A 71,391-nucleotide genomic window follows, 5' to 3' on the forward strand; every position below is an offset into this window, starting at 1 on the left:
ACCTCTAAGACAGCAAGAAAGGAAGAGAAGAAGAAAAGCGGTAGGATCCAGTGAGGAGTGACCTGCCAATGACAGTTCAGGGATGCTGAACTGCATCTGGGGGTTTCATATGTCTCTAGAGCTCCTGGGGGGCACCGAGGGCTGAGTGGGGCCCCCGGATCTATTCCAAGTGCCCCTCTTTTGGGCATATGGCACCTGTTTCCCAGTGTTTCCAGGCCTTCTATCATGTCTGAATTGGGAGAATTGGCAGTATTTGCCACCAAGGATTCTCCCCAACCTCTAGAAAGATGTTGAAGGACTTCATCTTGGAATGGGACCTACACCCAGGCTGTGTGGGGTTTCCAGGTTTCAGGTTTCCACCCTTTAGGAGGGACAGGGGTGGGTGTAAAAGCCCAGGGTCTGGAGTCAAGTAGATGAGGTCTGAATCCTGAAAGCACATGTACCAGTTCTGTGACCCTCAGCGAGTGACTTAAAATCCATGGGCCGTATCTTCATGTGCACACCGAGGTTACAAGGATAAATAAATACTTTATGTGATACGTAAAGGTACTAACAGCGTCTAGCGTGCAGGAGTGCTCAATAAGCAGTAAGTACTTTTTAAAGCAGAATTTCTGGGCTGATCTCAGATTGTTTGAAAATCAGACTGCCGTCTTCTGGAGGCCACGAGAACGCCGGCGCCCCCAAGTGGTGAACGCATTAACTGCACGGACAGGCCTTTATGCCAATCTCAGGGCCTCCCTCTGAGGGTTGGGGCCTTCCTCAGCCAGGTGTGGGCCTTGGGCAAGTTCCCTCAACAGTGGTGGGACAGGAGGGTTAGAATCAGGGGATCTCTGAGCCCTCATGATATGTAAATGAGTCAGGCATGGTCTCCTGATCCAGGCATCCTTTTTCCTAGTGGGGTTTAGTTTTCTTTCCCATCCATTCAGCTCTCCAAGGCCTGCTATTGGAAACCTTCAGAACACTAGCTTCCCCAGATCCTCAGCAGCCTGGGTGCTTATACACCTGCAGACTCCAGACCCATATCCTCCTGCAAGGAAGAGGCTACCAGGAATTCCTCAGCTCTGTCCTTGTGCAAACGGCTACATTTTAGACTATAGAATTTCTGGGCACCTAGAGCAGTGCCAGGGCTCTTGACAATTGCCCCAGGACTGTTCAGTTGCTTGACTTAATAGCTAAATAGGAAGGATTACTCTGGGCCCACCTTGAACCAAGGGCCAGGACACCCTAGACAGAGGCTGACCTGTCCAATTTGTTCAACACAGCCTTGCAGCACTGGGCGAACCCAGAGCTGAAAGATGGACTTCTTAACCTGGGGCACGTGGAGAGTGTTCCAGAGGTCATAACACCTCAAAGGGGTGACTTGTATGCAAAATCTCAGACTATGCATCTCTTTCTGGGAAAGTGGACACAGTTTGTGTTACATTTTCAGAAAAGTGTGTGACCCCAGAAGTTAAGAACCCCTGCCCCAAACTGCAAAGCTGCCCTACTTGGAGCATTCTCTTTGCAGGTCCCTGGGGGGAGCCTGCGAGGAGTTCCAGGCCTGTGACCGGCAGTCCCTCTGGACCTCCTCAGGGCAGCTGAGTAGGGAGGGAAGATGCCTATGGTGTTTGATGGGTTGAAGAAAACACACCAGAACAAAAGCAATTAATAGGTTAGCTAGTCCTAAGTAGAAAAGCTTCTTTGATTTTACAGAGAAGAATGGTTATTACAGGTTTTTTTCCCTCATCCGCTCAAAAATGAAGGAGGAACTGTGGAAGGTCAAAGGCTACCAGTTGCCCAACGGGTTTGGATCAGAAGCAGCTCCCACGAACAGCTCTGAACGGGATGGATCTGCCTGCGTCGGTCCCATGCCACAGGCACTGACCGGAGGGAGGCCTTAGAACCATCGTCCCCCACCGCCACCCCCGTTTAGGAAGAAGCAGTTATGCAATTCTGTAGCCTAAGAAGGTGAAGGTGAAGCGGATAGAGGAGTTTCATCTCCCCTCCTCCTGGTTTGGAGCATGACTGGCCCCTCTAGGGGCTCGTTTGGATCAAAAGTTAAAGCAGCGGAAGACGGCAGGCCCAGCTCAGGGCCTTAAGGCGGGTGGGCAGGAGGGTTCAGTGCCGCAGCTCTGCCTCAGGCGCCAGCCCCTGGTGTCCCCAGGCGAGCTCTAAAATAGCCCCCTTCCTTGGTGGCAAGTGTTGGGCCATAGGAGCTGTACTTAATGGCTCTCTTCCAGGAAACCAAGACCTTCAGGTTACCTGTCAAGGTGGCAAACTAGCCAAGCGCAGGGCCAGCGTGAGTGTTCTTTTCACGAGCCCCCGTCACAAGCAGAGAGTCCTGGCCAGCTGCCAAAAATGACGGAGGGGAGCAAGTGATGTTGGATGCAGCCTGTGAGCGGCTGGGTGACGGACGGCAGGCCTCTGGCTCCAACGCCTTGCAGGGTCAGCAGCGAACCTCCCAGGGAAGACCTCCGAGGGAGGAGAAGAAGGGAAAGACTAGTACAGATAAATTTATTAGTTAAATACTGATTTTACAGCCATTTCACCTTAAGACAATGTTAACAGGTTCGTGGTTAGGGAAGGAATATGAGGGTGGCCTTCATGGAAGAAAGCAATATAAATGATTAAAACAGAATCTTGGTTTAGAAACATTCTCTGCTACAGCCAGGATTTTGGGGTGGGCGGCTGGGTGTTTGGGGGGAGGATGTAGTAAGGCCACAGTCAGCGACAGCTCTGTTGATGACGAGGACCAGGAAGAGGAGGTCCTTGTGAGCCCCGGCACCCTGGGCAGAAAGAGCAACACAGCCAGGAGAAGAAGGCCATTTCCAGAAAGGCACAGAGCCGGGCTCCCTTGAGGCCCTCCCTCAGCATCTTCTCTTCTTGGTTGTCGTCTTTCCATGAGTTTTGTTTTGTTGCATTTGTTTGCTTTGAATTTATGTTGCTAAATCCCTAGCTTTTTGCCTTCTGGACAAAAGATTTCTGCTGGGGAGGGGATGTGGGCACAGGCCCTCTGCACCCCTTGGACGGACTTGGCCTGCCGTCTGACCGAGAGGCACATCTCTGTGGAACAACAGCGGCGTCAGGAGATCCGAGCACAGGTGAGCCAGAGTCCATGGGAAGTCCCTGCCCCCAGAGAGTGCTGGCCCCAGCCCCGGGGACGGTGTCCACCAGACATCCCCTCCAGAAGGATCTTTAGTCCTAGATGAGTGTTTGTCCAACATGCTTTAGCAGCAGCAGTAGTTTGTTCTTACTCAGAAGCCCCTGGGTGTGACCGGGTGGAGAAAGGATCTTGGTGGGGGGCTGCTGTTCGGTTCGAACTGCCAGCACTCGTTTTGCTGGGAGGGAGACATGTTCAAGCAGGAGGCAGAGCTGCGTCACTCAGAGCAGTGGGAGGGGTTTTTATTTTTAAGGCCTTGTGTGTAGAGAGGAGCAGAGGGCTGAGGGCGTCAGCTGGGGTTAGGAGCCAGGGGAAGCCAGGGGCCAAGCTGCAGTTCTGCAGAAGCCACACTGGGGCGGGAGGGGCGGCCCCTCCTCCACCCCCAGGAAGCATTCAGCAACATGGGCGCCACACCAGAGGTTCGGGAGTCAAGATCTGGCATAGAGGGATGCGGGGTGTGCGGACCTAGGGCGTGCGTGGCAAGCCCAGGAGTGTCACGGACGCCCTGGTTCAGGCCAGAGCAGGGGCCCCAGGGCCCTGCCTCTCCACCTGCCCTCAGGCCCAGAGATGGGGAAGCCATGGACAAGCCGCCATCTCAGGCCATGGGTGGGAGACGGGGGATCCTCTTTTGTAGGGGCGGGGTGGGTGGGAACTGAGGAGGTATCTAACTCAGCCCGAGGGACTCGGGTGCGCTGCAGGGAAGGGGGGCCCCTCCCAGACCAGAAGCTGGGCTTCGCTGTCCCCAACCTTGACAAGGCATCTGACAAAATTCAACGTTTGCTTCCCCTTAACCAAATCAGCAACTTCAAGTTTCTTCCCAGCTGTTCTTCCGGAGTCATTCCCAGACAGAGCAGGCCGGCGCCCGGGAGCCCGGAGCCTCGCCTCTGCTGCCCTCCAAGTCCCAAGTCCGTGCAGGAATCTGAGGGGGGAAGGAGGTGACATTATGCGGTGATTATGTCCCCATGACTGTCAGCCAAGGCCAGGCTGTTCCAAGGGTCCTGCTTGGAGCTGGCCTGCGGCGACTGGCTCACAGAAGACGCGTAGCCTTGTGGGGAGAGCTTCAGGGCTGAGAGGACCGGGTGGATGGAGGGCCCGTGGCCGGACATCGCACTGACAGAGAACGTCTGAAAGCAGAGAGCGCAAGACGAGGTCAACGGAGTTGCTCCCGAGGGCCCAGGAGGGGAGGTCCGGGCTGGAGAGGGGAGCCCCACTATGCAGATGCCCCCCAGCCGGCTCCTACGTGCAGAAAGGGTGGGCCAGGGACCAAGCTGCACTTCTCTCTGCCTGTCCCGCCCCCCGTGCTGTGGGCCGTAAGGCGTCCGTGTTCACCAGCTGCTGCTGAGCACCGGGACCCAGCAGGTCTATAATATTCTGGTTTCTCTGCAGGCTCTGAGGGCTACATGAGACACTTCCTACGCTCTCATCATCATCAGAATCCCCGCTTTCAGGCAAGCTGTCCTCCCTGCCGGAAGGGGCTTGGGGCTGTCCTGGTTCTGCGGGACCAGCTTTTGTGCCCAAGGGTCAGAAGCTCTCAAGTATGTGCAGAGAGCAAGTCAGAGTTCACGGGAGGTGGTGACCAAGCCCGGAGCATCCTGATCCTGAGCTGGGGACCTACACAGGGGAAGGGTGGACGAGCAGGGTGTCCCTGTACAGGGAGAACGCAATGAGGCCACTGCTGGCCCCGTGTCTGGGCACAGGTATGAAGCTGGACCTGGCACAGCCCTGCATTCAGTGGCACCCCTCCCACACCCTCCTCACTACCCCCAACCAACCCACCCTGCCCTCTAGTTTCCATGCCTTCATCAATGCCAGGAGGGTCCTCCTGCCCCTCCTCCTGTTAAAATCTACCTGTCCTTCAAAACCAAGGTCAAAGCATCCCTCCCTCAGGAGACAGACTTGCCTAGAAAGCCCCTACGCCCCCTCCTGCAGCCCGCCCTGGCAGTGCCCCAGACGCACACAGTGTGACTCGGGTTGTAAGTGTGTGTCATACTGTGTGCCAGCCCCAGGCCCCCTCCTTGTCTACAAAGGTCCCAGTGTGGAGGAGCTGCCAAACATCTGCGTGTTGCAGTGCTGTGTCCAGATCACCACAGCTTCCGCAGATGTGTGGAAATGCATCCTCGTACAGCCAGCGCCCAGCCTCAGGACACCGAGCAGCTCTGGCCGGCCACCTGCCGGGCTCTGGCCGAAGCTCCTGCTCTCCGGGCAGTCCTGTCTCCCCGCCCAGTGGTGTACCTGGGACATGGAGCTGCTGTGCCCGTAGTGGGACGACAGCCCGGGCTCTGTCTTGATGGGGCGCATCTCCTCACTGCTGCTGGTGGCCACACTGCTGGAGTTACTGGAAGCAGTGCTGGCGGGCGGGAGGCTGTCACTGCCCGAGGGACCTGGAACAAGGCAGAGTCAGCACAGGGGCAGGGCCAGGGGCGGGGGCAAGCGGACCGAGGGAGGTCCTTTGGGACAGCCAGGGAGGGCCCGCGCTAATGGCTCCATTTACATTCGCTGGGGGAGAGAAGCAGGGGTCCTGCATCGGTGTAGGGCCATGGTTCCCCAGAGGGGCCAGAGGTATCAGGACTTCTAGGGAAAACAACGGGCTCACCACCCCTTACCCAACCTCTGGAGGCCATGCGCTTCAGCATTCAAAACTTGGGGGATTTTTAGAAAGGGTGAATACTGTATATTACAGAGTATCTCCAGCAAGGTCTGGGACAGCACCTCATCATTAAATACATTAATAATTCTACAGCACACAGCATGAATGTTCACACGGGAGACATAAGACTCTAGGTAGCCTCTGTTCAGATTAGGTTTTGCTGCCGAATCTTGCGCATTTCGAGTAGGGGATTGTGCGCCTGAACCGAATGCTAGCTCTCCTCGTGGCTGCAGCATGTAAGGGGGTAAAGTCACCAAGGGGAATGGCTCTGTGTCGGAAACAGTGCCGGACAAAGGCTGAGGATCCCTGGCATGAGACACTGAGAATTCGGAGTGGGCATGACTGCCAGAGGAAGGGGGGACCACTGCCGAGTGCTCCCCGCAGTGGAAAGGGGAAATTTATCTGACTTTGTCGTGCCGTAGAAGACAGACTTTCCATCAAGTCAGCTGGTTTATTTTCTCTGTGGCTGCAGCATTTCCCGTGAAATCTTTAATTTGGTAGCTAGACTGAGAGGGGAGAGCTCCTCATATGAGACATAAACCATCCTCATTCTTGATCTGCAAACTGAGAAGGCACCGTGAGTCCTGAACAGAGTATAGGACCCCAACGTGTGAAAACGTGGCTTATAATTCCACACCTACCCATTCGCAGCTGTATGCCTCAGATTAGGTCACTACCCTCTCTGAGCCTCGTTTCGCTCATTAGTAAGACAGGGATGATAATCGGGGTCTCGGGACTCTTTAAGGAGCAGGAAGGGTATTTCTGAAGGAGCTCTCTTACATGCAAAGTACTACAGGATGTGCGCTATACACTGGCCAGCAGATCAAATCTGTCGTGAACATGACTAACGGGACCCTCTCCTCCTGGATCCCAGGCAGCCAACAAAAGCGGAAAGGAACAGAGTTCTTGAGTGGCTGCAGCGCAAAAGATGGGGGTACAAATAACGCTCTTTTCTCCTCGGGCCCTCAGCCAGGTCAGCTGGCCCCTGCAGGCTTTGCACGTGGCAGCAGTCAGGCCACAACCTGAGCTGAGCCTGCTTCAGAAGTTCTCAACATGTTCCACAGAGATGTTACTTTTTCACTGGGTTATTTGTTCCATCCTGAGTTGCTGGGACTGGACAGGCCTGCTAGACCCCGGCAGCTGGGGCTGGCCCGCCTGACCAGGAGTAACTCTCACACACTCCAAGGGCTACTGAGTTATTCATATAATCACACACAGGTCTTGTCCTTACCTGCTGGTGTCTTAGATTTATTAAGGTTCTTGGGCTTCCGTTTTCTGGTTTGAATCCCTTCTTTCCGCATTGCAAGGGGCCTGGGGACCTAGAGGGTCACACGTCAATTTGTATGATTTTCCATTTATAAGTGATCTGCGGCAGCATTTAACGTACACACACACCGTTAGAAGGCAATATCTAAGCAATTCCTCTACACACCTCAGGGCTAAGACTATGCGCATCAGCCCCTGGAACAACTCCTGCTGAGAAAGAAATCAATTCTATTTTAAAAACATATGGAGGAGGGGCGGAAGATGGCCGCGTGAGTAGAGCAGCGGAAATCTCCCAAAACCACATATATCTATGAAAATATAACAAAGACAACTCTTCCTAGAATAAAGACCAGAGGACACAGGACAATATCCAGACCACATCCGCACCTGAGAGAACCCAGCGCCTCGCGAAGGGGGTAAGATACAAGCCCCGGCCCAGCGGGAGCCGAGCGCCCCTCCCCCCAACTCCCGGCGGGAGAAGAGCAGGCAGAGCGGGAGGGAGACGGAGCCCAGGGCTGCCGAACACCCAGCCCCAGCCATCCGGGCCAGAGTGCAGGGCCCTCGATACTGGGAAAACAGGGCAGCAAGAACAGTGAGCAGGCACTGGAGGCTGGGCGACAGAGGGCATAAGAAAAGCGCGCGACCATTTTTTTTTTTTTTTTGCTTTTTTGCTGTTTTGTTTTGGCGAGCGCTTTTTGGAAGTCTTAAAGGGATAGGGACCCCAATACTAGGGAAACAGGGCAGCAAGACGGACCGGTGAGCAGAGGCCTGAGGCTGGCACCGGAGAATAAAGAAAAACGAACGACCACCTTTTTTTTTAATTAAAAACTTTTTTTTTTTTTTAATTAAAAAAATTTTTTTTTCTTTTTTTTTTGGTGGGCGTTGTTTTGTTTTGGCGGGTGCTTTTTGGAAGTCTTAAAGGGGCAGGGCGGGTCACTTAATCCAGAGGTAGGGAATCCGGGATCTCTGGGCACCCTAACCCCTGGGCTGCAGGGAGCAGGGAGGCCCCTTACGGAGATAAATAGCCTCCCAGCCGCTCCTGCTCCAACGCGACTCCACCATTTTGGAGCAGCTGCCCGAGCCAGGCCACGCCCACAGCAACAGCGGAGATTAACTCCATAGCAGCCGGGCAGGAAGCAGAAACCCTGTCTGCGCGCAGCTGCGCAGCACAAGCCACTAGAGGCCGCTGTTCTCCCAGGAGAGGAGGGCCACAAACCAACAAGAAAGGAAGTCCTTCCAGCCGTCACTCGTCCCAGTTCTGCAAACTATTCCTATCACCATGAAAAGGCAAAGCTACAGGCAGACAAAGATCACAGAGACAACACCAGAGAAGGAGACAGACCTAACCAGTCTTCCTGAAAAAGAATTCAAAATAAGAATCATAAACATGCTGACAGAGATGCAGAGAAATACGCGAGAGAAATGGGATAAAGTCCGGAGGGAGATCACAGATGCCAGAAAGGAGATCGCAGAAATGAAACAAACTCTGGAAGGGTTTATAAGCAGAATGGATAGAATGCAAGAGGCCATTGATGGAATTGAAATCAGAGAACAGGAACGCATAGAAGCTGACATAGAGAGAGACAAAAGGATCTCCAGGAATGAAACAATATTAAGAGAACTGTGTGACCAATCCAAAAGGAACGATATCTGTATTATAGGGGTCCCAGAAGAAGAAGAGAGAGGAAAAGAGATGGAAAGTATCTTGGAAGAAATAATTGCTGAAAACTTCCCCACACTGGGGGAGGAAGTAATCGAACAGACCACGGAAATACACAGAACTCCCAACAGAAAGGATCCAAGAAGGGCAACACCAAGACACATAATAATTAAAATGGCAAAGATCAAGGACAAGGAAAGAGTGTTAAAGGCAGCTAGAGAGAAAAAGGTCACCTATAAAGGGAAACCCATCAGGCTAACGTCAGATTTCTCAACAGAAACCCTACAGGCCAGAAGAGAATGGCATGATATATTTAATACAATGAAACAGAAGGGCCTTGAACCAAGGATACTGTATCCAGCACGACTATCATTCAAATATGACGGTGGGATTAAACAATTCCCAGACAAACAAAAGCTGAGGGAATTTGCTTTCCACAAACCACCTCTACAGGACATCTTACAGGGACTGCTCTAGATGGGAGCACTCCTAGAAAGAGCACAGCACAAAACACCCAACATATGAAGAATCGAGGAGGAGGAACAAGAAGGGAGAGAAGAAAAGAATCTCCAGATAGTGTATATAAAAGCTCAATAAGCGAGCTAAGTTAGGCAGTAAGATACTAAAGAGGCTAACCTTGAACCTTTGGTAACCACGAATTTAAAGCCTGCAATGGCAATAAGTACATATCTTTCAATAGTCACCCTAAATGTTAATGGGTTGAATGCACCAATCAAAAGACACAGAGTAACAGACTGGATAAAAAAGCAAGACCCATCTATATGCTGCTTACAAGAAACTCACCTCAAACCCAAAGACATGTACAGACTAAAAGTCAAGGGATGGAAAAACATATTTCAAGCAAACAACAGTGAGAAGAAAGCAGGGGTTGCAGTACTAATATCAGACAAAATAGACTTCAAAACAAAGAAAGTAACAAGAGATAAAGAAGGACACTACATAATGATAAAGGGCTCAGTCAAACAAGAGGATATAACCATTCTAAATATATATGCACCCAACACAGGAGCACCAGCATATGTGAAACAAATACTAACAGAACTAAAGGGGGATATAGACTGCAACGCATTCATTCTAGGAGACTTCAACACACCACTCACCCCAAAGGATAGATCCACTGGGCAGAAAATAAGTAAGGACACGGAAGCACTGAACAACACAGTAGAGCAGATGGACCTAATAGACATCTATAGAACTCTACATCCAAAAGCAGCGGGATATACATTCTTCTCAAGTGCACATGGAACATTCTCCAGAATAGACCACATACTAGGCCACAAAAAGAGCCTCAGAAAATTCCAAAAGATTGAAATCCTACCAACCAACTTTTCAGACCACAAAGGCATAAAACTAGAAATAAACTGTACAAAGAAAGCAAAGAGGCTCACGAACACATGGAGGCTTAACAACACGCTCCTAAATAATCAATGGATCAATGACCAAATCAAAATGGAGATCCAGCAATATATGGAAACAAATGACAACAACAACACTAAGCCCCAACTTCTGTGGGACACAGCAAAAGCAGTCTTAAGAGGAAAGTATATAGCAATCCAAGCATATTTAAAAAAGGAAGAGCAATCCCAAATGAATGGTCTAATGTCACAATTATCGAAATTGGAAAAAGAAGAACAGATGAGGCGTAAGGTCAGCAGAAGGAGGGACATAATAAAGATCAGAGAAGAAATAAATAAAATTGAGAAGAATAAAACAATAGCAAAAATCAATGAAACCAAGAGCTGGTTCTTCGAGAAAATAAACAAAATAGATAAGCCTCTAGCCAGACTTATTAAGAAGAAAAGAGAGTCAACACAAATCAACAGTATCAGAAACGAGAAAGGAAAAATCACGACGGACCCCACGGAAATGCAAAGAATTATTGGAGAATACTATGAAAACCTATATGCTAACAAGCTGGGAAACCTAGGAGAAATGGACAACTTCCTAGAAAAATATAACCTTCCAAGATTGACCCAGGAAGAAACAGAAAATCTAAACAGACCAATTACCAGCAACGAAATTGAAGAGGTAATCAAAAAACTACCAAAGAACAAAACCCCCGGGCCAGATGGATTTACCTCGGAATTTTATCAGACATACAGGGAAGACATAATACCCATTCTCCTTAAGGTTTTCCAAAAAATAGAGGAGGAGGGGATACTCCCAAACTCATTCTATGAAGCTAACATCACCCTAATACCAAAACAAGGCAAAGACCCCACCAAAAAAGAAAACTACAGACCAATATCCCTGATGAACGTAGATGCAAAAATACTCAACAAAATATTAGCAAACCGAATTCAAAAATACATCAAAAGGATCATACACCATGACCAAGTGGGATTCATTCCAGGGATGCAAGGATGGTACAACATTCGAAAGTCCATCAACATCATCCACCACATCAACAAAAAGAAAGACAAAAACCACATGATCATCTCCATAGATGCTGAAAAAGCATTTGACAAAGTTCAACATCCATTCATGTTAAAAACTCTCAGCAAAATGGGAATAGAGGGCAAGTACCTCAACATAATAAAGGCCATCTATGATAAACCCACAGCCAACATTATATTGAACAGCGAGAAGCTGAAAGCATTTCCTCTGAGATCGGGAACTAGACAGGGATGCCCACTCTCTCCACTGTTATTTAACATAGTACTGGAGGTCCTAGCCACGGCAATCAGACAAAATAAAGAAATACAAGGAATCCAGATTGGTAAAGAAGAAGTTAAACTGTCACTATTTGCAGATGACATGATACTGTACATAAAAAACCCTAAAGACTCCACCCCAAAACTACTAGAACTGATATCGGAATACAGCAAAGTTGCAGGATACAAAATCAACACACAGAAATCTGTGGCTTTCCTATATACTAACAATGAACCAACAGAGAGAGAAATCAGGAAAACAACTCCATTCACAATTGCATCAAAAAAAATAAAATACCTAGGAATAAACCTAACCAAAGAAGTGAAAGACTTATACTCTGAAAACTACAAGTCACTCTTAAGAGAAATTAAAGGGGACACTAACAGATGGAAACTCATCCCATGCTCGTGGCTAGGAAGAATTAATATCGTTAAAATGGCCATCCTGCCCAAAGCAATATACAGATTTGATGCAATCCCTATGAAACTACCAGCAACATTCTTCAATGAACTGGAACAAATAATTCAAAAATTCATATGGAAACACCAAAGACCCCGAATAGCCAAAGCAATCCTGAGAAAGAAGAATAAAGTAGGGGGGATCTCACTCCCCAACTTCAAGCTCTACTATAAAGCCATAGTAATCAAGACAATTTGGTACTGGCACAAGAGCAGAGCCACAGACCAATGGAACAGACTAGAGAATCCAGACATTAACCCAGACATATATGGTCAATTAATATTTGATAAAGGAGCCATGGACATACAATGGCAAAATGACAGTCTCTTCAACAGATGGTGCTGGCAAAACTGGACAGCTACATGTAGGAGAATGAAACTGGACCATTGTCTAACCCCATATACAAAAGTAAACTCAAAATGGATCAAAGACCTGAATGTAAGCCATGAAACCATTAAACTCCTGGAAGAAAACATAGGCGAAAACCTCTTAGACATAAACATGAGTGACCTCTTCTTGAACATATCTCCCCGGGCAAGGAAAACAACAGCAAAAATGAGTAAGTGGGACTATATTAAGCTGAAAAGCTTCTGTACAGCAAAAGACACCATCAATAGAACAAGAAGGATCCCTACAGTATGGGAGAATATATTTGAAAATGACACATCCGATAAAGGCTTGACGTCCAGAATATATAAGGAGCTCTCACGCCTCAACAAACAAAAAACAAATAACCCAATTAAAAAATGGGCAGAGGAACTGAACAGACAGTTCTCCAAAAAAGAAATACAGATGGCCAACAGACACATGAAAAGATGCTCCACATCGCTAATTATCAGAGAAATGCAAATTAAAACTACAATGAGGTATCACCTCACACCAGTAAGGATGGCTGCCATCCAAAAGACAAACAACAACAAATGTTGGCGAGGCTGTGGAGAAAGGGGAACCCTCCTACACTGCTGGTGGGAATGTAAGTTAGTTCAACCATTGTGGAAAGCAGTATGGAGGTATATCAAAATGCTCAAAACAGACTTACCATTTGACCCAGGAATTCCACTCCTAGGAATTTACCCTAAGAACGCAGCAATCAAGTTTGAGAAAGACAGATGCACCCCTATGTTTATTGCAGCACTATTTACAATAGCCAAGAATTGGAAGCAACCTAAATGTCCATCAATAGATGAATGGATAAAGAAGATGTGGTACATATACACAATGGAATACTACTCAGCCATAAGAAAAGGGCAAATCCAATCATTTGCAGCAACATGGATGGAGCTGGAGGGTATTATGCTCAGTGAAACAAGCCAAGTGGAGAAAGAGAAATACCAAATGATTTCACTTATCTGTGGAATATAAGAACAAAGGAAAAACTGAAGGAACAAAACAGCACCAGAATCACAGAACTCAACAATGGACTAACAGGTACCAAAGGGAAAGGGACTGGGGAGGATGGGTGGGTAGGGAAGGATAAGGGGGGGGAGAAGTAATGGGTTTTAAGATTAGCATGCATGGGGGGGTAGGAGAAAAGGGAGGGCTGTACAACACAGAGAAGGCAAGTAGTGATTCTACAACATTTTGCTATGCTGATGGACAGTGACTGTAAAGGGGTTTATAGGGGAGACCTGGTATAGGGGAGAGCCTAGTAAACATAATATTCGTCATGTAAGTGTAGATTAGTGATACCAAAAAAAAAAAAAAGGGCAGTTCCTGTGTGGTAACCTCCAACGAGTTCTACACAAGGGTATAAAGGGCATATAAAAGTGTAGGCAAAGGGTCTGTTTGTGTTTATACAGAAGATCAAAGCCTAATTGGGCTACCCCGAAAATGAACTAAGATACGATATGAAAAAGAACTTCCAACATCTGCACTCTCTGGAAGACTCATGCCAGAAGATGATCATCAAAAAACCCTAACAAAGATCCACGCACTGCTACAGCTGTAGATGCACTCATCCCACCAGTTCCTGGACCTGCCATGGGAATGAAGAAGGAGATAGCTAAGCTGGCCTGTGCATACAGTAAAACAACAAATTTGACTGGATCTGTACTGTTGGAACTCAACCAAGAATTTGGAGAAGTGCAAATTGTAGCGCTCCAAACTCTTACAACTACAGACTATTTACTGTTAAAAGAACATATGGCATGTGAACAGTCCCCAGGAATGGGTTGTTTTAATTTGTCTGATTTCTCTCAGACTGTTCAAGTTCAGTTGGACAATATCCACCATATCATAGATAAGTTTTCACAAATGCCTAAGGTGCCTAACTGGTTTTCTTGGTTTCACTGGAGATGGCTGGTAATTACAGATATGCTTTGGTTATGTAACTATACTCCTATTATGTTAATGTGTGTGTGCAATTTAAGTAGTAGCTTAAAACCTATATATGCTGAAGTTACTCTACAAGAAGATTTGTCAAAGAAATAATCAATCTTCCCATGTTTTCTTCCGCCTGCTACTTCTATAGCTTTTCTTCTTTCTTCCTAATTACAACCCTTAAATAGAATTCGTGCCTCATATCAAATTTACCGAGTATCATAACTCCTCCAAGTGGTAAAAGATACCTCAAGACAAATGCTGGGCATAGAAGCCACAGGGCATAAATATGCAAAGAAGTAAAAAGCTAACCTTTTCAAACAATAAGGCTTCCCTCTCACTTACCAACTTCACATTTCCCTGTATGGCCCCGGAAGATGACTGGTTAGCCAGAGACGGGTAAGATTCCTCAAGGGAGGAACAACCTAAGACAGGCACAGTCGCAGGGGGGCCATCAGGTGAGAAATTGGGGATCAACAGAGGTGAGGCTTAGAACCTCACCCCCCCTGTTCTGAGAGAAATCTTCTGCATACGTGGATGTTTTATTGCCCTTGTCTAGCTTGGATTAACACATAGTCTACAGGCACACACCTGATCATCTACATTTGCTCTCTTACAACACTAAACTATGTTTTCTACCTTTATCTTGTATCTACCTACCACTTCAGCATTTTATTAAAAATAATAATAATAAAGAGAGAAATGTGGTATCCACATATAAATCAAGTATAAAAACCAAATGAGTATTCATATTTGAACTGTTTAGAGTTCATAATGCATGAGCAAAACCGAAAGTTTCTGTGATGACTGCCCTTGTACTGTTCACTATGTAACTTATTCATTATGTAAGAATTTGTTCTACATGTAAGAACTTGTTTGTTATGCCTCAGAAGATTGGAGACTGACGAAAATTAGGCTTGGGGTGGATTAATGATTGTGCATTGAGCACTGACTCCCCTATACAGAATTTTATTGTCGTTAACAACCATTTGATCAATAAATATGAGAGATGCCCTCACAAAAAAAAAAAGGACAGACTTCCAATGGTAAAATAAATAAGTAACCGGGATGTAATGTATAGCATAAGGAATATAGTCAAGATATTGTAACAGCTTGGTAGGGTGATAGCTGGAACCTAGAATTATGTATATAAATGTTCTACCACTGTGTTGTACACTTGAAACTAATGTAATGTAATACTGTGCGTCAACTACCCTTCAATAAAAAAATAATTATTAAAAAAAAAAAAACATATGGAGCACCTAGATTACATGCTGGGTATCAAACTAGACTGGAGAAACAGGCTCAAAGACACCATTTCTTCCCTCCAGAAGTTTGTAGTTTAGTAAGAAAACAAATAGAAAATAACCAGACTCATAGGTGATGTGGGAGAACAGAGCAGAAAAACTAAATTCTGTCCTGGGTTGAGGAAAAGGGGAAGTGACATAGGAGCCTATCAAGGAAGGCTTCACTGCGGAGGTGATCTCTCAGTAGTGGGAGGTTGCCAAGAAGATGAGGGGCAGGCATTTCAGGCAGCAGGGACAGTATGTGCAGAACCCTTTAATTTTTCAGCCACCCCAGGACAGTGTGACACTGAAACAGGGGTACCATTAATAATTATGCCAAGAAAAATAGGCATAAACTGGGACAGTCCCAGTGAGCTGAGGCATAAACTCATTCTACGTAGAGCAGCTCTGCTCTGCTCTGCACTCATCTGGCTGGAGCAAACGGTGGTGTGTTCCTGGGTGTGGGGAGCAGCAGGTGGCTGTGTTGGGAAGGCAGTGATCTGACGTAAACTGTCCGTGGACAATACTTTTATCACATTTGACTTCTCACAAATATGCAGCGACTCAGGCATCCTGCTCCCGAGCCATTCACAGAAGCCTGAACGAGGGTCCAGCAGCAGGCCTGGTGGGCCGTCTCTGTGGGATGTTTGAATATGGTGCCTTCCCATGGGCTCTTTCTTTAAGGCAGGCCAGCCAAATTTTTCAGCCCCTGGTCTACGCTTGTCTATGATACAGGACCCGTAAAGGCCATACTGCAAATATTGAAAGAAAAGCAACGACCACTTCAGAGTGTGAGCAGGGTGGTTAAGGCAGAAGTGCACCGTCCTATGTGAACTGGGACTTGTCCCCTAGCCCCGCCGGAGGCAGAGGAGAGGCAATCCCACCTTTGGAGGAGAGTGTCCTCCCCTTCCTTAGCCTCTCCCCTCCCTTGGGCCCTCTTAAAGCCCATCCTGACTTCTAAAGAATCTTGACCTCATGTGATCTTCACTTAAAAAAAAATTATGGTAAAATATAACAAGATTTACCATCTTAATTTCTAAGATTCAGCTCAGTGGTGTTAAGGACATTCACACGCTGTGCGACCACCACTACCATCCATCTCTAGCATGCTTCCTTTTGCAAAACTGAACACCATCCCTGCCAACCACTGATTCCCCATTTCCTCTCCCCCTGGTGACCCACATTCTGCTTTCTCGTTTACGAGTGTGACTGCTCTAGGGCCTCATGTAGGTAGAACCACGTAGTGTCTCTCCTTTTGTGTCACTTAGCATAATGTCCTCAAGGGTCACCCATGTTGCCTCATGGGTCAGAATTCCCTTCCTTTTTAAGGCTGAATAATATCCCACTGAATGCGCACGCCACATTTTGCTTATTCATCTCCATCAGGGGATATTTGGGTGGCTTCCCCTTTTTAGCTATTGTGAAGGATGCTGCTATGAACACGGGTGTACAGATATCCAGTTGAGAACCCCCTCCCACCTTACAGTTCTTTTTAGATACATACCCTGAAGTGAGAAGGCTGAATCCTATTGTAATTCTATTTTTAATTTTTGGAGGGCACAATCCTTTTAATACTGTATAATATTCCTTTATCAGTTTCTTCTACTATTTGAAGAACAATACGTTTCTTTAACCATTTTCCTTTGGAAAGCTTTTTTCTCCATTTTCACTATTATAGTGATTCAGCAAAATCCTTGTGTATACTTCTTTGCAGAAAGAAATGTATTTCCTTAAGAATGTTCTTAACTGTATTTTTGGCTGTTTTTCTTTTTTTAGCTCATTATAACAAGAAAACATGAAAAGATTCATGAGATTCAGTTAATACTAACCCCGCACCCACTACATCAATCCTGCCCCCATGAGGCAACTGGAGGAACAGCCTCTTATGTTTTTTATATTTAAAAGTCTTAAACACATGTACACATTCTTGTATACATCCAGCCAGCCATCTAGCTCTGTGTGTGTGTTTAATGCATCCTTACCCCGTGGTGTGGGGTTGTACTATGTGTATGACTTTGCAATGTACCTTTTTGTTCCTCCAAATCAAGATACATGGCTCTAACTTAGAATTTTTAAGTTTCTGCACAGTACTCCACATTATAGTATGTGCTATGATTCATCCAACCATTCCTTTAAGAGGCATTTTCAGTTTTGCTACGATAAACACTGCAGCAGTAAACAGTTCAAACACCATTACTGATTATTTTACTGTCTTATAGGCTGGTTTCCCAGAAGAACTGCTGCGAGATAAAAAAGCATGTGCACTTGTATCCTTAAATAGTACTGCAAGGTTCATTTCCTGAAAGGTTATTTGCAGTAATTTGCATACAAAGCACCAGTATATGAGAGTATCTATTTCCCCAAATCTATACCAGCACTAGGTATTAACACATTTTAATCGTTGCCAAATATATGGGCAGAACAGAAAATCTGAAGGCTGCGTTTACATTCTTCTGGTTTCAGTGAGGCCTGCCATCTCTGCACACGTCCAGTGCCTGTCTGGGCTTCTGCTGTCAGTCAACTGTTCTTATCTTTTGCCCCTTTTAGGGAGGAGGGTAAAGACTGTCCTTTTCTTTTTATGCTATAGGCTCTCTTTGTTTTTGTTTTGCTTGTTTTGTTTTAGTTTTAACTTTTATTTGAACAAGGAAGACTTGCACATAGGACCATTCTAAAAGGTACAAAGAGGACACACAGTACCCTCGTTGGAAGGAAAAACTACCCTTCCCACCATCTTGTCCCTTTCCCTAGAGGCAGCCTGCGCTACTAGTTCCCCAGCCAACTGGTTTTTATTTTTAACCACGATATAGTGGAGATTGTTCCAAATCGGAACATTAAGAGCTTTGTGGAAGCTCTCTGGAGTCTGGAAATACTAACTCTTTTTCTGATATATGTGTATACTGGTTCTTACTTTTCTTAGTTATCTTTTTTCACACACTCATATTAAATGTCATACAACCAAATATTTCTAACTTTTCTTCTATGGCTTAAGAGTTTTGGAAACTTGCCTAAGAAGTTCTCCTCCAATCTCCAAGGTTATACAGATATTCTTCTCCTACATTTTCTTCTAGTGTTCTCATTGTCCCTATTTAAACATGTTTTACACTCCATGTCTTCAATTTACCCAAGTTTATTTGTGCCTTTGGTATGAGGTGGAGGTGAAGCTTGGCTTGTGTTTTCCAGATTGTGTAAATAATTAGGTTTATGCAAGCATCCTTTATCTACTGAATTGTTACCTTTGTTATACATCACACTACTGTACACAGACAATTTCTGAGTCTCATCTGCAAAATGAGAATTAGCCAATGTTACAGATAGAAGTGGCCAGCAATGTTTCTGCTATGGTCTGAATGCGTCCCCCCAAAATCCATATGCTGTAAACCTAAGCCCAAGGCGATGGCATTAGGAGGTGATTAGGTCATGGGGATGACCTCGTGAATTGATTAGGGCCCTTGTTAAAGAGACTCCAGAGAGCTCCCTCACCTCACCCCGTCCGCCCTGGGAGGACCCATGAGAAGGGCCCCTCTCCTGACCGTGCTGGAACCCCGATCCGGTGCTTCCTGCCTCTAGAAATGAGGAAATCAATGTCCATTGCTTAGAAGCCACCCAGTCTGTGGTGCTGTTACAGCCCGGAGGGAATGGGACGGCGAGGTCCCTTCCAAACCTACGCATCCGCGTTAAGGACAAACGAGGCGGAGTGGGGGGGCAGGAAGAGGAAGGCCCCGGGCCCCGGGAGGAGCGTGGACGCAGGCCCGGGCGCGGGGCCGCGCGGCCGCCGACTTACGCCGTGGAGCTTCATGTAGAGGCCGCAGGCGTTGCACACGGGCTCGCCCTCGGCGTTGCGGCGCCACAGCGTGGTGGTGGTGGTCTGGCAGTTGGCGCAGGAGAGGCCCACTCGGCGGGAGGCGGACTGCAACACAGGACACGAAACCTTCAGGCCCAGGGCAGAGGCTGCGGGCGCCTCCCGGGCGGCGGGCGGCCCTGAGCACCCACCCCGTGAGAACCTGGGGGCGGCCACGGCGCCAGGCTCTCCCTCCACCGACACCCCACTCCAGGGGCGAGGGGGCAACGAGAACCAGGGCTCTGCCCCAGAGGGAGCGTGAACCCTAGTCCTGACTGTGGCACTAGGGGCATCATTAGCGGTGCGAAAATGTCCCACAAAAAGCCCAGCGAACTCTGGGCTCTGTAGGCAGAAAAGCTTCTCCCAGAAATAGAATTCATGTGGGCTAGGAAATGCTGCGTCCACATGGCATCACAGCCTGGGTGTGCCTTGGGAACCCCAGAAGGAGAAGTTCGGGGTGTATCCCCTGTGCCTGCCGCTCCCTAACACAGGTGAACGCTTGTTAGTGTCGGTCAAAGTCCAGTTACAGTAGGTGAGATGGGAGAACCCCGAGCCTAAGCCTCAGCCCCCCCGCCCGGGCCGACACGCACTGCTTCAGGCCCCTGGGCGTCCGGTCTTGCTGACTGAGCGACTGAGCACAGGGGAAGAGCCGACCTCCCTCGGGGACCACATGCACGCAGGAGACCTACGTCACTGGATGGGGAACTAGGAGGCCTGGACTTCGTTCCTGAGCAGGGTCTCGGGGTCTGTGTGACTGCAGGCAAGGCACTCGCTGTCCTGAGCCCCACTTTTCACCTCTGCATAGTTAAGGGGCTGCACTGGGTGCCCTGGAACATCCCTGCAGCTCCCGCTAACTGTCCAGGTGTGAGAGATGATCGTGTTGCCCTCCCCCCACCCCGCCACCCAAGCCCTCCACCTGCGCCCTCATTCAGAGGTGATCGGAAGTCAACGTTCAGCACCAGGGGATTCCCGCCAAGGCGGGGGGAGCCCTGAAGCCAAGCGCAAGAGGAGGAGAGGAGGAGCGCCCCACCCCACCCGGGCTGCTGGACTCGGCAGTGGGGCCCCCGCTTACCAGCCGGCGCTGGGGCTTGATGAGGGGCCGGTTGATGCCGTTCATCTTGTGGTAGAGGCCGCAGGCGTTGCACAGGTAGTGCCCGGTGCCGTCGCGCCGCCAGAGCGGGGTGGACATGGCCCCGCAGTTGACACACTCTCTGCCTTCTGAGAAGTCATCGAACATGTCTACTGGGTGGGAGGTAATGCGGACCATTAGTTCTTTGGTTAAGGCCAGGAACCTTCCGTGGGAGAATCTGGGGACCAAAGGAAGAAGCCCTTCCATTGCAAGGAGTGCCGTGGACCACCCTGACCGCCTGCTCCTCCTCACTCTGACCCCAGCCCCTGGGGGCCGGCTCAGGGGACTGTCGTGGGAAAGGGACATGGAACTTCCTGGCATCCCAGACCCAGCTGGGCCCTTGCTGGTCATGAGAAAAGGAAGGGAGTTGAGCAGCCGCCACCAGCAGCCTGGCTTTTTGTCCCTCTCTCTCCTTCATAGCCTGTGGCCCTCAAGTTCTCACCTGAGTTCCACTCAGACCTTGTTTCTCTCCTTTTGTTTCCCTTTCAATCAAAATATAATAAATATTTATACCTTGAGAAAATTTAAAAACACCAAAATATGTAAAGAAACTGTAAACCCTACATAATCCTTTAACCCAAAGGTCATGGGTGTTTTTAACATTCTGTTCTGTTATATCCTTTGCATTACTTAATGTCATTGACATATATTTTTGCCTAGTCAAGGTCAGGCTATATTAATTTTGAGCCTCTTTTTCACTTAATACCAAAGCATTTTCCCACATTAAAAATTCTTCATAAATTCATTTAGTGCAGTATTGTCTCTCACCCCATAAATGTGCCAACCCCTAACCATTATCCCTGCACTTTCACTTAATCATCACACAGTCTCTGATTTTTGTTTTGCAAGTACTGCTCATTTTGCACACGATCTTAGCCCTTCTGGTTGTCAGGATTCTCTCTCGGAGGTGGGATTACTGAGCCAAAAGGGACTACATGTTTTAAAGGTTTTGAAATTTTCAAATGGCCCTGCAAAAATAACAATAATTCATTTTTCTCATTTCAGGTTATCTGCACGTTATGCTGTATCAAAGTCTGACATTTTTTCTTGCCTACTCGTACATAAAACAAAGGTGGGTTATCGTGAGCAACAGCGACTGAGGGCTGATCACACTCCCAGGAAAGCTGCCTCACTGCCTCCTGCACTGAGCGTATGCCCGCCCGCCCCCTCGCATCTACAGAATGTTACAGTTTACACATTCCACTGCGTTCATTTCGGTAGCCCTGGTGAGATAGGTTGCGCCGGTTTTCCTATTCCCTGTGATCTACATAAAGCCTGGCTCAGAACTTCCAGAAGTCTCTCTGACTCACATTCTGAAAAAAAACTGTATATCCTTCCCAAATTTTCTGTCCCTAAATACAGCTATTCTGGTGTCCAGACTGTTCTTGTCCGCCCACCCGGGGCAAGAGTGAATTCTTCTCCAGTGAAGTGGGGAGGGAACCGGAGGGGCGGGTTCTGAAGCCCTGTCCGTCCATCAGGACCTAGCCCTGGGGTTAAGGGCCCTCCTTCGGCTCGTTCTGTGGCCCCGCTACCTGTCCTACAGGAACGTGGGCAGAAGGGGGGCCTCCCCTCAGCTTTGGGTACACAAACAGTCATTTGCACCTGCAAACAAGTAGCTGTGTGTCCACGCCGAGTCAATAATGTGCAGGTGTGAGGGGCTGTTTGCTCAGACCAGGGAGCTGAGCACAACCCGGTCACAAGAGAGGCTATTTTTGCACCTGGGTCACACTGAGAACCCTCCAGCAAGGTCACCTGCTTTCAAAGCCGCACATGAATTAGCAACTCCAGTCCACTGTTTGCTTCGCTAGGGCTAAGGGAGGCGTGGGGAGAGCGACGCCGTCATCGCCACCCCTTCTTCCGTGCCTGGTGCGTGTCGCCCTTGCCTCTGCGGCGCTGGCCTTCCCAGGAGGGAACGGAAGAGGCCTGGGGTGCTCGCAGGCGAGTCCCGGACCGAGGGGCGCCGGCAATGCAGTCATTTTGTTGGGTATTTGCAATAAACACTAGATGGCGCTACAGCCTCAAATTTGGACCGAGACCCTGCCTGTCCAAATTCCACAGGCAGATGACTGTTTCAGGTTCATCCAAACCTAGCACAACCCTCCTCTTTTTTTAACAGAAAAACTTCAACATATTCAAGTGGACAGAATATAAAAATGAACTCTTATGTAATCACCAATTTGTGTCCAAACTTGTCTCCTGTATACCCACCCACCTTCCCCTCCTGCTGTAATTGAACAAAAGCCCAGATAGCCCATCATCTCATTCATAAATACTTTCGTATGTAGCGCTCACTGATGACTCACGCTCTTCTCCTGAAAGACAGGCAAACCGGCCTCTTTCCTATGTTCCCGCTTACCTAAAAGCTCCCCCGACCTTCCTTCTCTTTTGGAGGGACATCCCCCTTTTTCTCTTCATTCTTACTGTTTTCTTTGTGGGGACAGGATCTCATTGCAATCAACGCGCTCTCTGCTGCTTCCTGGCCTTACACGGTCCTGAGAACCCAAAGAAAGGTTTGCTCAGACCTCCTTCACCCTGGCCGCACGGACTGGGTTCCACACTCTAACAGCTATTTCCCTGGCCAGGGAAAGACACTGGAGGTCGGCAAATACTAGACATTTGGTGACCAAGTCAGACAACCTGGGCCAGAATATCAATAGTGAGTGACCCTGTTATTACTCAGTTCATTTTTGGAACATACCTCAGTGGGTGGCAGGTACCTCTTGTCTCGGGTGGGAAGTGTGGAAGTCCCACCCAGGCTGACGGGTCAGATGTTACCACGACAGACGAAGGAAGACACAGTGGATGGCAGGTCAAGGCCATGCTTCCTGAAGGCCCCCCAGCAGATGTACCATGTCCCCTACAACCCACTACGCCCCCGAATCTGCAGACCTTTCTACCAGAAAGCCTTGCCATCCTACTACTCAGTGAAATGTCATGTAAGTTTAAATGACTATAAAGACAATGAAACAAAGTTGAAAAATGCATATTCCACATGTTGAACAGAAAATGCATCACACAGAACACCCTAGGCACTGTGATGGCAGCTAAGATCACCAGGTAGGAGCTTTGGTTAGCCTAGTTAAATTGTGTGGACTTTTTAAAGAACAAAATGAAGTGCTCCCTAATCTGTAATGTCCTAATTGCCTATTTTTAAATATCTGATAAAAAAAAAAACCTTTCTGATCACTTCAAGCAGTTCCCACTCCACTATGGGGAAGGGAAGGATTTTACTCCCCTGCAGCTGACACACATCATTTCCACCCCTTGGACTGCAGAAAGGAAAGATGAAGCTCAGACCCTGATGTGACACCCAGGGGGACGAGGCAGGTGACAAGCAGGGAGCCCCAAATCAGCACTAAAGAGCCTGGCGGTGTGAACCTTGGTAACAACTGTCTTATTCCTTCATTAGAAATGCACTGGGTGGGACCTCCGGGGGCAAGTGGGTGGCGGCCTGTAGCCAGTTTCTAAGCCTGATTTCACATTGGAAGGGCACAACTATGGCCTTGACTCATGAAACCCCACCAACCGGTGCAGGGTGACCTGGGCCCCGGTCCAGCCACTTAGGAGGGAGTGGGAATCCAACCCTCTCGGAAGTGGGTCAGCATTACACCACATTCAGAGGAAAGACTTGTAATAATAGTTGTAAAGTACTTTGCAAATAAGAGGAAAAACTCACAACAATGGCCCTAAAGTGCTTTGCAAACACCAAATGAGATAACAATGATGGATTATTGTTAGGGTTGGCAGGACAGAGGGGATGGGAGGGAGTGGGGAAGACCAGGGACGGACCTTGGTTCTGGGTTACTGCTGGTGGGTGAGTGGGTGAGGGGAGATAAAAGAGCTAGGAGATTGGGGAATCTGACCTTTTCTCAAATCCCTGGGCCAAGCTCAGAATTGTAAATCATTCATCACTCTTAGACTTGGCCAAGTTTGATACTTGCTTGCGGGCAGGGACGACCTGGCGGCGAGGCGGACGGTGCACACTGAAAAGGCCTTAAAGCTGCCGTTCATGGGAAACATCCATGAAGGATTATTTTAGCCATCAGAAGCACAAAACGAAGTGTGCCCTACTTTCCAAAATGGGGATCAAATGCCTGGCTTCTATCCATGTCCCACTTTAAAACAAATTTTTTAAAGAGGCAAAGAAACTCTACTTGATTTCTTAGATATCCGATTTAATATGGATATTCCCAGGTTTTAATAAGGCAGACTGCTCCCACCCAAGTGCCTGGAAGAAAAATGTGGGCCAGAAGGTTGAAGGACCCACCCCTTTCTTCCCCAGAACTGACGCAATCAAAGGCAGCGCCTCCGACCTCTCGCCTGACCTGCTCCATCCATCTCGGACCGCCCACAGGCAGGGGTAAGCGAGTGCGCCCTGGAGCTGGGCAGCGGAAGGCGGGGAGCTGGGGAGCGGAAGGCGGGCGAGCCAGAAGCTGGAAGAAGGGAGAGGAATCAGAGGCCAGGGTCATGGTTGGCAACACCCGCCTGGGCACTGCCCAGAGCTGGTTCTGCCCCCCGACGGCGCCACCACATGTGTGCAGGCCTGCCGAGGCGGCACTGTGGGGCCTGGTTCTTCGGAGGAGCCCCTCGGGCCTCAGTGGGTGGAGAGCTGGGTCGTGGGCAGGGCCCACGCTGCACAGCCCGTCCTGTCCTCGGCCCTCGGACGCTGAGGGCATGTGGTCCCAGGCCCCGTTTCCGTGGGCGAGGCAGTCCGCACAGTGGCCACGTGCCTGCTTTGCTTGCCTGCAGCCCGAGCTGCACAGACGGCTCTACAATAGACAGGAGTGGGGCAAAGTCCCTCCCCAAAGCTCGATTGGTCTAGCTGGGGACCCACAGCTCAGAACAAATAATTACATTAAATGTGACAAATTGCAATGGCGCCTGGGCTTTGTCACTTGCCCCGCCCCGGCTGCACATGCGCAGCCGTCCTGGCTCAGCCTTCTGTCTGCGGAGGGAAAACAGAAACACGAGGGAAGCTGTCCATGCCCTGGGCAGCTGTTCAGCGCTGCAAGTAGAGGCCAGGGGGGATCACTGCCCGGCAGGGAGAGGGGAGGGGCCTGCCTGGAGACCTCCCTGGAGGCAAAGGGGCTTCAGGCACAAAGTCCCCAGCCCCACCCCAATGTCCCTTGCTGAACCCCGGCCCCGCGTCCCAGCCAAAGTTCACCAGATTGTGCATGGACTTCCGGACAGGCCCAGATCTGTCCTCGGGGCTGGCGCCTGGGTCTGGGGCACGAGGCACAAACAAATGCCGAGGTTTTTCTGGCAGCCCCCCGAGCTTCGGTCTTCTGGGCTTTGTCAAGCTGGGCCTGTGACAGGAGGCTGCCAAGGGGAGGGCAGACACCGCTCAGGCAGCGGCCGGGCTGGCGGGGCCCCCAGCACCTATTTTGGAAGCTCCTGCCTCCGCGGAACAGAAGCGGCCCCCAGGCCTGCGCGGAGCTGCCCTGCGCCGTGCGGGCCCCGCTTCTAAGCGCCCAAGAGCAGCGCCCGCCTTTCTGACCGCGGGTCTCCCGAGATGCAGAAAATGCTTAGTATTTCATAAACAAGGAAGCTGAGAGTCATCTACGTGAAACCTTTATTTAGCTCACTACATTTCTTAATATAGCCCCTGAATAATGCGAGAGGCCTGTAAGCTTTTCTCCAGGTGGATATTACATGTAGCTGGAAATAAATTTTCACCTTCATACACACACACACATTCACACACTCACACTCACACTCACACACATACACAGCACTGGAGGCCACCTAGGAGCCGGGCTTCAGGCTTGTGATGAACGTTAAAGCATCTGAGTCAAGTTTAAAGAAAGGAAATGTACAGAGAAGCAGCGACATTCTGAAAGGAAGGAGAAAAATACCAAAAAGAAGGGAAGGAGGGGACAGAGAGTGAGAACAAATTAGGAAGTGGTCAGGGAAGAAATGGCGGACTGGGAGAAACGATTTACCCCATGTTGCCAAGAGTTAACAGCGCCCAAAGGGCTCTGGGAAAGCACAACTTAGAGAGGGGAAGGTGAGGTGGACGGGGGGACAAGTGGACAACACAGTCTGTAAAGACTGTTAGGACAAAGAATGGCTGTAGGGAAAATTTTTATTTTTTATTTTTTATTTTTTGTCACGTGGGACTCCTGCAGTCCCACGGTGAGCAGGTCCTGCGGCTGAAGGGGCTCCGGGAAGAGCAGCGCCTCGCTTTCCTTTCTGGGGACCAACAGCTCCTCACTTGAAGACCTACAGCGCAGATAGCTTTCTCCATCCCTGCGCGGTCTGTGCTCCTGGCTGGGCGGAGTGGGGGGCTGGCCCAGGAGGGCCGGCAGCAGAAGAATGTTAATGTGGTTCAGAAAAAGCACACTTTGGGGAACGCTGCCAAGCCTTTGTCTTCATGAAGATGAGATATCAAGACCTTCAAGAATCCCCACATGGGGGGATATATTACAGCATGGATTTCTCCGTGAAATGCAGGGTCAATTACTAGCTCCAGGAGAAATTTCTTGGTGCTCTACAATTCAGAGTTGAATGCGCGTTGATTATGTCCTGTAGACTCCGGCGATGCCATTAGTTCTGTGGTGGTAGGTACTGAGAATATGACTTTGTTTGCTAGATTTGGAAATTAAACCCACGTAGACTCTCAGGACGGGGTGATGCACCTATGGTCCAAGAGTGGGAGACTGTCTTTAAAGCAGGCAAATGAACAAAAGAAAGGAGGGAATACTCAGATTGTGTGGTGTTACAATTTCTTTTTTTTTAATTTTCCCTACAGTCCTTACTTTGGCCTGACAATCTTTACAAACTCTGTGTTGTCCACTTGTCCCCCTCGCCCTCTACCCCTGCCTCCTGCCAGTTATCATCCTGTGAGTGGTCTGTCCGGTGAGGTTCTGAAGGACCCTCCCTCGGGGCCTTAGGAAGAGGACTGCGGAGTGTGAGCCGAGCCGAGTGGGCAGCCCGGAGCCGGAGTCTCTGCCCGCTGCCCCCTGCAGCCCGGGACCAGGGCTCTCCTCTTTCCTGCTACCCCCAGGGCTGGCTCGGGTGCCACATAACTCATCCTCCAGAATGGGAAACTTTTCGGGAAGGGGCCTTACTACTCATTATCCTGGGACATCAGGCTCAAACTCAGGATGTGCGGCTGGCGTGAGACCTATGTCCCAACAGGCTAACTCCCTGCATTCCCCACACTCCTTTCTCCCAACTGCCGCCACCTGACTTACACTCAGGCTGCTGTACCACCTTCCAGACAAGGTGCATATAGGAAGCAAGGAGCAGGTGCAGAAAATCACTCCCAGTGCCAGCTCCCCAGCAGGCAGCTGACATCTTAAAGCAACCTGGGCCCGACTCCCTGGCTTTGGCCTTAGGCTCAGCTACACCAGCAGGAGCACCGAGTGAATGCGAGCACATGAACCTGTTTGCCACCTCCTGGATGCTGGGTACCAAGCCCAAGCTGCGGCCTCCCTTCTCTGCACCCTGCTTTGTACAGTGACCACGGCGGCTGGCCGTTCTAAACATCCTCTAATCAATGGGCCCCCTGTGCTGGCTTGTCTCAATTAAGGCTCCCAGGCTCCGGGAGCGCGGGAGGCACACAGTCGCTACAAGTAATGTCCAAGTGACTCCATGAACACTCAGTGGAAGAAACCAAGGTCCAGAGAAGTGAGTGACTCACCTAAGCTTCTGGAACATTCCATGACCTGATCCTTGCCCTCCCCAGCACCACGCTGCTCTCAGACTGTATCACTCCACCCACAGTGCTCAACAGGCCACAGAAACTCCATGTACATTGTCCCATCAGATGTCAACCAAATCCAGCCCTGCTGTGTCTCATGGGGCAACAGTAATGCCAGAAGGATGGGGCATATCTGAGGCTGCTCCTGGCCTGCTTGACTGCCTGGCCCTGAGATGCCATGTAACTGGACACACACGGGAACTGGGCTGAGGGAGTTATCTATACAGAGCCAGAGGTTTTCACATATATGCATATATATATGCAATGTGTGTATATAATTATATATAACAGATATGGAAAAGTACTCCATGATGCATTAAAACTAGTCCACTCTTGCTAGTGATAAAACTGTTCTTATAATTCATTGGAATAGATCAAAATGTATTGGACCTCCCTGCCCAAAAAAAGAGAAATAGTAATGTTCATTTTTAAGATGCTCATAATAAAACGCTGAAACAAATCCAATCTCCTTTGATAGGGTTATGAGTAAGAAAACTAAGTTGCAGTATAAAAATATGAAAATTTGAGTTGATTTTTAGAACAACAGCTACATGGATTATGTTAAGATTTTCCCTTCCTGTAATGAGGTTTAAATTCTTTAAATAAGCAGTTAATTAAACAAGTATCTGGGAAAGAGTGTTGGAGGCAGAGAGAACAGCAGCACAAAGGCCCCAAGCTGGGGAGAAATGGATAGTTAAAAATAACATCATGCAACGTGAAAGAAGCTGACATAAAAGAGCACAGAGTGTGTGGTTCTGCGCATGATATACCCAGAAAGGGCAAGTCCAGAGACAGAAAGTAGGTTAGTGGCTGCCAAGGGCTGGGGGAGAGGGGGCAGAGGAGTGGGTGTGACTGTTAATAGGTACCAGGTTCTCGTTGGAAGGTAAAAATGTTCTAAAACTGATTGTGAGATGGCTGGGTAACTCTGTGAATACTAAAATCCACTACATTGTCCACCTGTTGAAAACTTTACAGAATGTGAATTACATATGAATAAAACTGCTGTTACAAAATAATAAAACATTAAATTGAACTGAAAAATAACTGCTGCTGTCCACCTCTGGAGCATGCCCACGCGCCCTCCTTGAGTGTGCACTTTGCTTTATTAAACTACTCCTTGCTTTAAAAAGAAAAAACCTCTGCCTAGGAGTCTGGAAGATTGGAGACTCTTCTTCAATGTCCCAGGATCCTCTCATTCCAAAAACAAAGTGCCTTCTCAACCGTGGGCCCAGGTGTCTCCCCAGCCCTCCCTGGGCTGAGTATCTGAATGGCACTGACTATTGCTCCCATCCCACAGAAGGAAAGAGAAAGGCCCTCTCCACAGGGCGCAGGACTGGTCAGTGTGGGGACATGCCACGCTAATTAAGAGCTGCCTGCCAGTCACACTGTGAACGGTGTCCAGCGCTGGTCCTGGCTCCTCTGAGTCGCTGGGTGAGTTGCATCCCTCTCCAGGCCTCCTGCCGGCCTGCCTCAGTTAATCTAAATATGCCTGTTGTTGGCGTGTGGAAAACAAGCAGCCCGCAGGCACTGATGGAGAGCCTGACATGGGACAGATTTGGGGAGGGAAATTTGGCAGTTACCTTAGGAAAAGCATATAAATGCATGTGCCATCTGACCTAGAAATTCCACTTCCAGGAATGTACCCTACAGATGGCCTGGCACTTGTGTAAAACAGCTCTTATACAAGGGTGCTCACTGTGGTGTTTTGTTTTGTTTGCAATAGCAGAAGATCAGCAAAACAACTCACGTGCTCATCAATATGGAACTGAGTACCTCAGAGTACACTGTGCGCAATAAAGAATGATCTTTCATATACTGGCAGGGGATTCTTCCCAAAATATGCCACGAACTATTAGAAGCAAGGTACAGCCAGTACCTAAGACTCTCTAACAAAAAGGAGAGAAGAGTCCTCACACAGCTGTGCTCTCATACGTAATAGATATTTCTAGGAAGACAGTCAAGAACGTGATCAAACTGATTGCTTCCCGGGAGACATCTGGTGGCTTGGGGATATTTTTCACTGTATGCTCCTGTGAACCTTTTGAATGCTGAACTGTGCTAGTTTATTCCCCATTTTACAATAAATATTTTACATGTTAAATAAAGCAAATAAATACGCCCAACTTCCGTCACCACTTTTTCAAGAAGCACCATTCTTAATTTAGGGCAGGTTCCGTTTTCTGACTTCCCAGATTTCTGAGCATCTTATCTCCCACTATTTCTCAAGTGGGTTCTCAGTCTCACTCACCCAGTCACCCCTCACAGAGCCCCAGCTCCTGTCCCAGGGGGTCCCCGGCCCGGCCTCTGCAGGCGGGCTCTGCCCCGGCCCCTGGGGGCTCCGGCTCGGCTCCTGAGGCAGCTGTCCAGACTGCATGGTCAGCCCTCGCTCCTTCTGTCATTAGGAGGACCGAGAGGGGGCTCCGGCCAGGCCCTCTGCCAGGGCCGCTCCAGGGGACGCACATGAGGCCGGTCCGGGCCTCGCGGACCCGGCTAGCCCCCTCTAGCCTGTGCCACGCTCGCAGAATGGGAAGGAAGTACTGAACAAATTGAAATGGCCAGACCAGCTCCCTCAGGGACCGAGACAATGCTCTGCAGGGAAAAGGCTTTTCCTTCCAGACCAGCGGCTGTCAGAAGAAACGACTTCCTTTCACCTCCTGGAATGGCGGCCACCAGCCAGCCGGGGAGATTTATGGAGATATAATGTGACCTCTTTATTGCCCTGAACGCTAGGGAGGGATTTCAGGGGAGATTTACGCCTTTTAGAAGGGGAGGGGAGCACGGGTGTGGAACCACACACCCGGGACTCCTTCCCCCGGGGGGCTTCTTGGGGATCACTCAGCCAGTCCAAGGTTCAGCTCCAGGGCGGGCCCTTTCCGTCCTCTTCTCCTGCTAATCCTCCCGGCATGAAACAGGGTTTAAGGAGAGTTGGGAGTTAGTGCAAAGCAGAACTAAAACAGTAAGGGCAAAGCCCACATACAGCGGGGCCAGGAGACTGCGCCCCTCCCCGCTCCCCGTGGCCGAGCCGGGGCAGCACCATTTCACCTGCCTGTACCAGATCTCCTTTGTAAAATCAGGCTGTTAGACAGGACAACCTGGGTACTTCCTAGGGTGAAAGCTGTCTGATCCCAAGATCAGTTGTATAAAGCACTCGGCCCCACTGATTTTTCTGCCACTTGTTTTTTTAAAGCTACAGAGCCCTTTCTTCAAAAAAGTCTTCTATGAGGAAGCCTGCCATGAAAAGAAAAAGCAGTGCAGCTGTTTGAGTGAAAGGAAGACACAGACGCTTCCTAACCCCCGTCCACATGCCCAGCCAGCCCCACACCCCTGCCGGCCTTGAGGGCAGTCCTCCACCTGCTCGAGGGAGAAGGGGCACAGCTGCAGGAGTGCTAGGCCCCTACCGGTGATGTGAGGGGGTCCCTGCATTGCTTCAGTGTCACCAAACCGCATCTGCCAGACTTAAAGCTTATGAGGAACGAGAAGCAATTCCAGAAGCAATCAGAGGCAGAAATGCTCACCAACACTGCTTCTGGTCTCCACAACTCAAACCTGATGTATTTAGTAAAGATGATTTCTAGCTCCCTCCTTTTGAATTATCTGACTTGTCACTACACTGTAACTCTTCCCATTTACATATATTTTTGTTTTTCCCCCTAATCTGTGTTTAAATGGTATAAATTCGTAATTGCTATAAAAACTGAAAAAGCACAAAGTGGTGTCACATGAAAAATAGACGTCTCCACCATCACCATTATCCCACTCCCCAGAATAACAGTGGCCAATTGTTTTTCTATTTTTTCAGACATTTTCTATTTTATTAATTATAATTTTTATTTTAAAAAATGTTTAAAGTACAGAAAAGTCCCAAGAATAATGATCCCTTTTATTTTGTCGCCATCTCTTATCCAACCACTATTCTGAATTGTGACTATCCTTTGAATCCATTTTTGTACTTTTACACACATATGTAAGTAATCATTAAATATAGTTTTGTTTTTAAAATTTATGTGAATGCCCTTGCAATGTATATCACACTTACAACTTTTAAAAAAATATAAACTGTTTCAGTAGTTGAAAAAAAAATACAAAACACTCCTGAACCTATTATCTAGCTTTGTCGAATCTTAATATTTTAACATATTTGCTTCAGGTATCTGTAAATAAAGGCAACATCACAAATATAGTTTATTCCTCTGTGTATCCCATGATCCCAGTCTCAGCAGAAATTACCTCCATCCTGAATGTGATGTTTATGATTCATGTGAATGTTTTTCTCTTGCAATATATATTTTTTTCATAAAAAATATTTTTGCATGTGTTAAATTTCATAGAAATATCATGCTATATATATCCTTCTTCAGGTTTTATTTTTTTGCCTATGTTTCTAAGTTTTAATTATATTAATACATAAGGAGCTAATTTATTTGCACTGTTTCAGTTTTTCATTATATTAACATATCACATTTAATTTAATTCTTTATTAGTGTACATTCAGGCCATTTTCAATTTTTGCTGCAATAAATGCTGCAACAGGCACGCACCATGTACATATTTTTATATACATGTGAAAAGTTTCTCCAGGATACACAAGTTACAGACATGTTCAAAAACATATTAAAACACTTTGGTGAGGTTCTGTCTCTGTTTAACAATTTATCCGTCAGTTTTTGCTGGGTTGGGCTGTAACAAACAGTTCCCCCAAATCTCAGTGACTTACTATATTAAATATTTATTTTCTGCCACTCACATTACATGTCAGCTGCAGGTTGGCTAAAGTATTTATAGTGCCTCACTCTGGGATGGAGCACGAAGGTGCAGCCTCTCTCTGGGTCATGCCAGCCTCATGGCAGGGGGCAAAAAAGTACTGTCAGACCCCATAAAGTCTCTTAAAACCTGTGCTTGGAAGTTGTACAAGTGATGTCCAGTTACATGTCACTGATGAAAGCAAGTCTCATAGGCAAGCCTCTGTTATCGGGGTGGGAGTATAACCCTCCCACAGGGAGGGGCGTCCAGGAAGAGCAGTGCCATCTGCCCTGAACACAAGTGGGCCCCTCCCACACCGATCTTACCATGCAGCTCAGTTTCTTCATGGAAGCACATCTGTTTGGCCATTTTTCCCTGTCAGTACAGATCTGCCTCACTCTTTTAAAAGGATTTATTAGTTTTACGTTGCAAAGTACATAGCACGGACATTCTAGACCATACTTCCCAGAGTTGTTTAGCTATAGTTAGATATGTGCAAGGACCCTCTGTTTAATGCCAGTCTTTTTATACCTCAGCCGCCCCATTCCTAATGCTTTAGCTGTACTTCAGCAAATAATTTTTTACAACTACACACAACAGGACTGTCATGAACATCACTGCATTAATTTCTGTGCCAGGACCTGTTTGCTTTCATGGGCTCTGATTTCTGATAGGGCAAGTTCTCCCTCCTTAAGGCTTCTTTATAAAAATTATTTTGGCTATTCTAGTATAATAACTCTTCCACATAAATTTCATAATCAGCTTGACAAGTTGCAGTTAAGAAATCCTGTTGGGATGTTTGGTAGGACTGTGCAATAAATTTATACATTTGTCTGGGGGGCTTTGGAAGAAAGAATACTGCTAAGCTTTCCAGTCAACATAGTATCTCTTCTCCCTTTTTCAATCTTCTTTTATGTCCTTCTGCAAAGTGTTACAGCTTTCGCCATAGAGATCTTATTTGTTTACTGAAGTTGACCATTCTTTCATCTGCAAATAATGAAGACATTGCCTCTCTCTTTCCAATCTCATTTATTTTATTACCGGGGAAATTTACACACGGCTGGAGATCTGAGAAGGTATGGATCAGCTCTCAAATGCTTTCCTGCAATGTGGTCTGAATTGCCATTTATTTGATAGTATTTCTGTCACTGGGGGTTTTGAGTTGTTTCCTAGTTTAACTGGAGACAAAACTTTTATTCTGTTTGTGTTTCTTTTCATCTGATATGTTGGTGCTGCTGGAGCAAAGGGAGAAAGCACCCCTCCCGCCCGCGTCTCCGGCAGGAAGGCTCCACCCCGTCCCTCCGGCTGGCACCCCTCCCCGGTCCTCTCACCTGGGCCTCCTCTTCTGACCACTGGCCTTCCCAGACCAACGTGGGCTTACTTGGCAATAGCATTGCTATTGAACTGCCTGTTCCCTCCTTGTCATGGGACATCATTTAGACCAGCTGGTGTCATGTCATTCCTTTCTCCCAAAGTATATTTTGCTCCTAAGCCAAATGAAAAGCACCTAGAGATCAGGGTAAATCTCATACCTTATTTATGGGGTCCGTTTTAATTTTTTTCCTTTTTTCACTCCAGCCTCAGAACTCTGTAGTCAAGCCAACATTTACAAATTAGGGGTAAAGAAGCAGAGCTTCCGCATCCTGAGGGCTGCACGGAGCCCAGCTCTCAGCCTCTCTTTCTCCCACCCAGCACTGCAGCCGAATCCCAGTGCTTCCAGAGCATGTTTGGTGACAAAGGCCTTGTAGCTCAATCCATCCTTTTATATCTTTCACTTAAGTTGGCCAACATGTTAGGAAAAGGTGTGAAGCTGCTACCGAACAGTAATTCAGGGAACAAATTCAGGAGGGCCTGCACTGCCACCTCCTGCGCTAACACCGCCTACACTTTTGAGGAGAGAAAGGGGCTGGGGAGAGAGGATTTTTACAGCTTGCCCTCTGCTTGTTAAGCTTGTCCATCGTCTCTCTCTCTCTTTCTATTTTTCTTTCTAATTTTCAATTGTGGTAAAATACACACAACATAAAATTACCATTTAACCATTTTTAAGTGTATAATGCAGTAGCGTTATGTATATTCATATTGTCAGACTCCTTTTCAACTTGCTAACCTGAAACTCTGTCCCTATTAAACAATCCCCTTCTCCCCACAGATCCTGGCAACCACCATTCTGCTTCCTGTCTCTGAGTTTGACTATTCCAGGGACCTCATGTAAATGGAATGATCCGGAATTTGTTCCTTTGTGACTGGGTTATTCCACTTAGCATAATGTCCTCAAGGTTCATCCATATTGTAGCATTTGACAGGGTTTCCTTCCTTTTAAAGACTGAATAAATATCCCATTGTATGGATATGTCAAATTCTGTTTATCCATCCATCCATCTGCAGACACTTCAGTTGCTTCTACCTTTTGGCGCTTGTCTTTCTCTCTTTAATTGGTAACACATTCATCTTTACAAAATGAATCGATTAGATCTTGGCCACTCTGGCTCCTATTTGCTGACCCAGCTGGGGAGACTCCTCATAGAAGGGTCTTCAGAGGACTCAGTCTTCTAGAAAGAAACTCAGGCTGCAGAAGCTGCAGGAAAGCCAGGATGAAAGGAAAATCCTGGGGCAGCAAGTCCCCAGGGAGGGAAGACCACCTGGCGGAGCGGCCCAGGCGGCAGCACACACATTCCATAAAGCAGGAGCGCGCGCGCCATCAGTGTAGCGACCCAGCTGGGCCGGGCCACCTGAGTCCCACCAGCCTCAGACACTCTGCGGCCCTGGGCACCCTGCAACCTTGGCTTCTTCGCCTTCCGATGGGCACTGCAACTCTGGCTTTTAGGGCAGTTGTTGGGAAAAAGTACTGAGCATGCCAGAAAAGAGCAGCAAACCCCATTAGCTCTCAGAGAGTTTGCTGTGCCTCAACATGCCGCCACGCGTCGCGGCATGCCTCCAAACTGCTCCCTGGCTGGGCGGGCTGGATGCGGCCTCCTTGCAGCCTGGGCCTCTGCTCAGCTGCTGCCGTCAGACCCCAGTGGAAGAGGCAGACAAAGGCCCCTGTCCTGACAGTAACAGTGTAAGTCATCATCTGCACTTGTTCCTATTTTTCACATTCTACTCCTATTTTTGGTAGAGTCATTAAAATGTCCCCACCAGTCTTCACCCTCACTGACTCACAAAGGTGGTCCAAAGCTGGAAAGATCCACAGATGTAAGAGGCACCTGGTCCCAATTCATTCACTTTTACAAAGGAATCAGAAGCCCAGGAAAGCCTGTATGGATGATTCCGTTTCCAAAGCTGCCCTGACCACCTCCTCTAAGATGGACACAGGGTCCACACCACTCCAGCAGTGAGGCCAGAGGCAGAAAGAGATCTGGATCCTGAGTCCAGCCCACAAGACCAGTCACGTGGGATGTCTAGGAGGGTGTACATACTGGGGCATTTTCAAAAAAAACCGATAAACAATTTCTCCTCTTCTTCACATCCTTCCCAAAACCCACTGAGAATCTAGCAGCCACCATGGGTGAGGTAAATTTCCTGGGCAGAAATCCACACGCAGTCAACTCACCCCCCGCTTTTCAGGTATCTAAACACCAGTTAGCCTCTGTTTACGTACATGTGACCCCCTCACAGAAGGAATCACAGACATCACGCTGGGTATGGGATCTATGACCCTAAATGTAGATTAATCCTGAGAAAGAGGAAAAATTCTAAGACAAACCCTTATTGGATCCAACAGCCTCCTGTTTAACCCAACCCTTTATTAGCAGAACCAAAAATGTCCTATTTGAAATAAATCCCCTTTAACAGTAACAGCAAACATTTGATTCATGTTTGACTGATGGCTAACATTTAAAGATACTGCATGTCCAGGACGATGCTTTATGACATTATGTCCCATTATAGTGACACGATCAAATAGCTTCTATTCAGTTTTATCAACGTGAAATGAAAACTAGGGGACATTGTAAAAGGAAGAGCTAGAATTTTTAATCAGATGTCTGACTCCAGACCTGCCCATCAACCACAGACTTCTGCCTCTCCTCTGTCAGCTGCCAAACAGTATGAAGATGGAGGTCCCCACACAGAACATAAGCCGAGGTTCTGACGACCATGCAGAAGTCGAGCTAATGGGCTCTGCCTCCAGGTGGCCAGCTGGTTAGCCTGTCCACTGAGCCGGCTCCCCCCATCAGCTGTCCCCACCGTCCTTCACCGCCCCCCACCCTTCCACTTCTGCTTTGTCCTGGAAAGAGGGTCCCCTTTATTAATGCCCTTCTTGGAGATGTGTTTACACAGGGCAGGAAACTTAATATCAACATTCCCCGAAGGAGGGTGTCTTGTCACTTCTGTGAAGCACTTGGGCAGGCAGAGACGGGCCTCCCAAGTCAACAGGCACTTAGACCCTTTAAACAGTCTGACGGGGAGTTTGTGTCTACAGAGAACCTTTTAGTTCCTGAGCCCATTTGTTATGCTGTGGTTGAGAGGTGGTTACCCCTGCACACAAAACTCCCGGGTGCCTCCAGAGGCTCTCTAAGAAGGATCTCGGGAATCTACTCAAAGTGAGGAGGAGGGAAAAACAGTGGATTTAGGCACTTGGTAGGTGGGCAAGGACAAACCTGGGGAGGGAAATTCCACAAGTCTCCCAGAACATTGATAGCATGTGAAGACCCTGGGGGCCTCAGGAAGCCTGGGGGGGCACCCTCAGGGCGCAGCAACTGAGCCTGGGGGCTTGCAGGGTAAAACACGGAGGCTGCCTAGCCATCTGTCCTTCCGGCCTCCGTTCTCGGCTCCTCTCGCCCAGGCACCCATTGCCCGCCCTCCGTCCGCAGCCGGCTCACGTGGGCTCCAGTCCTGCAGCCTGCCCACCACCAGGGGCTCTCAAGTCCTCAGGGCTTCAAAGAGTGCTGACCCCAGAGCCTCCAGCCCAGGCCACCTGTCCCCTGGACATCCCACCTGCATGTCCCTGCCCCATGCCTCGGACCCACCATATCTGAGAGTTGGCCCACCCTTGGGTGCCCTGTTGCCGTGCTCCTACCTCTGCAGACACCGTAGGAGTTCCCTGGGCTCTCCTCTGCCCTGGGCCTGGCTGCCTCCACATGATTCTCAGAGCCCCTCGGTCACCCCTTGCCCACCTCAGCCCAGCCCCCGAGCCTGTGAAACCACTCATCCCTGGACTTCTGCTTCCAGGTGCCTCGTACACAGGATGGTCCTCCCTCCCAGGCTGTGTCTCAACGGGGCCCGACTGCAGGTACGAGTATGAGAGCCAAGTGGCCAGATACTTTATGATGAACTCTAGACTTTAGCTTTTTGAGTAATGAGCGTTTATTTAGGATCTACCATGTAACTGTGTCACAGACCCTAAATGAATGAGGTATACTTTTCGTCCTGGAAACACTTCCGGTCCAGTGGCACAATAATCCAGATAAAAGCATAGCAGCACCAGAAAAGACAGTGAGAACGCTGGCCACGTAGGATTCTCAGGAATTCTGCCTGAGACCCGGCAGGGCCACCTGCAGAGACAAGCCTGCGTGGAGGCTGCAATGAGAGGACACCCCCCGCCCCCCACCAGCTTTCCTGCACCCAGACAAGCCCCACCTTCTGTACCCTCCCTGCCACTAAGAGGCCCAGGAACCTGCATTCTTTGATTCTTGATTGCTTCCAGTTCTTCCACAGTCAGCTGAGTGAAAACAAGAAATAAATGTTGTCTGCATTAAAAGCCAGTATGGAATTATCAGGGTGCAAAGAAAAAAACGAAACCACCAGAGAACAGGTGGTTGCCAAGATGCCGAGCACAGTGGCCAACATCGTGAAGCCCCTGCTGAGTGCCAGGGCACCAGCCTCCCCACTCCCCCATGCAGGACGGACAGCAGCAAGTCTGCCCCCTCGTCCAAAACCAGACTCCAACGCTCGTTATCCTGGCCTTCCCATCAGAGACCAAGACTCACCAAGCCTAAACGGAGGAACCCCAGGCTCCCTCCAGAACTCCAGGACTCCTGCCTGGACCCCATGTCCCATCTTCCTCACACCCACCCTCCCCGGAAGGAGGAACTGCAGGACAGCGTGGAGAACAGCTCTGAACCAGAAATAAATGAAGCAAACTCAAATGCCAGCTCTGGGTGGGCAACTTCAGGATGACCCACCCCAGTCCGTGTAACTTGGGGGGCCTGGGGGTGAGGGTGCTCGGCTTACACACACCTCCCACAGCAACTTCTCCTCCAGTGAGGTTGTAGGGGCTCAAGGGAAAGACACAGCCCTCTGTGTTCACCCATGCTCTTCCTTGGCCAGTGTGGCTTGGTGATTTTCCCTTGCCCATCTCCGTGGCTCACTCTCCAGGCTGCAGAATGCCCCCGATAGCCTCTCACCGGGCCATCTGCCTTCTGCCTCCATGCCAGCCAGCCATCCTTCTCTCTCTTTCTCACACAACACACACATTTCTGCATATTCCCAGTTTACAGATTCAACCATATTTGACCTCTATTTATAAAGCCCCAAACTCTTCTGCCTGATTTTAAATGCTCCAACTGCATCAGCCTTGCCGGTGCCTAAAGGGGAGCCAGGCTGCTGGAGAGCTGGAGACAGGGAGACACGAGGTGTCACATCCACGACGCCAGAGGCCGCCGTCTCAGGTACAGAGCCCAGCATCAAGAAGCAAGAGCAGGGGAGTCCGCTGTGAGCAGCCCAGCTCACGTGGGTGAAGAGCCCAAAGCCAAGGGCCAGACACGCTGGTGGTAAACCCAGAGTCAACAGGCAATGGCCAGAACAAGCAGACACACTAGTTTAAGTGATCAGTTGTTAGGCAAAGTGTTGGTATTGCTTTTCTGAGACTCTCTAGATGTTATGGAATAAAGCAAATGAGGATTTATGTTGGGATTGTTGAGAATGGGATTTTTAGTGTGGATGAAGAGATTTATAGATGTAAAGGCGCATGCAAGATGTAAAATGGTGCGACTGCCATGGAAAACAGCACGGTGACACCTCAGAACCACACGGAATTACAGTATGATCCAGCAGTTCTACTTCTGGGCATGTACTCAAAAGAACTGAAGGCAGAGACTCCAGTGGGCATTGTACACACATTGCACAAACAGCAGCATTACCCACAGTAGCTGGATGACATGAGCAACCCAAGTGCCCATCAGCAGATGAATGGTGAAATCAAAGGTGGCACGTCCACACAATGGAATACTACTTGGCCTTTGAAAGGAAGGAAATTCTTCCTTGTGACACAGGCCACAGCATGGGTGAGCCTGGAGACCCTTACGCTGAGTGAAATAATAATCTGGACCCAAGAAGACAAACACTGTACGATTCCACGTATGTGACATAACTAGAGAAGCCAAATTCATAGAGTTAGAAAGGAGAACCGTGGTTGCCAGGGGCTGGGGAGAGAGGAGGGTGGGGAGAGAGGGTCAGTTTGGGAAGATGAAAAAGTTCTGGAGATGGACGGTGGTGACGATCTGTACACTTACAAACGGTTAAATGGTAAATTTTATGTTGTGTGTATTTTACCACAGTTAAAAAAAAAAAAAAAGATGCATATTGGGAAGTCAAAGCTTTTTAGTCCTAAACTTGAACTGGAAGTATTTGGTATCAGCATATGATGCATTTTATCTTATCTTTGGTGGGTCCCCAATCTGCTCTACTGAATGACTAACCCAATCGCAGAAAGCACAACTTGCAGAGCCCTAAGAATGGGGTGCAAATGCCATTCCTCACTAAAAGGTGCCAGGGCTTATTGAAGAAATGGCCAAATCCAGGACTGGGAGGAGAAAATGCCTAAGTAGAGCTTGGAACATACTGTAGTATGGAAAGCAGGAAATGATCAAACTCAGGTTTCATCAGAAGCACGCAGGAGCCAATTTGAGCAAGTTCCCCCTGGCAAAGGTGAGACTATCTGAGTATCAACTAGGACAATAATTTCATGAATTAAAATACATCATTAATGTTTAAATTCATGAGTTCTTAAGCTACTAAAAAAAAGTTCATTTCACTTGTAATCTTTGAAGGATGCTAGGAAACGAATTCATTATTTTGAACCCTGAAAAGTGAAGTGAAGAAGCAGTATTTACCCGCCTTTCCTATACAAACTGTATCTCTGTGTAACCAAATGTTTGGTAAACTATAATTTTTTTGTCATTATAGATGTATTCAAGCTAATAACTAAAGAAGGATGAGAACATTAGGATGTCACCATTCACGATCCCTAAAGAAATAATGGATCTAGGCAGTGACCACTGTTGACTGCTGAATGTGAACAAGCCTATTTTTCCAATCACAGGTTTATATGGAAAACAGGAGAAGGAAGAACAGGCTAATGTCCTGAAAGGAATGCAATCAACAAAATCCAGGCTGTGGGAAAATCCACGGAAGGGCCTAGTTTCTCTAGCAAATGTATCTCAAGGAAAAGAAGAGTGAAAAAGGAACCTGTCGGTTAAAAGAAACTTAAGAGACTTTTCAAGAGAGAGGATATATGGACCTCATTTAGATGCTGATACAAACTGTTAAAGAAAATAAGAGAAATGGGAAATTTGAACCTTGACTGGATATTTAGTAATATTAAAGAGTAATAGCTCATTGAAATCAGAGGGATCCTGGCGCTGGGGCTATCTTTCCTACTCAAGGACACTCCTTGCACCTATCTCGCCTTTCGAGACAGTACTAGATGAGGGTGAGATGACAGAGGTGGGCCCCTGGCTGCATCAGATTAGCCAAGCCCTGTGTAAACTGCTGGGATGCAGAGACCACCCGGCTCATTTTTTGACCTACAAAGCTTAACAAGTGCCCCACTTGCAGGAAGCACAGAAAAACGTATTTGTTGGCTGGTTGACTGATGAAGCCAGTGTGAGCCAGTCGTGGGGGTTTGTAATGGAGCCCCACCCTCTACGATCGCCACGGACTCAGACCCTGAATGGGTTAAGGACCAACAGAAAAGTAAATCAAAGGGACAATAAATGGAGACAGTTCTGAGGTCACTGAATGCACAGTTACCCGAAGTTGCTTCTACATTTTAGTAGTTAAGTATTTTGTTCCATGTAAGAAAAAATAAAATTAGCCCATTAAACCCGCAATATCACAAATACTCTTGCCTAAGAGGAGGCAGGTAGCCATGGAAACCCACTTCACAGAAAGGGCACGAGTTCACGCTGGACGCCAGACAAGCTCAGGAGGCTCCAGGTCACTACGGCAGCTTCGGTATGAGGCGGGACACCACGGCCAGGAACTGTCATCCCGGGATGCCTAAGACCCAGGATTTTAAACAACCCAAGGGCCCAGAGGAGCCCTTCTCACCATTTCTGCTGCAGACCTGATTTCTTAACCTTACAAATGCAGATGCTCAAGCTGAGGGAGGCAAGTCACGCAGCAGGAAAATGAGAGCAGCAGACAGGGTCCAGGGACCCTGGGTGTGCCCCTCAGCCTGTCTCCCCTTCTAAAAAGAGGGCTGAAAGCAGCTGCTCACACTTCCCAGCAGATGCACACCTCGCAAATCAACATCTCCTGCAACTGGTCACCTCGCTTCCAGGGGACAACCACCACTGAGAACTTATAAATATGCTCCAGCTTTAAATTGGTCATACATTGAATATGGTAAGATTGAAAAACTGTTTTTACACACAACGAAGCATTTTTATTATCGGCAGTTCTTTTTCAGTCAATTTCCCATTTTGCTCTATTGAAGGGATCCATCTTCAGGAGCCAGTCTGGGTCACTGATCTTACAAAAACTTTCTTCAGCACTGAAATAACTAAACAGTAACTTTTATGACTGTTTAAATATATAGATATACACATGCCTGTATAAGTATGGTAATTAAAAAGTCAAGGATTAATGCCTAACAGCAGTTATCTTTGGATGGTAAGATTACCAACTATTTGTGCCCTTGGTTTATAGGAGTTTTTCACTTTTCCATACTAAACATATAACAAGTTTAGCAAAACAGTAATTAAGTTTTACTGATGCTATTTAAAAAATAAAAAATACTGTTTGTTTTTCTGTCACCTCCTTTGTCCTGGAAAACATTTTCTTTTTCAAATAAGCAGTATTTTCCTATTAAGTGCGCACTCCGTGAGAACCACATTCTTTATTTAGGGTCAAGTTAAGTTCTCTCTACCTGCTAGGGAAAGGTTTTATTTGTTGTTTGTTTTCCCCCGCCTACTCAATTTTGAGGGGTAACTTGTATTATTGCCTCTCTTTACCTGGTTTGATTTATGATCTTGGAAGTCAGGCATTCTTTGCTAGGTCGAAGAAAGAAGAAAAAAAAGGTTTCCCCACCTAATACCTGATAAAATATCTGCAAAGGTCATTGCAGACCTTGACAGAAACACATACAATTTCAACTCAATCTGATAAAACAACCACTAGAAAAGTTTTATCAGAACAAAATGCAACTTGCCACTTCCCAGCTCAATTGACTGAACGTTTTTTTTATCTGAAATGACAGACATCATAAGATAGGAAAAGCTACAGATAAGAAACCAAATTGAGTTGTCTTGAATCAGATCCGATTGTCTGCCCCCGGTTCAAACTCCCACACCTGCTCTGCATGGGTCGCAACGAGAGTCTCTTGGCATGGGTCCCCGAGGGGTTTGGAAACATTGCAAAAGTGGTGAACTTTGAGACTTCAGCGTTTATTCTGCGATTATAATTAACCTGCTCACCAGTTGCTATCGATCAATTCTGAATGAAGGTGATAAAGTTTGACTGGATTTCTAGAAGTAGAAATGGAGATTTAAACTGGGAGGGAAAAGAAAAAATAATTTAAGGACCAAAATCAAGTTGAAGAAGCCAGACTGGATCTCCTGTTGGGGAGTCCTGAAGCCTGTGGTTTATTAAATAATCCTCAAAATTTCCCACCAAATTCTGGTGGTAAATCCTTGCTCTCTCATCGTCCAAAGTAAAGTGTATCTGTGACTATTCAGCACACAGTGAAAGCATCATGTTAACACTTGCGGAGAGAGGCTTTTCAGTGACTTAAAACTTATAGAATACCTTACCTATCTGGATTAGATTCCTCTTTGGGGGGAAAAAGATATTTAAAGACATGAAGTCAATTTTGGGACTCCTACAAAATGCGGAAGGCCAGAAAACCAAATTCCCTTCATTCAGATAAGAGGCTTGAATATCCTGCCTCAATTCTGATTACAGAGCAGTAATAGATAAAACCACAGGCCCCCTGCCAGAAACAAGAGAGCTTCCACTGATGGCTTCTGTGTTCAGCTCAGACCAATTCCAGGGGCTCTTCCGGCATGGGGCTTTGTTCAGTCTTGATCCACGCTCCTAGTCTCATCTCCATTAAAAACATAATTACTGTGCTTTTCTCCCCTCCCATCCCCACCCCTTCTCTGCTCCTACCACAGATACATTTTGAAACTTCAGAGAAAACAGAATACAGAGATGATTCTCGTTTTCTTTTAGGAAAGGGATTTTTTAGAAAGCCATGTGCTTTTGCTCTTCTTGTGTAGCCAATGGTCCCCCAGAGTAAGGTAAGGTCCCCTTCTAGTGGGAAGGGTCTAAATTCTGGGAAAACTTGCTCTAATTCTCCAGCTCAATTGACTGAACGTTTTTTTTTTAATCTGATAGGAGTCACGAGGCTGAGAAGGGCATCTGGGCAAGGCAGGGACTCCTAACACTACACTCCCTAACTGCAAGTTCTGCAGAATAAGGAGACGGTAGGTTCCCCGGGAAGACACTGCACCTGGGAAGCCATTGGTCGGAAGCAGGAAAACACAGGAGAGAAACTACACTGGGGAGAGGGAGCAGACGGAGAGCCAAGGAATAGGATCCCGCAAAGGTTAGCTGAGTCCTTCTGTTCCTAAAGGGGTAACTCCCTCATCTCAAACTTGGCAGATGCAAAGTGTGGTAAATGGGGGGAAAGCATGACCCTGAAGTGGGACCCACCTGGGTTCTAAATCAGACCTGCTGTTTACTACCAGCTGGAACGTGGACAGATTACTTAATCTTTCCAAGCATCACTTTCCTCTCCTGCAAGGAGATCATAATATCTACCTCTCAGAAGTACTTAAAAGTCCCTGTCACCTAATTTTCTCATTAACCCTTGATAAAAGATTCAATGCACCATTTGCATTCATATGGTATGAAATACAGGTGTATATATATGGAGCAAGAGAGAGGCTACTATTCCTAAAAAGTTGTTAGCTAGTTTCCAAACATATAATGTACCCAAAACTGTAAATTTATTTTGGACAAATTAAAACAGATAAGATGTTATTCCCATTCTAACTCTACCGAAATTATCTTCCCTACCTTCTTCCGAAGGAGACAAAGCAGTAGCTCCGTAGATGGCTAATAAAATGCTTATTTCCTCATGGAGTGTGTTACTGAGACTGTGTCCATGGACCATAGTTGGTCAGTATAACAGTGATACCCATTCCCAAATCCTGAGGAGCCCTATCACCTGCGCCTTCCAAGGAAACAACCCACCAGGGACTTTCAGATGTTAAAAAGGACCCTCCAAGTTCTTAAAGCAGCAGCATCCCAGACCTGCAAGAATTGCCCTCCTCAGGAGCCCAGGCAAAGAAAAAGCCAGCGTCCTTCCTCTTTCTTATGCAAAAGCAGCAGCAATATTTGCAACTGGCTCCAGCTCTAAATTCAGGCAACTCAACCATTCTAAAAGGACAGGTTGAAAAGAATTGGTTAAAAGATTTACCTTGCCCTGGAGGAAGGTAGTTTTTCTAACACCATTCCATCACAGCCCTAGATAGTGGTTTTCCGGTTGTAGCTCCAATATACCCCAAGGGAGAATTGCTCACACCTGAGAAGGTCACCTGGGGCTGTGTCCACCAGGGGCATCTTAGGAGGCCAAGCTGGTGTGCAGATGGGGGCTTCTGGACAGCTGCCAACTGAAACTGCTACTAGTAGACATTTTTGAGAGTGGGATAAGGACTTTTGTCCCCTCAGTAAAGCAATCTCCTGTTGGAGATGCAAAAATCAAAAGCCAAGTTCAATAAACAACAGCTTATATTTTAAAGTACTTTTACTGCGCATCCATAAACCTAAATACAGAACACTGTTTTGTTTTTGTTAAAAAAAGTGGTGGACTTGCAGGAAGTTAATTTATGAATACTGTCTCTTTAAATACGAAGTCAGTTAAATGTTTTTTAAAATCCGTAATATATTTACATGGTTCAAAATTCAAAAGGTCCCATTTGCACACCCATGCTCACAGCAGGATTATTCACAAGTCAAGTGGTTGGAAACTCAAGTGTCCATAATGGATGGATGAATAAACAAGATATGGTATGTGCATATAATGGAATATTATTCAACATTAAGGATGGAAATCAAATCACATGCTACAACATGGATGAACCTTGAGAGTGTTATGCTGAGTGACATGAGCCAGTCACAAAAAGACAGATACTGTTATGACTACTTATATGAGTTATCTAAGAGTAGTCAAATTCATAAAGACAAAGTATAGGGCAGTACAACCAGGGGCAAAGGGGAGAGGGAAATGGGGAGTTGTTTAATAGGTGCAGAGTTTTAGTTTTGCAAGACAAAAAGTTCTGAAAATCTGTTTAATGACAACCTGAATATACTTAATTCAACTGTGCACTTAAAAGTGGTTAAGATAAATAAAACTTAACTTTAACCTCCTTGTGAGATGTATTTTCTTTTCATTTAATGGATTAATAAGGAACCACAGAAATGACTATTAAAAAATGGTTAAGATGAGCCTCAATGCCCCAAAAAACAAATAACCCAGTTAAAAAATAGGCAGAGTACCTAAACAGACCTTTCTCCAAAGAAGAAATACAAATGGCCAACAGGCACATGAAAAGATAATCCATACTACTACTCATCAGGGAAATGCAAATCGAAACCACAATGAGATATCACCTCACACCAGTTAGGATGGCCAACATCCAAAAGACAAGAAGTAACAAATGTTGGTGAGGATGTAGAGAAATGGGAGCCCTCCTACACTGCTGGTAGGAATGTAAATTGGTCCAACTGCTGTAGAGAGCAGTATGGAGCTTCCTCAAAAAACTAAAAATTGAAGTACCATTTGATCCAGTAATTCCACTTCTAAGAATTTACCCAAAGAGAACAAAATCCCTGATTCAAAAGATATATGCACCCCTATGTTTATCGCTGCGTTATTTACAATAGCCAAGATATGGAAGCAACCTAAGTGTCCATCAATAGATGAATGGCTAAAGAAGTGGTACATATACACAATGGAATATTATTCAGTCATAAAAATGAAATCTTGCCATTTGCAACAAAATGGATGGATCTAGAGAGTATTATGCTGAATGAAATAAGCCAGGTACAGAAAGACAAATACCGTAAGATTTCAGTTATTTGTGGAATATAAAAACAAAGCAAAACAGAATGAACAAGACAGCAGTAGACTCACAGACACTGAGAAGTGACTTGTGGTTACCAAGGGGGAGGGATTGTTGTGAGTGGGTAGGGAGAATGAGGGGAATAACGGGGCACAATAATTCACAATCACAATGTAAGTTAGTCACAGGGCTGTTAGCACAACATGGAGAATATTGGTCAATGATTCTGTAATATCTTCCTATGTTGATAGGCAGTAACCGCATTAATGGTGGTAAGGATTTAATAATACGAGTAACTGTTGAACCACTGTGTCATGCATTTGAAACCAATATACAATTGTATATCAACAATACTTCAATTAAAAAAATTGTTAAGATGGTTAAAAAATTCAAAAGTTCCAAGGCATAGACGGTGAAAGACCTTTTCCCAGTCCCATCTCTCATCTATCTAGTTATCCTCCAATGGGCAATCAATTTTACAAATTCCTTGTGAATATTTCCAGAGATAAATATTTTCAAATGTATATCATCTTTTCTTCTCTTTTTTTTTTCACAAATAGCCTGCTCTCCACACAGCATTTATAATATCTTGTAAGTCCTGCACTTGGAGAGGACTCCATGCCATTACATAATGAATTTCCTAATTTCTTGATGCCTACATGATAACATCTTGTTTCTATGTACCTTATGTATGCAAACAGTTCTCTGATAATGTGTATTTAGGGTATTTCCAAGGTTATTACAGACAGTGCTGTAACTAATATATGCTGGTATATTTGTAGAATAAATTCCTAGAATTTAAATTTCTGGGTCAAGTGTATCAACTTTGTAATTTATCAGATATCACCAAGGGCTCTCCGTAAGGGTTGTACCAATTTACACTCCCACCCACAGGTATCAGAGTTCCTGTTTCCCCACACCTCAGAGTGTGTTTGTTTTCTTAGCTCATTTAAGTAAAAAAAAAAAAAAAAAATGGGGAGGGACACAGAAGAAAGTGTTATCTAAAACTGTCTCCTGTGCATCACTCCACCTGAGTGCTTAGAAAGTGCCTAGCAAATGTGGCCTGACCTTTTGATGGGACACAATTGGGCAGGTGACAGATCTCACTAGAAGCAGTGACACACCCCTGGCCACCCCCACACACCTTCCCCATTCAATTGGTTCTCAACCTAAGCACCACAGAGCAGCTCTGAGTGACCGCTCAGGGTGGAAACCGGAAAGTTAAACAACTTTGGTTTTCTCAAAGCCTGACAAAGCATTCTCCAACCAAACAAGCTACTTAAGAGTTGATCTCACCAAGTTCCCTATATAAATGAACTGGCTCTGAAAGCAACTGGCTTAATTGATAAGCAGTCCCCAAAAGATTCAGAAAACACTTCAACGTTTTCCACTGTCCTATACTATAAGCAAACTCTTAGACCACTGTGAACAAGGCAAAGCTTTTAAATAAACCATTTGGCTGACACTGAGTGATATGCATGTATTTCACTGTTATTTTTTTAATTGACCCTTTGAATGATGCGAACTTTTCGAGATCCTTTGAAAGCATAATTGCTTCTCTATTACACAAAAGAATGATTATTCCTTAATAAAATATGTTTTCATAGCTTTTCCAGTAATGTCTACCATGATACTATTTTCTTCAAGGCATATTCACTCATGATTTCCACTGTCCCATTTTCAGCCTTAATTATTTACAGGTGTTAATCGGTGTAAAAATCAACTTTATTGTGGCATAACGTACATAGAATAAAATACTCCCCTTTTAATAGTACATTTCCCTGAGTTGTGACGAATTGATATGCCTGTGTAACCATGATGATTGGGTTCTGCAGGAGAAGAACACTGTATCATCCTGCTACCGCTATTTCAACTGCACACAGACATGGACTCTAGCCCTTGAAATGCAGAAGTCCCTGCACAGCTCCACTGGCAGGTGGCAACCCTGTCTCTCCTTAAGCAATTTCAATGCCCAGGAGTTTATTATTAAGACAAGCTATATTCCATCTTCCATTTCAACAACTACCATCATGGATGAGAAACTGTTCTTTTCAAACCTAGTATCTGCTCACCTGTATCAACACATAGTCAGAAGGACACAGATTTTGCCTTTTAGATGTGTGTACACAGTTGCTCTCCCCTCTCTTAGCCACCCTGTGACTTCTCTAACCTAAATGGTACAATGGATTCCCAAGGTTTCCAGAACCCTCTCTCACCCTGCTCCCTGCTGCCTGGGACTCTCCAGCTGGCCTCTTCAGCAGCCACCAAGTGTGGGCTGACCTGGGCAGGGCACTGCAGCAACTGCCTCCAGATCTCTACTCAAATATTTGCCAGGTGCCCAGCATGTGCCAGGCACTTAAATATGAGTAAGACTCTGTACCTGCCCTCAGTAAGGTCACATAATTCCATTAATACAGCCTAATTAAAGATCTCCACGCTTGTTTCAGGGTCATGGCTCATGCTGAACTTGGAATTAATTTAAGTCCATATACATCGCAGTCAACAGAATAACTCCTTCCAGTCAAAGTGCAGAGCTTTACCCGAGACCCCTGGTAGCATCTATTATTTTGATTTTTGCCTTATTCCAATAACTAATGTAAGAACTCTGGGAAGATATTAACTCTTGTTAAAACTAAGGCAGTTAATACTTCCTCAAGAAATAAAGGTGTTCTTTCATTTCTTCTCACTGAAGTTAAAAATAGTTTCTGAGGGAAGGGTGAGTTAGCCTGTGTGGTTTTATCTATGGCGCTATACAGACTGTTTAAACAAAAGCCACGCTGTGTTGGGTCATTCCATGGTACCATACAGTGTGATGGTAAATGAGGTCATAACTTTCCTTTTTCTTTTTTTTTAAAGTGGCAGGAGCTTGAACTGGCAAACTCCTACTCACCCTTCAAGACCAAATGCAGGCGGCACCACTTAGGTGAAGACTTCCAAATTCTTAGGCAGAGGGAAGAACCGCGTCTGTATTCTTTCCCTTGCTCCCAGCTCATTGCTGTGGCCTGCTGCTGGGTCATCTGCCCATTTTCCTGATTGTTTAGGGCAATAAACCATCCCCATTTGTTGGAAACTGTCCTAGCTTTAGCACTAAAAATCCCAAGTCCTGGGAAACCCCTCAGTCCTGAGCAAATCAGACAAATAGGTCCCTCTACGACACAGTGGCTGTGTAATAAAACAGCCATCATTTATGAGGGGCCAAAGCCAAGCACTTTTTTATAACAAATATTACCTTTTCTTTAACTTAAGACAACGCTTACAGTAATTACAACTCTCCCATTTTACTGACAGAGAGGAGACAGAGAGGTAAGCAGCTTGCCCAAGGTCACAGGGGTGCCTGGAACTGCGTCTAGTCATCCCCGCCACACGGCACTGCCATCTTCAGGCCTTGGGGCCAGGCCACACGGCACGTGCGCTCTCTCCCAGCACATCACGGAGGGCGGTGATCACCTTCCACAGTCCTGCTTTCACTCAGCATCGGCTAGGATGCCAGCACTGGTGCCGAATAGGGCTCCAGGCATTTACAGGAGGGTCCATGTGATGGGAGGAACGCATCAAATGCACATTTACATGCACTGCTTTTACACCTAAGTGCAACCTGCAGAGCATGCTGCGGAAGATGAGAATACCAGAGGTTCAATATGCCCTGTGTTCTCTCACAAAGCCAACAGGAAGCTGTTTGTGACCTGACAGTAGAAAACACTTGGCCATGTGCAGAAGAGAAAGTCCAACCGCTAGGCCAGCCCCCAGGGCTGCTTCAGGTGGGACTTCCTGATTAGTGTGATGGGGCACAGAGCACCAGGAAGCCAGGCCACACTGCCTGGCAAGGAGGGCAGCTTGCCATTTGTTGACACTGTGATTTGGGAAACAGTCTTTACCTTAGCAACCTCCTGCAGGGCGTGGGTTACCTTTCAGGACCTACATACTCTACGTGCACTCATTTCTATATATGTATTTTTTTACACTGTTGTGGTTCTAACTCTGATTACCAGAAAGTATTCTCCATCTTTGGAGTGTGAACTCTTTTTTTCCCTAACCACACACCAAATTCTCACGAGAGGGTTATAGGGTTTCAAAGCAACCTCCCCGCCTCCAAGTTAAAAAAAGTGGTAGTATGAGGACCTTCCTCCCCATTTTCAAACAGCAGTTCTAGAGGGAAGTCAAGAGCTCTAAGAATGCAGCGCCCCACCCCCACCCCCAACGCGCCCACCGCGAGCAGCATTGTATGGAGATGCCGCACGCGCGCTATCTCTCCCAGGCCCTCCCCAAACGCTCTGGAGCCGGGGCCCTCCTCCCCTGGGGGGGTGCCGTCTGGCTCCCCTGGGAGGGGGAGGGGGAAACTAGGAGCCACAGAAGCAGCTGCGGCGCCATTTCCATGGTTAATCAGTTTACCTGCGCTGTGTATTGGCTGGAACCCCCTGGGAACCTTCCCTGGCTCCCCCAGGGTCCAAGGATAATTTAAAAAGCTCTTCAAAGCCCCAGCCCTTCTCGGAGCCAGCCCAGGACTGGAAATCTGGGAGAGGCAGGCTCTACTCTTCAAAGTGAGAACAAATGCTAAAGGATTTAGCACTTAGTAGGTAGTCAATAAATGTTAACTTTGTTTCTCAAGTCTGGCCTTCCCCTCCCTCACACAAAACCATCTCCTTCCCGAACCCGATCCCCGTTCCTTCCTGAAATTCCACAAGACTAGAGGTCATTTGCATTTCGACCTAGTGGGTGCCACTTCCCTTTCTCTCCCAGGCAGAGAGCGGAGTCCCTTTGCCAGACTTCATTCTGTTCATCTGCAAACCGGGGCAGGGGGCACGCGTTTGCCGTCCTTGCCAGAGCTGTCGCTCTGGGATATAATCACACCGCGCCCATTACAACAGTAACTTCTAGCCGCAGTCCTCGGGACAGGGGGAGGCTCACCGCGTGGATGCTGCGGCAAAGACTCCACTGCAGTTGGGCGTTATAAGGAAGCCCCTCTGGACTTCGTGGGCTTCCCGTGTTCCCGTGCGCTGACCAGACCTGTGCTCTCTACGCCCCCTGGGCACATCTGCTAGGGCTGACCTGCCCCACGCGACAACACGCGCTGGCCCGAAGCACCCGCATGGTGCCGGCCCCAGTGTTGCAACCCATTACCATGCCTCCGGTCCCCACCTAGTTCACGACGTGAGGTCCCAGGCAGGAAAATCACCGGCCACCCTAAGGGAATCTCCAACAGGGCCGCCAAATGGCCCAGGTCTTGGGTCCAGGTCAACGCCATCAGTTCCCGGGGGAGGACTCTGGGGGACGGTCGGGAGGAGGTGGGAGCAGAAACCCAGCGATCCCAGCGCCGACCACCCAAATCGGAGGCTTCCGCAGTCACCTACCCACGGGTGACAGCGCGGCTGATTGGCCGACGTCTGGGCTGCGCGGGGACACTCAGATCCTGCCACCCCGCAGTCCTCTCTCTTTCTGAACGGAATCTGGAGGTCAGGCCCGCGCTCACATAGAATCGGGGCTCCTCGGGGATGTGACCTTCACCGCCACCACCGCCCCGCGCCACCACCTAGTCTTCCAGTTTGCTTGTCCTGGAAACACGCACCCCCACACCCGCCCCACACATACTGGTGGAAATTAAATGGACCCAGCAGGGCTCCGGACCACCTCTGTTCCGTCCCCAACATGCCCGGTAGGCGCGCGCTCAGTACTCACCGAGATTGGGGTGTCGGGCTGCGGGGTTGGCCCGGCCGGGCAGGCTGTGCAGGACCGGACTGTCGAAGGGACCGGCCGAGGCGGCAGCTGCCGCGGCCCAGGATGCGCCCACGTCGGCCATGTAGGCCGGGTAGGGGCTGGAGTAGGAGCCCGCGAAGCCGGCGCGCCCGTACTGCTCGCGGCCCGCCAGGCCCGCGCCCGCCGCCCCGCCGCCGCCGCTATAGGCCGCAGCTTCCCGGGCCGCGGCGGCGGCGGCGGCGGCCGCCAGGGACCCGGAGGTTCCCGGGAAGGAGAAGCGCGGAGACACGGGCGGCGGGGTGTAGGCGGCCCCCTCGGCTCCCGCCTGGCTCCAGCCGGGGCTGCCCTGCTGGCTCCCCGGCCCGGCCCCCGATGGGGCCGCCCCGGAGCTGCCGCCCCCGGTGGCTCCGGACGCAGCGCCGCCGCCTCCGCCCTGGAGGTAGGACAGGCCCAGCACGGACGAAGGCACCCGCGGCGTGGGCACGTAGACGGGCGAGGGCGCGGCGCCCGCGCTGTGCATGAAGGCGCCGGGGCCGCCCGCCTCGTAGGCCCCGGGAGGCGGGCCGTGGTTGGCGGCCATGGCCAGGCTCTGGTACATCGCCCCCGCGAGCTCTCGGCTCCTGCGTCCTCTCTCAGTCGCGGGCCAAGATGCAACGAGGGAGAGAAAATAATAATAATAATAATAATAATAATGTAAAGGTGAGGGGTTGTCACAAAAAACGAAGATCAAAAATCAAATGAAAAAAAAACAAATCCCTCAAAAACATATACGTATTAAATCCAGCATTGGGCAAAAGACTCTAGGCTCTTGTTTACTCAGGAAAATCCCAAAGTGAAATTTTGGTTCTTCCCGGAGGTGGCGGAGGAGGGGCCGAGTCCACCCCAGGGCCTGGAGGTCCCGAGTGCCTGGGGGGCGGCGACGCGGGGCAGAGCGGCTCGGGCCTTCGGGGCCCGCCGGGCCGAGGCTGTGCACGGTACGCAGGACGCCCGCGGCCTGGCGCGCAGGCTGCGAGCGCCGGGCCGGTTCCTCTCCTCGCTGCAGCCGCAGCCCTAAAGGAGGAAAGACAGAAAGGGAGAGAAGTTCATCCCGAGCCTTCAGAGTTCCCTTTCCCCAAACTTGCCTGCTTTTACCACGCTACAAACGAATTCGACACTCTAGGGGCCCAGCTTCGGAGGCCGTGCGGTTCCATCGCGAAGTTGTAGCCTGTTTTGCAGAGAGCGTGGGGTCCGGATGCCCGAGAGAATCCTTGGAAGGGGCGTCTTAGAGACGTGGGGCTTCCCAGTTAATTGCACGGGTAATTATTGGTTGTGATCTAGGCCTCTTTTTTTTTGTACTGCTGATCAGGAAGGGCTTTAATTTTTATTTTTCAAGCATATTCTTGGCACACTATTTTATAAGTCCAAGGGTTTCAGGTTTCTGCAGGATGCCTGGGACTGAAGAGATCTCGGTCATCTCTGCTCCCCCACCTATCCCTAAGAGGCCCTAGCCATGAAAGAACTTGAGACTGCCCGAAGACAGTGATGAACTTCATAAAAACCAGCAACCTAGGAAATTTTTGTTTGCAATATTTAAGGAAAAAACTAGAGGTGGAGTCTAAATGTTTATAAATGAACACAGTGTCTGCTAAATCTTGGTAAAAAGTGAAACCTCTTATCCACACACTATACCATGTGAATGTCAAAGCAGACAAGATATATGTTTATTACAAATATGAATATTTTAAAGATTTTGCAGATTGAATATTAAGACCAGAAAAGTGAGGAAAGTACAGGGTCACTTCCCAGAACTATTCACTGCACTAGTCCACTTCAGTGAATGGGTTTCTCTGTAAGACTCACTGGCCCACCCAAGGAATCAACACCGATAAGACTGCTTGGAGGAAAGAACAGTTTGGAGGACTTGATTATATCCTTGTATCCCATGTTTTGATTTTACCAAGTAATTTTTTTCTGATAAAACAAGAACTCCTTGTTCTGAAGCACCTGTTGGGTGCTGGGTCCTTTTCTCCACGACTCTGCTAAGAATGTCTCTCATTTTACAGAAGAGGGAACTGAAGCATCGGAAAGTTTTGAAACTTGTCTAAGATCAAAGTACAGTTAAAGGGGGTGGGGGAGGAGATCTGCAGAGCTCCAGGAGTTTGAAGCTGTCCACTACACTCCTGCTTTTCTCCTTAAGCAGCAGCAGCTACAACTAACAGTGGTTTCTTTTCCTTTGCAATAGTAGACTTACAAAAGATTTTAACTGAACTGTATAGTAAATCCAGGCTCTGCTAACTTACTGAATGACTTTAGACACACTACTTAAGCTCTCTGTGCCTCACTTTCCTCATTTGCAAACATGCAAATATATTAAAGGTATCTATCTTGTAGAGTCATTGTGAGGATTATCAGGTTTATAAATTAATATGTGTAAGGCACAACAGGGTCTTAGAAAACTGTTGTAACAGGAACAAAGTTCTATATAATTGCTGGCCATTATTATCATATTATTATTATTACAGATGTCTAATGTACCATAAGAACCTCATAAGAAAGTACCTCAGATGTACTATAATAAATGGTCATCTTTATTGTAAGAAAGCTGAAACTGGAATCTCTAATGCACACTATATAATGCTTTTAACTATTTTTGCAAGATCACTAATAATAATAATGGAATTAATAGCACTGTATGATACAGTGACATGTTAAACTCCCAAATGGTTTATTATTTGCTTTCAAAACTGTACAACAAAGTATTGGCTGAGTGACGTCGCCTTCCAGTAAAAAGTTTGGTTAGACAGTGGATACAAAAAATTTGACCTGAGATCACCAACTTTACCCCTTTCAAAATGAAGGCAAAAATTTAATACCTCATAGGAATCTCTGGGCTTCCTAATTAAATACATAGGCTTACCTAAATAAAATGTTCTGTATTGAATTTTAAAGCCAAATCGTTTACCTATTTTATCTTATTTTCTGTAATGCCCAACTTCTGCAGTTCTGAAACATGTCATAGGGTTTTTTTTCAAATAATGTAGGAAAGGAAAATTTATAATTTTGTGATCCAACTTCCAATATACATAGATGCTAACTCACAAGCTTAAAATGCAAATGTTAGAAATTCCATAAATCGAACATTTGCTTTCATTACATTGTCTGCCTTTTATATGGCTGACACATTACCTCGGAGTTGGATTACTAAGCAATAGAAGGTGGAGAAAGTAACCCTCTACACATTTCTGGAAAAACAAAGGGACTATTTCCTTAAAACGACTCTTGCTTGTTTCTGTAATTGAGCCCAGGTTGGGGCGTCCGAGAACCGAGCGAGCTTCTGGGAGCAGCAAGAGAGGTCTGGCCTCGCCGTGGGGGCCCAGGCCCGCGCCCGGGTTTTCTCTCTCCTCTAGATCACTCCTCACAGCTCACCTCAAATTCAAGGGCCAGGCAAGAAATGCTGATTTCTCCCACAGCCCTTTCCGATCTGTTTGTAAGAAGGAAAGGACCGAAAACCCCCTGACGTGCTCGTCTGTTTACAGGTTGCTCCTGCTCTTTGGGCTCTGGCGCCCCTTCGCTCCCGGCTGCGCAGAAAACTGTCCCGCACGGTCGCACACACTAGCCCGCAGCACTGCAGCGGCCCCCTGCCGGGGACGTGGCGTCTCAGGGGGGTGGAGGGCATCCGCCTGGCCCCCCAGTGAAACTTTCCTTCAAAGCCTGAAACCTGCTCTGGGCTGCCGGTTCCTTTTCTGAGAAACACAGGAAATACTTCCCCGAGGCGCTTCCCCAACCTTCCCGGCAGCGCGAGCTGCGCTGCCCGACTCCCACGACCGTGGAACCCTCTCCACCCTCTTCCCGCACCCCAAACACCTCCATTCTCCCAACCTTGTGGCGGTTCACCGCCTGCGCCTACTCCCCTGGGTGACCCCCTGTCCGAAGCCACGCGACATCATGTCGAGGGCTGGCCAGCCGGGGCACGTCACCGCTCTCCGCCCGGGCTCAGGCCCTCGGCTGGTTTCGCCCCGAAGCTGTGTGCGCGGCGGGGGTTGTTGGCGGCGCGAGGGGCGGCTAACTCCTGGGATCCAGGCGGGACGGCCAGATGCTGGCCGGGCGGGCAGGAAAAGCCCGGGCGCTCGGCAGGCGTCCCCTCTGGGTCCCTGGAGCCGCTGGCGCGCGACACTCCTCAGTCTGGGTCCCGCCGAGGGGCTCCGAGTGCGGCCTGCGCCGGGTCCGTGGCCAGGGTGATTGCGCCCGGCCGTCCTCGCCACCCAGGCCCCAGCCCGCGGGGCACACACAGGGCTGGAGAATCTGCACGCGGCGGCGGGGACGCAAACGTTCAAGTTCACTCAGAAAGAATCCAAAAGCACTTCGAATATCCCTCGCCGCTTTCCCCCCACAACTTACTTTGATTTAGTGAAGTAGGACAGGCTCTTTTTGTTGTAAGACAGCAGAGCAGGCTCTGGCCAGTCTGGGGGAAAGGGGAGCTGGCAGTGTGTCCTCTGCGCCCACTAGTTGCCTCTCCGCTCCAAGCACAACGGCGCGGGGGAGCTCTGAGTGCCGCGAATGGCGGGGAAGTGCGGGAGGGAAATTAAACGCCGTACCTGCCGGGGCTTGAGCTTCCTGGAGGGCCGGCGCGCGCTCGCCTGGGCGTCCCAGGAGCTGGGCAGCTCGCAGCCACTGTGCCGGCCGCCTCCGAGTCCCCCAGCCCGCGGCGCGGGTCCCCTCGCCCCTGCGCTCCTGCTCGCCGGCGCTGACTGGCCGGTGGGAGTCACGTGCAAGGGCGGGGGCGGGAGTGCGCCGCAGAGGCTGCTCCGCCGCTGGGCGCCGGGCTGCGGGACTGTTCAAAAAGCTCCCCCAACAGGCAAAGTCCAGGCTCAGGGATCTCGAAAAATGCCAAAGTGCTACCGCCGGGGCGCGAGACTTCACCCAGTGCCCTGCCTGAGGTCGATTCGGTTTGCAGTTTTGCTCCGGGTCAGCGCTGTTAATGAGCCCCTCTCTCCACCTCCCGCCCCTCCCCCTGCCTCCTGGCGGTCCCGGTCCAGCCGCAGCCGGGACGCAGTGGGCTAGGGGCGGGGATGATAGGAAGGTGACCTCTGGGGCGCGACCCCCGGTCAGCTGTGGGCGCTCGGTTACCAGGCGTGCCGGCTGGCTGCAGGTCTCCGGGCGGTAGTGGGCAGTGGGTGTCCTCCAGCCCCGGACTCCGGGTAGGTGCGAGAGCTACCCAACCTGGGATTGACTCCCTCAATTTAGGGCACAGAGACGGAAGCCCACCTCTCGCCTTCTCGGCAGCCCAGGAGTCGGCAGGACTCCCGCTCCAGCCCTGAGTTGTATGTGTCCTGCAAAACGTGCACCCCTTCCTGGCGACACTGCCCATCTCCTGCGGCCTCCTCCCTTCAGAACTTTCCATTTTCCCTGCAGCCTGCGGCGCCGCTGTGCCAATCTAAAGGAGGAGGCGGGGGCTTGGGGAGCTCTGCCGTCCCGCGGGGCTTCTCTGCTGAGAGGGCCCGCCAGCAGCCTCAGCCCCCTCCCTGGAGCCGGGGCGGGGAGGGTGCAGGCCTAAGTTTGGAGTCGGCGTCAGTGCCTAGAGGCCCCAGCACAGCTGGGCTGCGAGACGGAGAGTCCCTCAGACAGGTCTAAAGGTTAATAGAGCAATCACAGGGCCCTATTACCGCGTAAAAATAACCCATCGATTACCGCAGCCTTCAGCCCCAGATAACAGCCGGCCGGTGGCTCTCACGCTTTCGGTTAAATTTTTTTTTTTTTAAGACCTGGGTTGTCCTTCGCAGCTTTCTCAACACCAGATTAGAGGGGTCGGCAGGGGGCCGGGATACCACCCTGCACGAAACCTTTGCTTCCCCGAAGGAAGGGTAGGAACGACATCGCTTCTGCAGTCCGTGGATTCCCGGCCTGCGCGAGGGCAACCCGGGAGCTGAGGACGAGGCTAGGACGCGGGGCTGATTGGGAGGAAACCCCCAGAGGGACCGTAGCCAACTCGTGGGGATTCTCAGGAAAATCCCGGAGGAAGGACTGAGCGCGGCTGCGCAGGGAATTCTCTTTCCTGAGCCAAAGGTGCTGAGGTGTAGAGGGGCCCGAGAGGAGAAGAGGCTGAGGCGCCCGCTGAGCCGCGCAGGTCTGCGTGCGGGCTGGACGCATCGACGCCGCACCCCGGGCTGCCGCCCGTCTGGGTCCCGTGGCGCCTCGGAAACCGAGAGCCGGCGTGCTTAGGACCCTTCGCCAGCTTCCCCAACTCCTCGCCAGCGCCTCTGCAGAATTTGGCGCGGCACATCCCAGGCCTGGGAACTTCAGAGGGTGCGGGTCCTGGAGATCTGGGAGGCTGGAGCTGGGGAAAAGCGGTTTGCACAGGACGCTCCGACCCGCGCCCTTTCAGAAGCCGCGGGGGAGGGCCCGCGCCCCTTGCCCTGCCTGAAATGGGTGCTATCCCCATTGGGGTGAGCGAGAGGGGCACAAAGCCAAAGGCCTTGCGTCAGGAGCCTCCGTGGGCTTTCTGGAGAGTGGAAAGTCTGGATGCTACCCAGGCCTGCCTGTTCTCCGTGGGGGGCTGTGGCTCAGTGTTGCCCGAGGGCTCAAAACTGCCTCCCGCGCGCCACCCTCAGAGGGTGAAAAAGCTGAGCCTGGGGCCACGGCGGTGGATTTCCTTAGCAACAAGCCAGGGACGTGGGGCTTAGCCCCTGGTGGAGCGGCGATCTGAGCGTCCTCCCCAAAGTCAAGAACACAGGCCGCTTCCACGCGGCTTCTTCTGGCAGTGCGGGATGGGCCTGGACGCAAGAGCCCGTGTATCGAGGTTCCCTTAGCTGGGTGCTGGACGGTGAGCCTCCGCCCCCCACTTTGCCTACCCCCAGCCTCCTGGAACTTCAGTCTCTTCCTTCGTACAAAGGTGGGGTAATAACAGGCTCTACTCTTTGTGGCTGTTGTGAGACCTGTTGGAACAGCCCGCTCTTTCTAAGCTATTGCTTCCGGGAAACCCCGGATTCGTAGGGGGGCCGCTCCTGGCCAGGTCCCCAAGGGGGCATTTACCCGCATCCCCCCGCTGGCGCTCTGCAGGTGGGCTGAGGCCTGGGAGCCCGTGAAAGATTCGTTGCTTCTAAGAAGGCGCTTAGGACAGAGAAATTTGCGTGTTTCCTGTGGCATTTTTCTCGGGGCCGGCGCCCCAACTTTCTTCCCAGAGGGCTCAGCTCAAGGACGGTCTAGAGGGCGGTTGGCGGGCGGCCTTCTCTTTTGGGGCATTTCATTTTCCCTCGCTGCCTCCCTCCTTTCTTTGCGCGCCTCCTCCCTCCCTTTGGCGAGGCAGCAGTCGACCGGGCAGCTGCGTTGCCAGGAGCGGGGAGCATTTCAAGGCCTCGCTGGCCGCCGGCTGGAGGAGGTTTACCGGCTGCCGCTGGGTTCCCAGGCTTCCCCCTCGCTCGGGAGGCCGCGGGGGGAGGAGGCGCTGGGAGGGGGGTACTCTGAGGCTCTGGGTCTTGGCTATTTTTAAGGAGATGTCCCTGGGCTGCGCTGGGATGGTGGCCCAACTCCGCTCACGTCCTCTTTCCGCTTTTCTTTCCCATAATCTACAGGGAAATATTAACACTGTGAAAATCTTTCACCTCCTTTTACTAAGGGCCTGGGACAAATGAAGTCAAGTTGTTAGATTTTAGGCACATAAGAATTTCTTAGATGCACTTCTCATATACGATACCAAAGAAAGAAAGAAAGAAAGAAAGAAAAACTCTCCAGGAGACAAGAATAAGTTGTGTTTCCTAGCTCCGTGAAGACCTCTGAGACTTGAGCGAGTCCATATAGCCTCGTAGGACGCAATAGTAGGCTGTACGTACTGTACATACTGTACAGAGGAATTTGAACTCTAGTTCCCTTGGGGGGTGGGGGTAATAAATAGTGGACAATGGAATTCACACTGACACCAGTGAGGGTCTCCCCGCGCGGGTTTCCTGGCGGGACCCGAGTGGGCTTGCTTCAAGTAGGCGTCACACTCTCAAGTTCTGGCTGGTAAGGCTGGTGGGCACCCTGCAGAAGTTGGCCTCTGCGGCCGCCGTACAGGATCCCCCCCCCCAAAGTCTTAAAATCAACAAGACACCCTCAGAGAGAGAGAACCAGAGAGGGGCCTACAGAAGTCACCCCTCATCCTGTGGAACGAATTCTTCCGAGATGTAGACGCTTCTCTGCCGACTTCTGCACAAGGGCTACAGAGCAGGCATGCAAAGCGACCCGCGCGGAAAGTAACCCGGCTCCTGTCCCCGCTCGGTCCTCCAAATCCCCGCGGGGCCTGGGCGCCCCAGGCACGGCTCCTCCTCCCTCTGCGACCGTCAGCCCTCACTCTAGGGGCCCGCCGGGCACCCTGCGCCACCCCCCCGCGGGCGGAGCACTGAGAATCGAGGAGCAGAGCTGGGTAGGTCCCAGCTGATGGAAAAATGAAGAACGAATTGAGCTGCAAGGCTACGCAGACCTTGTCTCCCTCCATGAATCCGGTGCCTGGGACACCAGGTCCGGGGTGGGGCTGCGGAGGCTGGCGGGGGCTGCCACCAGGAACTGAGCTCTGGGCTCCAGCAGGCGATGGCCAGCTTCCTGCCATCAGGCGGGAGGACAGAAGATAACCCTTTTTAAAAGTTCTTCTTTTCAAAATACTATTCGGTGTTGCAAAGGGAAGCCATGATCTGGCACACAGACCTCTACTGAGGCTTCCAGCCCTGAGACCAGAGCTTTGGCACATATTTTATAGTCATTTCCAGATCGCAGGACACTCTCAAATTCGTTTTTTTTGTTGTTGTTGTTTGTTTGTTTTCTTGAAGAAACTAGCTCGCCGCGCTAGGGGACGGAAGAGAAGGTGTGACTGTCTTCATACAAAAAGCAGCGTGGAGACCCAGAGAGGCTAAGACACTGGCCCAAGGTGACAAATACGGTGCGCTGGGCAACAGGTCGCAAATTCCTCAGCCTTTTTATCCATTGTATTTAATATCGCGCTTTTATAATGAAATGCTTTTTAAAACCCTGGTTTTGCCTTTCAAACATTTCTAAATTTCCTTTAATGAGGATACGTCTGACATTTGAAAATGAAAACCAATTGAAAATAAAGTTACTGTTTCCTAACGGAAGGAAGGAAAAGCGAAAACGAGTCTCCACATTCTCATTAAGTTTGGGAGGGATGCCAGAGGCCTTTTGAATGGGAAGGCGCTCCTCAGATCCCGGGGCGGCCCAGGCCAGAACTGAAACCCGGTCTCGGCGCCCGCACGTCCGGGCACTGCTGCCAGCAAGTCGCAGCGCCGAGCCCTGGGCGCTCTGTGCCGCGCGTGCGCCCCTCTGCCCCCTCGCAGCCCCTCTCTCCGCACCCCCCCCTCACCCAAAGCCCTCGGAAAAACGGCAGCAAGCCGGGGCTTCGGGCCCCCACTGCCCAGGCTCCGGGAGATCCGCTCCGGGCCTACAGGCTCTCTGAGCTCCCCAGCGGGGCCCTACTCTTCAGGGGCCGAAGGTGCCACCTCTGGCATCTCCCTTGGTGACCTGGGCCCCACCTGTGGGTCCTCCCTGTCAGGGACTTTAGCACTTTCAGCACTGCCAGCGCCCAGTCCACACAGCAAGGAAACGATCAATGCTTTCGGAATATATAAAATGTTACTTTGCTTTATTAATAGGCTTTACGTCCCCTAGAGTTTTTAATTCGTTTATCTGGTGCGGGTTATACACGCTCCTCACCACACACACCCTAGGCTCTGTGAGGCAACGACCATGGCTGGCACACAGCAGATGCTCAGTAAATGTTTGTTGAATGATTAAAATTGCAAAAGAGATTGCTAATAGCATCGCTCTGGGTTGCTGGAGTTGGGACAATGGAACACATTGGTGCCCAGAGTCGCCACCATTTCTCAGCGTAGGACGCAGTAGACCTGGCCAGACTAGGAGAGACAGGGTCACAGTTTGGGTCGCCGGGGAGGTTTATCTGCGAGGCTCAGCCCCCCCACCCCCGCCCCCGGGCTGCCTACAAATCTCTCGCTCAAATCTAGGCTCCCCCTAAGGAAACCGCGGAGTCCCTGGACTCTGGAGCCTGCAGGAAGAAGGGATTTCCGGGCGCGCAGTCAGTATTTTGGAAGTTGAGTTCAGCTAGGGAGCCCCGCTAGGCGCTGAGGCAGCGGCATTGGCGAGGGAGGCCAGGGACAGATAAAGGACGCCAGGGGCACCGTCTCTCCAGGCTCGGGGGCAGGGCCATACATCCTGGAAAGACGGAGGGACCCAGTCAGACACCAGGATGAAGGGAAGACGGGGGTCTGGAGGTGGAGAGAGACAGAAACTAGGGGAAGGAGAGAAAAAGGGGGCATGACAAAGGAAGGCAGGTGGAGCACAGAGAAGCCTGGGCAGCGACGGCGGGTGAGACAGGCTGGGAGCCCAGGAGGGGCGGGATTCGCCAGCGCGGTCCTTCCCTCGTTTTGTATTGAGCATCTACTCCGCGCCAGGAACTTCCCAGGCGCTGGGATTCAGCATACAACAAAGAGGAGAAAAAATCTGCCTCGGGGAGTTTACATTCTCTAAGAGAAGACAGATAATAAATAAGCCAAACGTAGTGTTGAATGGTCAAGTGTTACGCAAAACACAGAGCGGAGAAGGGGCGGTTAGAGAGGCACAGAGGAGGCCCGGCACTGGAGAGGGGGGTTGATGCGAGGGAGAAACACGGACCCCGAGAAAGAGGGCGAGACGGGGGTCAAGAAATCTGGGGATGAATATCGAGAGATCGAGAGCCGCGGGGAGGCGAGGAGGAAGCGGGAGACATGGCAACGGAAGGGCCAGAGCCAGAGCGGAGAAGCGACCAGAAAGGGCCGCGGAGGGCTCCGGGGGCGAGGGGCACACCGGCGGCGAGAGCGCTGCCAGGCCCCGGGCCGCGAGGCGCACGTCGGGGGGACCTGCGGGGCCACAGAGACGCGGGCGGTGTTCCCAGGGCCAGCTCGGAACGCCGTCGCACGCCCCGCCCCCGCCCCCTCGCCCGCCCGGCACCCTTGTCGTGGCCACGGAGCCCGAGGTGACCCGGACTCGGAGAAGCCGCCCAGGCAGGCGCCGCGACCTGGCGCGGCAGAGCGAGAGACAGGAAAGTGTCAAGGAAGCGCGAAGCCCAAGTGCGAAAACAGCGGGGGTGGGGTGGAGACGGGGGAGCGGGCGGCGGGGGACCCCCCGCAGCCCCGCCCGGGCTTCCGTGCCGCGGGCAGTCACGGCGCCTCACGTTCCACCTCCCCACAGTTGCAGCAGGTGCCCGTGGAGCGGGCTGCCCTCTCCCACACGGGGCTTGGGGGTATGTATTAATTGTTGGGAAATAACTGGTTTCTTGCAACAGCAGAAGGAGCAGAGGGGAGGCGTGGAGCCATCTATTTACGACAAAAGGGGGTGCTTACTGTGTTTTAACCTGAGTGAAGAGAAAGATCCTTGGCACTTCATTCTTTTTGGCTAGTTTCAACTTCCCCCTACGTGCACGTGTATCTGCGTTTGACGGAAAGGCTAGAGTGCTTCGCTTTTAAATTGTGCTTTCTTCCACAGCCCCAGGCCCTCTTCCACAAGGTGCTAAGAAACAGCAAACTGCCAAAGGGCAAGGAACTGAAGGGAAAAAAAACCAAAAAGCAAAGAGTCTGTGTGAAATGGAATGATCAGCACCGAGATAAAGGGGAGTAGCAGGATTTCACTGGTAGGGGAGTAGGGCTACTCCGGAGTTAGAGCCCCTGCTAACCTTACCCTCCTACGGCCTCCTCGCAGCTGCTGCGCCTGCCCCGGTGAGGGGAAGAATCCCCCAAGAAGTCTCCCAAGATGTCCAGTTCCAGTAGCCCGCATCTGCTTGGGGGTGGGGTGCGGATGCGGTAGGGGGCTCAGAGCAGCTAGTAGAAGACACACACGGCCTTATCAGGCAGGAGTGATCAATTTCTCAGTCACTATGTGAGAAGTTAGTCTTTATTCCACTTCAAAAGCCCTGAACTCCTGTTCTATCTCCCCCTCTCTCTCCACACACACGCCCCTCCATATACTTCTGTCAGGAACAGTGACATCCTCACCCCAAACTCTTTGAACAGGACTGCTCAGCAGACATATTATTTGCAATATGCCTCAGAATAAGAAAAGCTGAATGTCAGTTTTAATCTATAAGAGTTGCTGATATCTTCAAAACCTACAGTTTTATTGATAATTGCCCCAAATTGTAACCACACAAATGATCCTCAACTGCAGAATAAATAAGTGGAGATACAGCCATACAGTGAATACCACCCAGGAAGGAAAAATAATGAACTTGTATACAAATACACCCAAAATATGAATGAATCTTAAATGTACTAGGGCCGCATGGAAGAGGCCAGACTCAATAGACTAAATTAATCCATTGATACGACATTCTCACAAAGGCAAAACTGTAGGGAAAGAAAACAGATCAGAGGTTGCCAGGGACAGGAGGTTGGGGGAGAGGTGACTACAAAGAGGGAGGGAAATTTTGGGGTGTGTTGGAACTATTCTATATCTTAATTGTGGTGGTGGTTACCCCACCTGTGTGTTTGTCTGAACTCAGAAATAAAAGTTTAAAAGGGTGAGTTTACTATGTGTAAATTTCACCTCAATAAATCAGACTCTTAAAAAAGCAAGGAGACAGAGCCATAGATCAATGAAACAGAATAGAGAGCCCAGATATAAACCCAAGCATATATGGTCAATTAACATATGATAAAGGAGCCATGGATATACAATGGAGAAATGACAGGCTCTTCAACAACCGACGTTGGCAAAACTGCACAGCTACATATAAGAGAATGAAACTGGATTATTGTCTAACTCCATACACAAAAGTAAACTCGAAATGGATCTAAGACCTGAATATAAGTCATAAAACCATAAAACTCTTAGAAGAAAACATAGGCAAAAATCTCTTGAATATAAACATGAGCAACTTTTTCCTGAATGCATCTCCTTGGGCAAGAGAAACAAAAACAAAAATGAACAAATGGGACTACATCAAACTAAAAAGGTTCTGTACAGCAAAGGACACCATGAGTAGAACAAAAAGGCATCCTGCAGTATGGGAGAATATATTTGTAAATGACATATTCAACAAGGGGTTAATATCCAAAATATATTAAAAAAAAACTCACATGCCTCAACACCCAAAAAGCAAATAGCCCTATAAAAATGGGCATAGGATATGAACAGACACTTCTCCAAAGAAGACATTCAGATGGCCAACAGGCACATGAAAAGATGTTCCACACTGCTAATTATCAGGGAAATGCAAATTAAAACCACAATGAGATATCACCTCACACTAGTGAGGATGGCCAACTTCCAAAAGACTACGAACAACACATGCTGGCCAGGATGCGGAGAAAGGAGATCCCTCCCTCCTACACTGCTGATGGGAATGTAAATTAGTTCAACCACTGTGGAAAGCAATATGGAAGTTTCTCAAAAAACTAATACCATTTGACCCAGGAATTTCACTCCTAGGAATTTACCCAAAGAAAGCAAGATCTCAGATTCAAAAAGACATATGCACCCCTATGTTTATTACACACTATTTACACTGGCCAAGATATGGAAGCAACCTAAGCATCCATCAGTAGATGAATGGATAAAGAGGTGGTACATATGCACAATGGAATACTATTCAGCCATAAGAAGAAAACAAATCCTACCATTTGCAACAATATGGATGGAGCTAGAGGGCATTATGCTCAGTGAAATAAGCTAGGCAGAGAAAGACAAGTACCAGCTGATTTCTCTCATTTGTGGAGTATAACAACGAAGCAAAACTGAAGGAACAAAACAGCAGCAGACTCGCAGACTCCAAGAAGCTAGCAGTTACCAAAGGGAAGGGGTAGGGGAGGGTGGGTGGGGAGGGAGGGAGATGGGGATTAAGGGGTATTATGACTGGTACACATGGTGTGTGTGTGGGGTCACAGGGAAGACAGTGTAGCACAGTAGTGAGTTTGCCTCTGAGAGTAGGACAGTATGTCTGAATGGACTAAGAAAAAAGAGAAGACAAGTAGTGACTCTGCATCTTACTACACCGATGGACAGTGATTTCAGTGGGGTATGGGGGGACTTGATAATAGGGGTGAAGTTGTAACCACAAGGTTTTCCATGTGAAACCTTCATAAATGTATATAGCAACAATACCTTAACAATAATATTTTTAAAAAGGAAAGGAGAAAAGAGAGTATTGCCCTGACAGGATGTGGTTCTTCAGCCCTGACTCTCTTCAGCTCTGAATCCCTCTACTTCTCTTGCTCTCTCTCTCTACACACACACACACACACACACACACACACACACACACACACACCACACACACACACCATACCAACACACCCATCCCCAGTCTTCAGGGAGATTCCACATTCCTGGTACATGTTCAACTCCCACCTACAGTCCTTCAGAAGAGTGATTTATATGTAAAAGAAAGCTTGCATCTCTAAAAAGGATCCAGTTTTCAAGGTTGGTCCTCCCTATTGCTCATCCTCCTGCGATGCCTGAAGGAGATGCTACAGCAGGCTGCCCTAGACACAGCTCCAGGGTGTCACACATGTTTGACACAATGCACTCATGTTTCACAGTGGCCTGCAGGGAGGGTGGCATCAAGGGAAGGCTATTCTGTTCTCTCATCCTGAGCGTCCTGGAGCCAGGTGCAGAAGCTCAGAAATCACTAAGTCACTTTCAACAAAACTGCGGCCTCCCAGACAACCTGCTGGCCAGAACCCAGGGGAGGCTGGGTTTTGTCCAGCTGGTCCACTGAGGCAAGAGTAAGCCAAGGACTGGCCTTGAAGGAATGAGTTTGTCCCTGACAGTAGGATAGTATCTCTGAATGGACTAAGAAAAAAGCATTTGGTGAAACATGGCCTTTCCTGTACATGATCACTTCCAACCCTGCTAACAGTTCTACAGAAGTTGTTTTGACTCTGATTCTTACACCAGTTTTCACTACACTAGGCTGCAGTTCAGGGTATGCACATGAGTGGGCTCCCATGTGGGCAGATGGTAACCAGAAGGAAGTGTGCCCTGTGCCAGATAAAACCATACTTTGTACCTTTGTTCACAGAAATCAAAATCTAGAGGACATCACAAGGGAGCCTGAAAGCCACTGGCTACCTGGGCCTAGGACAGTTTGCTACCTTTCCAGCCCAATAAACATGGTGTGTGTGTGTGTGTGTGTGTGTGTGTGTGTGTGTGTGTGTGTGTGTGTGTGTGTGTGTGTTTCTACCCTTTCCTGGAATTGGTGATGATATCATTATGTCTACCTCCAGGCAAACTGTGGTAATGGACAGAAAATGAATGTTAAGGTTAAAACAGACACTCAGCAGTCCTTGGCTTTAATCTTATTCTTTTCACTTAAATTAAAAAACCAGCAATACTAACACAAACAAAACACCACCATTAACAAATACAGGACAAAAATCCACAAAATATTGTGTTCCCCTTAGAGACAAAGCCAACAGTTTGGTGTTGTCAGTTTCCCTGTCTCTGTCGTCCCCATCTCGGAGAGCTTGCTAATTAAGCAGAAGACCCAAAAGGTGAAGGAAGGAAGGAAGGAAGGAAGGAAGGAAGGAAGGAAGGAAGGAAGGAAGGAAGGAAGGAAGGAAGGAAGGAAGGGAGGGAGGGAGGGAGGGAGGGAGGGAGGGAGGGAGGGAGGGAGGGAGGGAGGGAGGGAGGGAGGGAGGGAGGGAGGGAGGGAGGGAGGGAGGGAGGGGGGAGGGAGGAAAGAAGAAAGAAGAAAGAAAGAAAGAAAGAAAGAAAGAAAGAAAGAAAGAAAGAAAGAAAGAAAGAAAGAAAGAAAGAAAGAAAGAAAGAAAGAAAGAAAGAAAGAAAGAAAGAAAGAAAGAAAGAAAGAAAGACTTGACGAAAGAAAGAAAGAAAGAAAGAGGAAAGAAAGAAAGAGGAAAGAAAGAAAGGAAAGAAAGAAAGAAAGAAAGAAAGAAAGAAAGAAAGAAAGAAAGAAAGAAAGAAAGAAAGAAAGAAAGAAAGAAAGAAAGAAAGAAAGAAAGAAAGAAAGAAAGAAAGAAAGAAAGAAAGAAAGAAAGAAAGAAAGAAAGAAAGAAAGAAAGAAAGAAAGAAAGAAAGAAAGAAAGAAAGAAAGAAAGAAAGAAAGAAAGAAAGAAAGAAAGAAAGAAAGAAAGAAAGAAAGAAAGAAAGAAAGAAAGAAAGAAAGAAAGAAAGAAAGAAAGAAAGAAAGAAAGAAAGAAAGAAAGAAAGAAAGAAAGAAAGAAAGAAAGAAAGACTTGACGATGCTGCAGGAGATCTAGGAGCAAGAGGAAGAAGAGAAACCTGGGGGCCGTGGTGGGTCTGGCCTTCCCGCTGGGAGACCTTGGGTGAATCAAGGGCAGCTCTGTGGGCCCGTCTTCTTCTGAAAAGAGATGGGACAGCATGATCTGAGAGTTCTTTCAGCCTCCAGGGCCTCTGAACCTGAGTTATTCGAATTCCCTTACCAGTGTGGCAATCCATACCGCAAACATGTATTGAAGGCCTACTATGTCTAGGCACCATGCATGCCAACTTTGGAGAGGTAAGGCCTACTATGTCTAGGCACCATGCATGCCAACTTCGGAGAGGTAAGGAGGAACACAAGTCTGCCTACACACTGTTCCGACCAGCGTGGGGCAGAGCCCTGCAGCAGGCAGCAGGAGAAGGTGCTGCGCAGACAGACGGGCGCTGGAGGACAGCTGCCGCTCATCCCTGGGGAGGCGGCGGGGGAGGAGTGAATTCAAGGAGCTGTACTATTCCTGCGCGTAGGTGCTCCCCCCAGCCCCGTGCTCTTGCCTCCCTTACTGTTCTCTTTCTGGACCCCAGAGCGCGCGGGAGCGGGCGTTCACACGCACACACGCACGCACGCACGCACGCACACACTCTCACGCAGGCGGCGCCCCGGCTTGTGCAGAAACTGTGCTGATCCACAATTTAGCAACATGCACGACTTCGCCCATTCGCCGAACGTGCACAAGGTCCGGGGCCTGCGGAGTGCCCGGGGGGCGACTGCCTGGGCTGGGGGTAGGGGTCAGGCCACGTGGGGCCTCAGGCTTGCCCAGCGCCCCTCGGGCTCCCGGCTGCCTCGCCCACGACGCGTACGGTTGTGCGAGATCCTGCCTAAGCTCCCCGACTGCTCTTGAAAAAGAAACGCGCACACCCTTAGGAGACACGTGGATCCAGAGGCGGGATGGGGGCGAACAGCTGTCGACGGACAGGAAGGTGCTGCCGCCTCGGGCCCCGCGGAGCCGGGCGGCGCGGCTGCGCGCTGAGCGGGGCCCCCGGCGCGCCCGGCCCTCCCGCGGGCCCCGCGCCCGCCCGCCGCCCGCGGTGATGGATGGCGGGCCGCGGCCGTCAGGCCTTATTGATGAGGTGCGCGCTGACGGCCGCCGCGGCCCCGGCGGCGGGCGGCGGGCGCGGGTGGCGGGCGGGCGCAGACTCGGCGGCGCTCGGGGTCAGCCCCCGGCCTCCGGGCCTGGCGCCCGCGGCCCGCCGGCCGCTTCCTCCCGCCGCTGCGCGCCCCCCGGCGGGAGCGCCTGGCCCGGGGCGGCGGCGGAGCGCGGTGTCGGGGACGGGCCCGTCCCGCGGGGGTCCCGCACGCCAGGGCGACAGGAGGAGAATCGGGACGCGGCGCAGACTCCGCTCGGGGTCACTCGACTTTTTATACAGCGGCAGATGGGAAGACGGAGTTAAATGAAAGTCATCCCCACGCGGAAAACCACCCCCGGCTATGCCCATTTCTAATTTTCTAAAACGAACAAGTATTCTTTTTAAAATAGCGAGAACTGGCTCTGCGTGTGCAGATGTGGTGGAATCCAGCTCGTTGGCAAGCTCCCGCCCGCCCCCTGCCACGCCCCACCTCCTCCATCCTGGGCGCGTTTCCCCCCCTCTTCCCTCCCAGGACGAGGAGGGCTGCCCAACGGGCTGCGGTCACCCAGCGCGGTCCACACTGCAGCACGAGGGCGGTGGTCGTAGCTCCTCTGCCTTTCTAGGGAAGCCGCGGCCCCCCCACCCCCCACGCAAGGCCACTTTCTCTGGCGGAGACTAATGCGAATTTCATGAACAGAGCAGCTTCAAAGCACTTTCAGTTAATGAGAATCAAAGGAGGAAGGCCACACCAGCGCCTCCCTAAGGAGCGTGGGGCTGCGAGTCTTTTATTTTGTTCCTGTTTTCCCTCACTTTGAGTCAAGGGCAAGCCCTGATGGGTAAAGGCCTCTAATTCTGCGTCAGATGTGACGTAAGAACTGGAAAGCAGGTAGCCTTTTCTCCGGGGCACTGCTGAAAGAGTGGCGGGGCTGATCCCAGGTCGGTGTGGGCGGAGACTCGTGCAGAACGCAGCTGGGGCCGGGAGGGTCCCGTCTGCGCAGCAGGTGAGGCAGCGGATTGGTCTGGCAGTCACAAGTCTTGGGTCCTAATCCTGACATTCCTACCAGGTGGCCACAGGCAAATCCCTTAACGTCTCTTAAACTTTCATTTCCTGTCTGTAAGATGGACCCCTTCCTCTGTCAACATTTTGTGACTCTTCAAATGGGTATCACCAAAAGGTGCCATTCTGTGCCTCAGAGATTTCTCTTCCAGGGGCTTCATTCCGGTCC

General features: G+C 49.2%; 1 protein-coding gene across 5 annotated transcripts; it reads right to left on the reverse strand.

Annotated features, from left to right (window-relative positions):
• Window positions 1-2,479: 2,479 nt before the first annotated feature.
• Window positions 2,480-58,213, reverse strand: GATA4 (GATA binding protein 4). Of its 5 annotated transcripts, XR_008998442.1 has the most exons (8): window positions 57,421-58,213; window positions 52,829-53,896; window positions 20,363-20,532; window positions 19,234-19,359; window positions 7,018-7,105; window positions 5,372-5,520; window positions 3,887-4,058; window positions 2,480-3,317 (listed from the first exon to the last, which is right to left on the reverse strand). XR_008998442.1 is itself a non-coding variant. In XM_057504354.1 (7 exons), exons 2-7 carry the CDS (start codon window positions 53,442-53,444, stop codon window positions 3,975-3,977), a joined length of 1,233 nt encoding a protein of 410 aa, XP_057360337.1. In that variant the 5' UTR covers window positions 53,445-53,896; window positions 57,421-58,211; the 3' UTR covers window positions 2,480-3,974. The 5 variants fall into 5 exon arrangements, 4 of the variants coding, with proteins under 4 accessions (XP_057360337.1, XP_036744859.2, XP_057360317.1 ...); XM_057504354.1 differs by having other exon boundaries at window positions 2,480-4,058; window positions 57,421-58,211; XM_036888964.2 differs by having other exon boundaries at window positions 2,480-4,263; window positions 57,421-58,192.
• Between the last annotated feature and the right edge of the window lie 13,178 nt (window positions 58,214-71,391).

The sequence above is a fragment of the Manis pentadactyla genome, chromosome 1, assembly GCF_030020395.1.
Source record: "Manis pentadactyla isolate mManPen7 chromosome 1, mManPen7.hap1, whole genome shotgun sequence".
Lineage (NCBI taxonomy): Eukaryota > Metazoa > Chordata > Mammalia > Pholidota > Manidae > Manis > Manis pentadactyla.

Bases quoted from the DNA above. Each gene is read 5' to 3' on its own strand.
- GATA4 (XM_036888964.2), bottom strand. From the start codon at position 53,444: ATGTACCAGAGCCTGGCCATGGCCGCCAACCACGGCCCGCCTCCCGGG. The intron at 20,533-52,828 runs GTGAGTACTGAG...CCTCCCACCCAG, and splicing joins AGCCCGACACCCCAATCTCG to TAGACATGTTCGATGACTTC. The intron at 7,106-19,233 runs GTAAGTCGGCGG...GTGACCCTCTAG, and splicing joins TCTACATGAAGCTCCACGGC to GTCCCCAGGCCCCTTGCAAT.